The following is a 51743-nucleotide window of genomic DNA, read 5'->3' as shown; positions in this document are numbered from 1 at the left end:
TACTTTTTTTTGGCTATTATAACATACCTTTAACTTACTTTGTCAAAATTAGGTGGTTAGGTAATTAAATTTTGTTGTGAAATAAAAATTTAAAGAGTAAAATATACTAATGCCCCTATTTTACCTAAATTACAGAAACATTTTTTTTATTTTGAAAATGTATATAAACCTATCATGAAATTAAAATGTATGTTATACAAACATCTTTTATATATTTAAGATTTTATTTCTACACATTTAACCGTTAGTTTATTATTAAGTTTAACTTTTACATCTTTACTTTAATCAAAATATCCCTCTTTAATATAAAAGTCATTTAAACACTAATGTAATCAAATTTATTAATTTCATAATATTATAAAATTTTATAATTTTAATTTTTAGTTATATTACTAAGTTTGAGAGATTATATAAATTATTTAAATTTAAATTTAAAATTTTTAAATAAAAAATTTGTTTGAAACATTTGTAACTTATTTAGCCAATTATATATTTATTTAAATAATTAATCAAATTTCCATTCAAAATTTTCATGTTCACATTAATTAAATTATGTAATTTTCTATCCAATATGATAAAAATATTAAGCAAATAATTATTTGCTAAAATAAAAAATAAAATTAACGAAAAGACAAAGGTTTAAATTCTTCAAAAAAAATTTAGGTAAAATCTAGGAATTTAGTATTATAAAGACAAATTAGTAAATAGAAGTATTTTAATATAAATTTTAATTTAAAGAAGTATTTTTTAGAATTTTTTTTATGGCGTTAACCCTTATTTTGGCCTGAACTAATCATTATTATTATTTTTTGTGTATTCCTCTGGTCCTATTTATAGAGCAGAAACAGAAGATTTTTTTATTATATTTATAAGGTATTGAGAAATTTTTTTTTATATAAATATACAATTTTACCCTTTATTTATTATTGTGTTGATTTTATTTATTTAAATATAATATATATTGAATAGGGATAAATTGAAAACTTGTTGAATTTTAAGTTAAAAATTAATAAATTTAAATTTTTTTTAAATTTATATAAAATATTAAAAGTGATTTATAAATAGATGTGAAAGAGTATAAATTAACATTAATGTTGGTATCTGGTTCTTGACCGTGGACTATCCTAATAATCAGTAGTAAAAATATTGAAGGCATGAGGGACGAAGTGGGAACCATAAGCGACATCAGGGGTCAGGGGTCAGGGGTTGGGGTATCGGTGAGGACAAAAAGGGGTGCAGGGGTAAAGTGGGAAAGATGAAGGAAAGAGCGCACAGATATTAAATCTGCAACAACCCCGCCAAGTCAGTGTAGCAGCTGTAGTATACCCCATGGCATTGCCATTGTAAGTGGCAATGACTCTCCCTCTCTCTTCTCATCCTCTGCCACGTGTATTTTTCCCCCCAATCTCCCCATTTTTGCTCTGGTCCAAAAATTTTACTACCCTTTCCTTTCCTTTTTCATGTTATCAGAAACGGGATTTTTTTTTGTCAAACAAGTTTTACCTTATTAATTTTTTAGTGTTGATGGTATTTTTAGTTTCTAAAACTTGATTTTATTTTAATTTTGGTTCCTAAACTTGAAACTAGTAATATTAATTCTTAAATTTAACCTCATTGGATTTTGATCTCTAAAATCTAAAGTCTAGAGAGATTAAAATCTTCAGATAAACCAAAAGGGATTAAATTTTAATGGATCAAAATCAAAATGACATCAAATTTTAAAGAATAAATAAAAATAGTACTAACTCAAATTTTTAATATAAATATATTATTTTATCTTTTATTTATTGCATTTTTTGGAAAATATATATATTAAATAAAGGTAAATTAAAAATTTGTTAAATTTTAATAAAGAGTTAACGAGGTTTAAAATTTTTTAAAAGAAAATTGAAAAATGATTTATAAATAGTATGAAGAGAAATATAGAGTATATATGATTAGAAGTAAAACGTATCCTGATAGTTAATACTATTTTAAGAAAATATGATGGTTATTCATTGATCATGGGGGTTGGATGTTACGTGAGGAAGCGTGACCATTCCATGGAATGCATCACCACAGCAAAAACTTAATGGCTGCATTTACGATCGTGGGTCAGGTTCATCAAATTTTACGAAGTACCATTGATCATAAGAGATGCAAGCAGAATCTAGCTTCTCTAATTAAAATCAACCTCTTCCCTAATAAACAGGGGCTGATTAATTAAGGTCCGTCTGCCATCACATTTAAAATCACACGTTTTATATAAGTCAAGATAAAACATTTTTCACGATTGAAAAAAATTGCTTATAAGTCATTCGAAATAGGTAATAAGTATACAAAAATTGCCTTTCACTCAGGTTGATGGGTTGATGATCATTGGCGGCCCTCCAAATCACGGTATAATAACGAGGAATGAATAAATATGAGCGATGAGATACTGAGATACGAAGGGATATGCCAAAGACAAAGAGTCGGCCCACTCACTGGACTCTCTGCGTCCCCAGTTAAATACTATCCATTCATCCATTTGGTTACATAAAAGTGAGAAAGAAGTTAAATGCAGTATCACCGGAGGAGAGGAACATGAAGATAGGCTTGCAGAGGCATGAGCATCACTATGTTGGAGGCCTCTCAGGTTGGTAGTATACTTCACTCTGTGATCTGATCATATTCCCGCGTATGTATTGTTGTGGGAAACAAATGGAAGTTTGGATTATTATTATTGTTGTTGTTGTTAGTAGTAGGGGGGATGGTTGGAGATGACAGTAATGGAGAAGGACTGAGATGCCTGCTGCGCCCCCTCCAAGAAGCCAAGTCGCCACACGTGCTTCGGAACAATACCACCATTGCCACGATTCGCATGTTTTGCATGCAAGTTCCCTCTCGCCATCCATCTCTTTGCTTTCTTCTTCTTCATGTTCACACTTGCCCAAAATCTTGCATACGTTCGTTCCCCCTTTACGTGCGTCTCTATCATTCACGTTCCGTTTTGTTTGGATTTTTCATTCCTCGGCTAATATCACCGAAATGTTTCAATTCTCAAACCCAACTCTGGACCCTTATATGATAATAATGCTACAAAAATATCTGATAATGATTTGAAAGATGCAAGTAGAGTTGTTACACTTATAACTCAAATGAAATCACGTATGTGCAACTTCATAGTAGTGGTTAGTATAAACTAGTTTCAATACTCATCATTTTAATGAACACCTTAAACTCATTAAATCTGAATCATCCATATCTTATTTGGATGGTCCAGATTTGATTTCTTTTTTATTTTTATTTATTTAAAATAATTATTTTAATATTTACAGAATCTAAAATAAAGATAATTTCTTAACCATCATTCTTTCAAAAAATAATTTTTTTATTTAAAAAGAATTAATTAAAAATTTTAAATATAAATTATTCAAATTAAATATAAACGGTTATAGATTTAGAGTACTCATCAAATAATAAGTACTGAAACTGAGTGGGAATACGGTAACCTTGTCAGTTCCATATCTCCGTAGTTTCTCGTGCTTGAAAAGTCGGGGGGAAAATTACACTGACACTGACGTCGAAAGTAGTAAAATGATCATTTGTAATAGGCATTTGCATATCATGATATCATCTCGATCCCTTAATAAAGCCCAGGTATTCTGGGCTTTCATTGGGCTCCATCACCAGCCCATGTAGGACCTGAACATCATATTCTTGATTCTTAGTATAAACTGAAGACTCGCTCAGATCGTATCACCAAAAAAAAAAACTTAAAAGAAAGAAAGAACGGTACAATTCCAAGGGAAAGAGGGGCAAAAGGTCAAGCGAAGAGCTCAAATCAGACTTGGACGCTGGAGTTTTTGAAAGTGATACTCGGAGTGTTGTAACAGGCTGCGACTGGGAATGGACGGTGAGCAGCTGACGGAGCAGGAGACTGCTTTGTATGACCGGCAGATTAGGGTATGGGGTGCTGATGCTCAAAGGAGGTACCTTTGCTCTTCTCCTCAGTTTTCTGAATCTCTTTCTTTGGTTTATGCTTGATTCCCCTCTCTGTTGTACAGAATGGACCCTGACCTTGTAAATTTGACTTCCCGTTTGTGATTCTGTTGTTTTAGACTCAGCAAAGCTCATGTCCTGGTTCATGGAATGAAAGGAACTATAGCAGAGGTAATTAAACCTGCAACTTTCGTTATATTATAAGCTTTTCAAACTGGAAATGCAGAGTCTCTTAATGAAGCTCTTTTCTGGGGGCTAATTGGTTGGAGCGCCCAATTTTTATTACTTCTTTTTCTCGTGGCTTAGTTCTGCAAGAATATCGTTTTAGCTGGAGTTGGTAGTTTAACCTTAGTTGATGATCGAGTAGCGAACGAGGAGGCATTGTCCTCCAATTTTCTCATTCCCCCTGATGAGAATGCATATAGAGGGAAAACCCTTGCTGAGCTTTGTTGTGATTCACTTAAAGATTTCAATCCCATGGTTCGTGTTTCTGCGGAGAAAGGTTTGCACTCTCACTTTCCTCCTCCATATTTTTTCTTCCGTTTATTTTTTTCCATGAGTATCCGGTTGTCATTTTCTGTTATTTCCTGGGCTACAGGTGATTTGTCAAGTTTTGGTATTGATTTCTTCAACAAGTTTGATGTTGTAGTAATCAGTTGTTGCTCACTTGCTGCTAAGGTAAGGTGCTAACCATTCTTTCTCAATATATTTATGCCTTCATTTTCACATAACCACTTACCGTGTGATAAATCACTACCTGCTTCTCTGTTGTTATCTGTTTATCTATCAGATTCGTTTTTTATCTATTGCATTATGTTTTCACCGCAGAAACTTGCTAATGACAAGTGCCGGAAGCTATCAAAGAAAGTATCTTTTTATACTGTTGACTGTAGAGATTCTTGTGGGGAAATATTTGTTGACCTGCAGGATTATCGATATTCAAAGGTTTCTCTCAGATCTAGCTTTGTATGTTTCTCAGTTCTGAACTTTTATTTCTTGATTTTAATGTTTTTGTGCCTCATTTTTCTTGTCAAGAAAAAATTGGAGGAAACTGTTGAATGCGAACTACAATACCCGTCTTTTGAGGTATGTCTTGGTTGATCATAATTTCTTAATTATCCATGCTATTCTTGACCTTGTCTTGGACTTGAGCCTACCAAGCACTATCCTGATGATGAACTGCAAAGTTGTCCTCCATTATGCTTCAAGTGACCTTACATATTTTTTTCCCAAGCAAATATGGCTAAAACAACAGAGCAATTCAATTCAAAATTTTCAAAATCTGGGAGTTCTAAAACACATTATGGGCCTACGCGTTATGTGTATATAATTCGCTTTGCTTCTGATGATGTGTTATAGCCATTTATGCTTCACAAGCTTGTCTGATTTTTATATCTTCTGCTCTAGGATGCGGTATCAGTGCCATGGAAAGCACTTCCAAGGAAGACATCCAAGCTGTACTTTGCAATGAGAGGTGTGACAAATTGCCCAGTTTTACACTAGAGATTTGTTCTAAAAAATTGTGACGGAAAAGAGATAGATGAAGAGAACGTATAGCTTACATGCCCTTAGTTTATTTCTCCAGGCATTTATTTTCAAGAACACTTTTGCACAAGGCTCTACCATTTATTGTTACCTCTGATGTGGGAGCTTACTCCTTAGCCCTCAAAAGTTGGTTGTGTATTTTCCATTTTCAACTGAGACATGTATTCTCCAATTATTGAAGCTAGAAATCTAATTTTCTCTGGCAGTTATAGAGAAGTTTGAAGAGGCTGGAGAACGAAGGCCAGGAGAGGTTTCAATTGCGGATCTTCCCGGTGTCCTCAAGCTGAAAAAGGAGCTATGCACTGCACAGGTAGGCTTCCTGGAATTTGTTACGCTGATGTTGTTATGCGTCTAGTGTTCATCTAAAATTGCTGATTTTGTTAACAGTCTGTCAATGAATCTCTCGTGCCGGACAGTCTTCTAGAAAGATTGGTAGCAAATACAACAGAATTTCCTCCTGTTTGTGCCATAATTGGAGGAATTCTTGGACAGGTATTCCTTATAACATTTTAGTATGATGCATTTACCCGTGTTATTGTCTCCTGGGACAGTAATCTGATTAAGCTGTGTTATGACTTCATAGGAAGTGATCAAAGCAATATCAGGAAAAGGAGACCCTCTGAAGAACTTTTTCTTCTTCGATGCTGTGGATGGGAAGGGAATAATAGAGGACATTTCAGAATCAAATGCTGGAATGTGAATGGTATCAAAGGAAGAATTCATCCGAGGCCATTTGAAACGAACAACCATGTGGGAAATGTGCCAGATTATACATACAATTTTTTCATCAGATCTATAGGCAAAACTGACCCCTCAAGCTGATATTATTTTGCTAATCAGCTCGTACTGTGTACCCTTATCGTTAGCTCTTTATTCACCTGGCCTTTTCATTTAAGCTCAGGGCTTCTTGTTTCCGCATCATCGGTGAGCACTGAACTTCTGTGATATTCTTCTCGCGTCACCTAGATTTTGAGTGTAATGATTAATGAGAACATACATATGGTAGACTTCCTTGACTATTTTCTTTTTAGCAATTTGGATTTGAGTATCTTACGAAGGCTCTCCAGCCAAAATCGTAGATGTACTGAACCAATCCGAGAAAGTTTGTTTTTTTTTCCTTAGTTATGTGTTAAAATATTAGGGCCGACCGTGTTTGAACATGCTTTGACTATTTTAATAAAAAGAACTATTCACTATACGATGTGTTGTGAAAAATAATAATGTGGTCAGTGGGTGGATACATCGAAATCGTCTGTTAAAGTGAATTTAAAGAAATGAGGGAAGAAACACAATCCCTTTGACCCGATTGGATGGTGATCACAAAATATAAAGCAAAGGCGATGCAGACAGTCATAATGATTACTATATTCATAAAATCTAGTTGATTAATTTGAGGATGTATTAAATTAGTTAATTATAATATCTTACATGGTTTTTCTAAAATGTTTATATACAATTGTATATCATTAGATTATATATCAATTTATAAGTAAGGCAAACTAGCTTGGAGAAAAACGAAAAATATAAATATTTTAAAGTAATTTAGTAACTTTTTTAATTTTTTCAAATTAGTAAATTAGGTTTTACATTAAAAATTAAAAATTAGAAGTAGTATATCAGCAAGTAAAATATTCTTATGATCCAAACTAACAAAGAAACCAGCATTTTTTGAAAATATTTAAATATGATAGCTTGTTATCCCACTAGATCCTCGCTATAATTCAAAACTAAAACAGGAATCTCTGTTCATTGGCTCATCCTTCCAAAACCCCACACCATGATGAGATGAATGGAAAAAAGGAGAAAGGAAGGAAGGAAGGCGTCCCCGCAATGGAAAGCTTCCAAGGAAAAGAAAGACATGGAAAACAATACCCACTTTACAATAATTCCCAACAACGCTGCGACTCCTTTAAGCAATCCATCTCCACAACTTGTTCACCGACAGATTCCACAAATTCAAACACCACCATTTCCCTACAGAAAGCTATTCAGTTAATGAACACATCTCCAGCAGACCTCATGTCCATGCTTCAACAGCCGCCATGGAAGCTCAGGACCAGAGACATGGCGGTGCAAGAGATCCTCCGAGAGCGAAGGGAAGCCATTGAGACCGGAAAGCTGAAGGGCCGGCGACTTTTTGAGCCAATACAGAGAGGAACAACAATTCTCACTGACGTGTTAAATGGCGATGATATGGGTCAAGAGAGTGAAGTGAGGTCCTTGCCTTTTGATTATTCCGAGGATGAAACTGATTCACCACCACCATCATCATCCTCTTTGCCTCGTCTGTCATGTGATTATCTGGAGAAAGACCAAGAGGTGGAGGAAGAAGACGCAAAGCATGTTTGCAATGCAGAGGAAAGAGTTTCTGATGGTAGGTCTGATAATGGAGGAAGGTACATTATTTTGCTGGGTGCGATTGCTATTGCTTTGCTTTTATTTGCAATTTATAAGAGTTGGGTTAGAAGATTTGAAGAGCATGAAAAGATTTTAGTGCCAACATGACTTGTCTTCATGCACTAATTTTGTTTGCAACTTCTCCTTGCGATGGTGATTTGTATTTGGCAGTTTATGATTTGGATCATCAAAAAGTTTTGGAATTTACTGAGTGTTGTGAGGCACATGTTAATTCAATCCAAATGTTAATCAATAATGCCCTAAACTTACTGAGACAGTAAAATTCATTCTTTCACTTTCGTATTAAAACCTGGTTGTGAGCCCTTCAATTCCTTAATCCAAGCGCAAATCACATTTTAAGTATTACTTCGTTTGTTTCTATTTATTTGTTCTGATTTGGATTTTCACTTTTTTGCCCTAAATATACATCCTATTTTAGATTTCGGAGTATAATTATTACTTGTTTCCTTGTTCACCAAAGAAAAATATACCACTTGTTTCCTATAATACTCTTGTTAGATGGAGTGCATTGATTAAATGAAAGAGGTCAAAATATAAATTTGTGAGACATTACATAAAAGGAAAAACTGAAAATAATTACATAATACTACCTCCTATTCTTAATATAAGAGTAACTTGACTAATTTGAGTAGATTAAGAAAATTAGTTATGTTAGTTATTTGTAAAAATAAATACTACCTTTAGTTCTAATTATAAAAGTCAAACAAGTTCTTTTTTTTTGGTTGCCCATCCAATTCACCGGAGTTTTGCTCTGACTATATCTGAATTCGACCCGCGTCGCGCACCTGGCTATGAGAGGTGAGTCTCCCAATGAGGATTTCTGCATACGCTGAGGCTCGAACTCGAGACCTCACTTAAGCGATACCAAGCCGTTTATCACTTGGACCAACTCTCGTTGGTAACAAGTTCTTGTTTTAAAAATAAGAGATAATACATAAATAAATAAAAGAAGTAAAACCCAACCAAGAGACGGTCTTCATCAGTCATAATCATTTTCAGCGCCAGGCCCAATAATCCAAGTTCGAAATTCAGGCCTAAAGTATTTGCAATTGATAGCCCAAAAAACCATTACACCCACATTTGGCGAGTCCAGTAAATAATGGAATGTTTACGGCCTGAATTTTTACTTTTAAACAAATTTGAGTCGGCCCCAAGTAAGCTCACACATGATGTGCGTTGAGGCAATGAAAGGTGAGAAAAATTAAGAAAATAAGAAGACAAAATTTTGAGGGAGGGAGAATTATTGAAAAAAAAAAATAGGGAGGAGAGAGCAGTAGAATAACGTGAGGATTAACTAGGACAGCTTGTCTAAACTGTTGAAATAATATTTGATGCGAATAATAATAAGGCCACAACAAGGGACAACCAAGCAGCAACATGTCACACATATGTGTGCACGTAGATATGTATGTGTATGTTGGATTTTGTATGTATGACGAGTAAAGTTGTGAATTTGTCTATGCAGACATGGGCCAACCAACAGCAAGAGCTGAGCTTGTATCTCTATGCCCCCTTATCATGCATACACTGCATATGTTTTACGTGGAGGCATGTTCCATCTCCAATACAAACCACTTTTCTGTTTGTGTTGTGTATGTGTTGTGCAGTTTGCATTACATTTTACAGTGCATAGACATCATACACTATTACTGCTGCCTCTTATCATTTTCACTACAGCTGGCAATCATTGTTTCTCTCCCATGTCTATACGTTCCTCCTATTCGGCTTATAAAAAGTACTACTTCCGGTCATAATTATAAGATCCTGTTTATAATCTATAAACGAGATCTTATAATTAAGACCAGAAGTAGTCAAAAACAGTAACACCGTCTATGAAATCTCTGGGCAATACCCATTCAAAGAAGTTCTAGCTCTAGCCATCCAATCCGCAACTAAACTAGTCTCTCTGGGAATCCATCTGAATGATTGTTCCTGATAATATTTCTTGAAGCCTGAAGACTTTCAAGTATTGTGGCACATCTCCAATCAGGAGAGAGTCACTTTGAATGTTCAAATAGTCCACAGGCACTTTATTCCGTCAGATTCAAACTGCACTTCATCCACATCATTCTCAAAAGCAAAATTAATAGCCTCTTGTAAAGTAGCTCCCTCCGCCATCAGGACCCAATCAGCTTTGATTAGTTTCGTCCTTTCCTTCAGTAGTTTTCAAGCACAGTGCAATGATCATCATATTTGGTCCGGTTTCCATCAGTCTTTCTTAAATGATGGGCATCATAAAGATAAAGTTCTGTTATGAAAATACATTAATAATTTGCATACTTCTATTTTTATCGTATGTAATTAGTGTTTTCTGATAAAATTCTTAACTGTTTTGACATATCCGTCGATTTTATATTAATATTTTTAAAAAATTAATATTATTATTTGCCTAGCTTTCTATTTCATGTCTAGTTAACATTTTTTTCCCAACAAACTACTAAAATAAGAACTACTTTTAATAACATTCCAAACATAATGATGAAAACTTGTTCGCTTTGCCATCGTGGTTACCACGTTTCCATCAAAACCAACTCTCATCTGACCAAAATTTTATTGCTTTTACTATCAAGCTTAATTTTTTTTTATTTCACCGGAATAATCGTTTAAAGAAAATATTTAGCTATAATAAATTGGTAATTGTTACGTCTCATTTTCTTTTGGAATATTCAACACGTTACTTTTGGAGTTAATTATAATTGATATACTTTTCCATTCAAACACCTAAGTTGATCAAGAAGACGACACAGTATAATCGGAAACACTTGAATAAGTTAAAGTTGCATGTTCATCAATCACGACTTTCTAAAATATGCAAATAATGATCTATTACTTGATGTGACTGAGATTGTCCGTCTTAGTCTATAAAAAAATCAGTAAAGAAAAAAAACACTAAGAGGAGAGCAATTCAATTTGCATCACAAATTATATATAATTAAGCAAAACGATTCATGCAAGGCTCCCATTTAACTTAGGAAATCAAAAGTGACTCTCATGAACATTTTCTCCCCACACACACACACACACACACATATATATCTACAAAACTATATTCTGGATATATTATCAAACGCAGGTTAGTTAAAAAAATAAAAAAGAAGGAAAAGACACGTGGGCGGCAGGGATACTGTATAAGATAATAAGGAACAAGGGCACATGAAGAAGATAAGAGGAGTGGTAACATGTCAAAGACAGAATGAGATTGAAATGGAAGAGAGATTCCAATCCCCAGTGGAAAAAATTTGACCATTATTATTTTTTTTAAAAAAAAAACAGGAATATATGAGACACGTTGGATGTCTCCACCCGAAAATGATAACAATTCACACAGAAAAAAGCCTATAATAACGTTGTGTTCTTGTAATCTGTTCCATACATGTCTGAATTCACAAATCAACGTTTGTTTGATTTGCAAAAAATAACAATAATGGAGGGTGCTTGCTTGTCACAGAGATGAACAAATGATGACCAGAGTTTTTGTTGGGTGGAGGACACTGACCTATGATATAGGCCCTTACTGTTACCTAAAGAGAGAATTATTATGGGATGTATGACTCAAATGTAATAGGGTCGTGCCCCATATGAGTCAACTATGTTATTATATGTCCTCCAAATAACATGACTTAACATCCATTGGGATAGATTTATATAAAAGCTGAGGTTACTCCTTCTTTCTTGTCACTCGCAGCAAGCTCTAATAATGATAACCCTCCATTTTTATATATATCCCACATACACCATCCCTTTTTTATCCATAAAGGCTATTCCACAGTGTACTGATAATGTTTTACTCCTCCTGTCCTTAAATGCAGTACATAATTAGAAAGTTGATGTTGGTCTTATATGTAAGACTTATTTTACATATTTATTAATTTTTTTAATTAACCCTATTAATATTCTTCAACAATAATCAAGTAAGAGATGGAGGGAGGGAATTAAGGATGATGTTTAGAGTGTTTTAGAGAGAAAAAATATCATATTAACTAATTTAATTAACATCATTAATATACTCAAATTACTTAGTTAGGTTTTTGTCAATGACCATAAGAGTCTGTATTAAGAACAAAACTTATGTATTATTAAAAAAAAAAAGCACACATGGCAAAACGTGATCAGAGAACTTGCATAATAATTATTAAAAAACTTGATATAAGTATTATCTTGTTAAGTAGTTATAGTTAACTAGGTAAGTGAGGCTCTTGCAAAATTTTGTGAAATTAGCGGTATTGTTAGCGGTCTGTGAGCAATTAATATCATGATAATTAATTCACAGCTCCTTATAGTTTCAACTAATTTTGAATCAGGTCCTTATAGTTTTTTTCTTTTTATCAGGTCCTTATACTTTCACCTGTTTTTAATTAGGTCCTTATATTTATTTTTCTTTTTATCAAATCCTTATAAGTTCACCTTATTTTTAATTAAGTCCCTAAATTTTTTATTCTTTATTTTATAAATTCTAATAGTACTATTATATAAACATAAAATAGTATATATTATTTAATATTAGTTTATAAACAATAATATTCTAAAGATATTGAATTATTATAATGATTTTAATTTTTTCAGCAAAAAAATTAATTGTTCTAAAAAATTTCCTAAATTAATTAATTCTATTACTTTTTTATTACATAATTATTAATTTAATTTAATTATTAATATTTTATATTTCAGTATTAATCTATTTAATTAAGCTTATATTTAATTAATAAATAAAAATTATAACTACATGAACCTGATTAAAAATTTAGTGAAATTATAAGGACTTAATTAAAAGAAAAATAAATACAAGGACCAAATTAAAAAAAGATAAAAGTATAAGGACCTAATAAAGAGAAAAAAAACTATAGAGACCTGATTCAAAATTCGTTGAAACTATAAGGACTTGCTGATTAATTAACCCATTTATGTATGATGCTTTTTTCTTATGTGATGCATATGACTCAGATATGATCGTGCCCCATGAGTCAACCAAGCTATTGTATGTCCTCCAAATATAATCTATTATCTCTACCTCTTAACATAAAAACTACTTAACTAATTTAGATAAATTAAGAAATCTAAATAAATTAGGTAATTATAACATGTGTGACCTTATCTCCCTATGAAATAATTCTGTCTAACATTAGATTACCTATCAGTTTATGACTTCTTTTTTTGTTATGAGCCTATCAGTTTATGATTTATGTAAATTAGTTTAGAAAAACAATGATAAATATGTGAGACAAAACAAACTGATATATTATATTTTTTAAACTAAATTTAACCCTTTATTTTTTTTTTATCAATCATTCAGCTAATTTTTACATTAAGAGCAAGGGGTGTTAGGATTTATTGAGATTCATAAAAGCTGAGGTTACCCCTCCTTTCTTGTCACTCCCAGTAAACACTAATAATAATCGTCCATTGTTATATATCCTACACGATGCTTTTTTGTCCATAAAGGCATTCCACAGTGTATTGATAATGTTTTGTATTAATCAGTTAGTTAACTGTGTAAGTGATGAGAGGCTCATGCAAATTAAAGTTTGGTTAAATGAGTGGTATTATTGTTAGCGTTTTGTGGGTAATATCATCGTAATATATTAATGTTGATTGATATGATATTTTATGAATGAAAAATACTAAGACTTTTTCATTGAAAATTTGACATGATCTGAATTTAAATTACTTTCTTGGGATTGAGAAGACTAGTTAAATGTAAATTGTAAGCAAGTCTGATTTTAAAGGCGATCCCTGTTTCAGTTATGTAAACATTCGAGGCTTTTAAAAAGGAATCCTAGAGAGGTATTGTCGGCTCCTTGGCTTTTTTTTCAGTGACAAAAATTTTTATGTGAAATTCAATCTTTATTATATTTTAAAATTTTCACTTTCCATTCAGTCCAATTTAATTTTCCTACAAGAAATGATTTTCGACCTTCAATTTCAACAGAACTCGCAACGTTAAAAAAAAAAAACCACAACAACAACCAATTGGTTTTCTTCCCCTACTACTGTCGAAACCACACCCAATTTAGAATAAAAATCTAAAAATTGAGTAAGCTTTTGGCATATGCCATTTTATGAATAAATTAAATAATCCTATATTTAAACAAAAATTGTTGAAACACATTCATTAACATGTCTGGCTATAAAGATTTTAGTTCAATTCGATAGATGACGCAGAGAAAAGCTTAATATAAATAGATGCAAGACAATAATTGGTATAGGCTATAGCAAACTGGACGTGTTAAGTTTGGAAATGCAACCCTCAAAATAGAGTAACCAATTTTGAATAAAATAGTACCATATGATAAAATGTTCAAAATACAAATTTGATATAAGAATTTGCATATATATAACTTTCAACTTTTCCGGGGGAAAAAATTGAACCACTGACCAGATAATTATTAAAAATGTCCAAGGGGATGAATTAATAAAGAGATGTTTTTGGCCAGCAAAAAAGAGAAAAGTTTGTTGAAGTATATCTAAGCGATGATGATGAAGGGTGAAGGGTTAATTCATTGGAGTTAGGTATATATCACCAAATATAAATATGCCAATTTCCATTTTATATTAATATTTGATAAATGTAGCCATCATTACTATATATGATGAAAATTTATAAATAAAAAAAAAAAACACCCAACTAATAACAAACGCACTGTCTTACCCGTTTTTATTCCCTTTTTATCTTTCTCTTCATAAAAGCTTTTGTTCTCTCTGACATCCCATTCCCATGTATGCGTAGTTTATATATATAATCTTGAAATGAACACACTGCATATAAGTTTAAGCTGATTACAATTCCTTTCTTGAAATTTGTATAATATTAAAGGCAGGAATTTCATACACGATTTTAAATATTTTCCAACATGATCATTGTACTACTTATATCCTCATCAATACTGTAGTTTCTGTTGGCCAAAAAAAGAGAGAGAATAATATAGTCTCTTAAAATCTCATAAAGATATTAGTACAAAAGATTATAAGAAATAATTGATTTTGCTTTCAATTTTTTGGAAGATGATTTGTTTATATAGCTCGACGCTGTATCTGATCTTCGAGTTAAATCAAGTGTCTCAGCCACAATTATGCCCCAACGATCCCCTTCAGATATATAGCCTTCCTATTTGAAATTTCATATGTCTACATTTGGATCAAATATAGTTTTAAAAGCAAGAGGATAAATAAAATGGTATAGTTAATTAATTTGTCTTGTTTTGTATCATAATGAACAATAACCTTCTCTAGTGGATAAGATCAAAATTAAAGGTCACAAATATGTCATCAAGATGTTAATTTTTCATTGAACATGCACATGCATATCTATTAAGGAGGTGTTTGGTTTAACCCAAAAGAATTTTTAAGAAATATTTTCACTTAAATCAAGACAAAATTTTTCTAACATATTTACTTTGTATGCTATAAAATTATTTTTAAAATCATGATATAGTTTCTATTAAAAGACCTCCTAATTGTCATTTCACTACCACCTAAATGTGTTAGCCAGATTCCACAAATCATGTGTGAAACAAATTTAAGATTACAGCAAACATGAATTAAGGTAGCATGGGAGGAAGACTATAATTCATTTAATGCTACCTCTGATCCTAATTATAAGAACTAGTTGACTAATTTGAGGAGATTAAAGAAGTAAGTTGAGTTAGTTATTTGTCCTAAATAAGTGTTGTCTTTCCTAAAATATCCTTGCTAATCAAGTGTGTTGACTAAAACTCTTATTATTAGAAAGGCTATTTTGGAAAAAATATATAAATATGAGAGACAAAGTGGATTGGGATCTTATATTTAGGATCAAAATAAAAATCAAACAGGGTCTTATATTAAAGACCGGAGGTAGTATGAATTTTTTTTAAAATGTAAAATAAATTAAATTATGGAGATTCCATGATTAATTAACGTAAATTTTCCACGGACAAGATGGAAAGAAATAGTTATGTGAATTGTCGTGTTAGAGAAAGAGGAGAAAGAAAAAATATGGAGCGTCCGATTGTGGGGGAACGAAGGGGTGGGTCAGGTCGTATGGAAGTGATGTGATGGAAGAAAGGAGGGGGGTCACGGATATGATATGATGTGATCAAGGATAACAAACGAGATAAGGCCGCAGTGGGGCCTGCCTCTGGGAGTGGGGCCTACTGATCCTGCGGCCCTTGTTAGTTGGGCCCACCCGGAGTACTGCTTTTTCCAATTTTCAGCTTACACGGTTATAAAATCAAAATGAACGAGTCTCGCCGCATTTACAATACCACCCAAACATGGCATGTGCACACCTGTATTCCAATTTTATGCTGCTTTGTACCCACCCAATCAACCTAATCCCTTCACTTTCCTTCCCCTTGTGCAGTTCCCTTTCCTCGGAATATGGCTTTCTTTCTCCTCTGCTTCTTATTTTGACTCTTTTGCCCTTGCTCCTTGCACTGCAAACCCCCATAAACAATTACAAGGGTGCATGGTTCGCTGCATGTGATGAAAAAGATCCGCTTGTCACTCCCAATAAAAAACAATGTTTTGCATTCTACAATTTGGGTGCAAGGGACAACACAAAATGTAAAATTGAATATAAATATATTGTTTCAAAATAAATACAGAAATACTTATAATAAAGAATTGAAAAAAAAATAAGGCTAGTGAGGCAGTGAATGCATTATCATCGTGCAGGTTGAACTCTGTTATCTTACTGGCTGCTTTCCGCTTGCGCATATGCTCAAAATAATGAAACATCGCTGTGATTTTTTTTTTTTTTCCACGTTAGGATGCTGATTTTTCTAAGGTTGGCATTTATGAAGTTCGTAAGGTTCAACAATGATACATTCAACTTTTTGATAAAGATATGCATAAAGTGTGTGTGTATCTTATCACATATACACACATACATTACATCTCATACTTAATATAAAAACTAGTCACTAATTATATTTAGTCTTAAATATGATATTTTAATTCATTTTATCTCTCAAATTTATAATTCATTTTTTAAAGTCCCTCTGTTAATTATACATATTAAGATTAAGGGCCTGTTTAGATAACATAGAAAACCATGGTTTGGGTCCCAGACTTGCCAAACACCCAGGAAAAAACAGAAACCATGATTTTGGATCAAAACCATGGTTTTAGAAGAAGTGAATTCATTATGCTTCTGGCTCAAATGGAAGAGTATGATTGTGCCTGTAGAGTAGATTTTAACGATAATATGATTTTAACATTCCTCAATTATTTTTTTATAAACATATTTAATTTTATATTTTATAAATATATATACATATTAATTATATTATTTTATATATTATTAATTATGTTGGTAAAAATATACATTATTAACAATTTTATTTTTTCAAATTAAAATATATTATAAAATCTATCTTTTATGTAATTATCATATTAACTTATGTTTTTTTTTAGTAAAATTTGTACATATAAAAAGTTCTTCTAATAACAACTATCCAAACACTCTCATTTATCAGAATCACTTTTTCACAAAATCTATTCTTCACAAAATTTATTTTTTCCAAAATCTATTCTCCAGAAACTATTCTCCAAAACATGGTTTGGTTTCATTCAAACACCCCCTAAGAGAGTTTTCATCTAACAGTAAGCATGATTAAAAGGATATTTTTAAAAATATAACTTATATTTGTTACAAATGAATAATTTAATAAAACTCCTTAATATGTTCAAATTAGTTAAGTAGCTTTGTTAAATTTCATGAATTAAAGATGTCAACTCAGGCAAAAAAATATGGAGGCCATTTTTAACATCTTGATACTCTCTCGAATCCTTTTTATAAGTCAACTAGAGGGAAAATTTTGGCATATAAGGGATCATATGAGGTACTACTTATTGCATATGGATTTATACAAGGATATAATTAAAAAATCATTATCTCCTTAGTTCTAACTAATAATAATTTACTGAAAATACCATTTCATTACGTAGTACGTAGTTGGTAATCATAACATTTATTGACAGATAATTAAGCTCCAGAAAATTTCATATTACCCTTTCCTCCTTCCAACCACTTACACGACAATGCTTCATAGATTGAGATTTTCATCATGTTTACAATTAATCAATATCTCGTTACTTTTCTTTTGTTCTTCTTTTAGATTTTTCCTCATCCCTTCCCGTTTAATGCCATCTGGGCTAGTTAGTAGATATTTAACTTGTTTACGTGCGGCCAATCATATATAAACCATACAATATTAAAATAATTAACCAAATATAACACACTTTTTTGCTCTTGTGGGGCACGATGTATGGTTTATTTAGTGTATAAGGGAATTTACTGCCTTAATTATAAATATATTGCTGATGAAAATTGTATGACTTTTCATTTTTCTTAAAAAAATAGACTTGATATTTGCATGAGAATTTACCAGAAAACATGTATAGTATATGCGTGTTGCTTTAGCTACAATGTAACTTGTGAGAATGGGTCATTTATCTTTTAGAAATTTACAAATCATCTTTCAAGAATTTATAATTCATTTTCTAGTAGTTAATGACTTATTTCTAGAAAACAACAACTCATATTTCAGGAATTTACATTTTAACTTCCAACACTTTACAACTTATTTTTAGGGATTTACCACAAGTCTTTTGAAATCTTTATTATTTTTTTGCCAAACTTTTGAAATTTTTTTATTGATGTTGCAACTTTCTATATTTCAATAATATTAATTTATTTGTAATGCAACTTTCTATATTTCAATAATATTAATTTATTTGTAATTAGTCTTTCAGGAGTTTGTACCAGAGGAATAATATCTTTGGCTTCAAATATCCAGTATTAACTTTTTTTTTTGCCAACAACATGAAGTTTTTTTTTTGTCTGAAAAAACAACATGATGTACTAGTACACACTCTGTATAAATTAATAAAACTGATTAAAGGTACTAGTTAAATTCATTGAATGTGCAGCACAATAGGGCATAGGACATAGGTTTTCTCATGTTAACGCTTAATTAATTGTGGGAATTCTTCCTTGAAAAACTCAAATTTCTCTCTCATATTGTGATTTGTATTTCAAGGAAAAAAGCATTTAATGACCAAAAGACCAAGTGGTTTGCATTATTTTGGACCACTACTAAAGCAAGTGATCTTTTAGGAATTTACACATTATTAGCCAGGAATTTATAATTCATTTTTCAAGAGTTTACAACTCATCTTCTCAGAATTTAATTACAACATATCTCTGAGTAACTCACATTCACACCTCATCATCCTCAAGGAATTTCCAATTTATATTCCAAAAATGACCATTAACCTTCCATCTCATAACTTGGGAAAGTAAGATGTAAGAAAACTCATATTTTAATTACAAAATCTTTGGAGCCTAATGATAGATACAAGCTTCTCCCTCTGTTTTTTGTTTTTTGTTTTTTTTACTCACCCTCAACCAACAAAGGGTATCATTGAAGAAAAATAAAATTCTTGTATATTCATTATTACCTCTAATTAATCTTAACTAACTTCTTAATTTATGTGATTTAATTACGTGCAACTTACTGAAAGGAGGAGGAGTGTGCGTCTAGCGGTTAGAGTGGTAAATGGTAATGACAAAATACAGGGAACAAAAATATGGATTTCCATAACATTATTCTATTGGAAATTGAAATTAATATTAAGCAAATAGTAATACCAAAAAAAAAACGACATAAAAAATCCACTAAACAAATCTCGTTTTCACATACCTTCTTGTTGGAACCACCGCAAACACTTCAATATGAAGCTGCTCAAAACTGCTTCAATTTTTTTTTTTGACTTGAAAAATTGTTTTAATATTTAGTTCAGCTGGTCTTCGTACTTTCGTTCTTTTTGGACATTGATTCGCACTTTCATTAAAACCATCACAACAAAAAAGGAAAACAAGCCAATGAATTTGACCACAAAATATGCATGCATCTATCATCGTAACTGTTTACTGGATTGTTAATGTGAGTTTGAATGCATTAATTTTGGGGTGAGGCTAGTTCATTATTATTTGCACCATACTCAGATCAATTAAGTTTTTCTATATTCATATATTTTGTTTTTAAATTATTATCATTTAATTATAAATTCACATAACAAATAGTCACGATCAAAAAATTTGACATAATAAATATAAAAAACTTAACTTAAATAATTTTCTTATTAATTTTGCTCTGGAATTCGAGGTTAACCGAAATTTATTGGCCTTTTATTGGTATCATCTCCTCCTTTGATCTTTAATAATCATCCTCGCAGAAAAAGCAAGAGAACTTTTTTGACAAGAATTTTAAAAAAGTTTTGTATATACAATATATCACCATAATAGAGAATAAAAAGCGGGAATTAAAAAAGTGAGATTGAGAACCTGTTAAAAAGAAAAAAGTTTGACCATGTTTGATAATTATTTATACACTCTTTTGTTTTGTTTTTTTTTTTTTTCTATTTTCAGAAAAATATTAAAAAAAATGTTGGGATTATATGTGTGTGGGTAAGAGGAATATGAGTAGAGGGGGATTGTGAAATGAATGAGCACTGAGTAGGAGCTGATAGTGGGAGTGGGCCCCACAGTAAAACAGATAGTAGTTTACTGGAATCACCCCCTGAAATGTCGAAAACAACCCTGGGAATTGTGAAGACCCAATGTAACCTGCGGGCACCATGTGTCCCAACCACATCCCTCCTGCGCTGCACGTGCCGCCTTATAAGACCCCCGCTTCTCTCTCACGAGACCGTCACCGGCCTCGACGCCACTTACATTGGATTCATGGCTCCTACCCACGCAGCTACTTCTCTTCAGATCTGATGCTTCTTCCTCAGATCAATCCCCCCACATTAAGCTAAAATCCCAAATTTTTGCGGACATCTCAGCCTAACCTATACCAAGCTCTCTGTTTCCGTAAACTCAATCAAGTCCACTCATGGGGGAGGTGAATAAATCATAAATCCTTCTCTTCTCCCATTACCTTTCTTTGCTCCCTTCTCTTCACCCTTTGGATTTTGGTTCTTATTTTTTCTGTGTGCAGGAGAAGAAGAAGGCAGAGGAACAAAAGACGGAGGAGAAAAAACCAGAGGCGAAGGAGGAGGCCAAAAAGCCCGAAAACCAGGGTGAAGATAAAAAGGAAGAGGAATCCAAAGACAAGACTCCGCCACCGCCCCCGCCGCCGCCGGAGATTGTGCTTAAAGTTTTCATGCATTGCGAAGGTTGTGCACGCAAGGTTCGTCGGTGCCTGAAAGGATTCCCAGGTGAGCTGAATCACTCCGTCGCTGCAACTCTTATTCGGCTGATTGAAGGAGATCCTTATCTGGTATTCTGGCATGGATATATGTATTTTTGGCTTCAGGGGTTGAAGAAGTGATCACAGATTGTAAGACTCACAAGGTCGTCGTCAAAGGAGAGAAGGCGGATCCACTGAAAGTTCTAGAGAGAGTACAGAGGAAGAGCCATAGGCAGGTCGAGCTCATTTCTCCGATCCCGAAACCACCTGCCGAGGAGGAGAAAAAACCAGAGGAGAAAGAAAAGCCCGCTCCTGAGGAGAAGAAAGAAGAGGTTGGACTAGATTCTTCTTCTTCTTTTGTCAGAACAATAATTGCGAAGTAAATTTCTCAACGTTTATTCTGATTTCATGTTTTTTTATTTGACAGCCCCAGATTATCACAGTGATTCTGAAAGTTCACATGCATTGCGAGGCTTGCGCTCAGGAAATCAAGAGGCGCATACTGAAAATGAAGGGTGCGTTACACGTTTTCTGCAACTCCCTCCAAATACAGACACTTGAGCTTCATGCAATTCAAGCCTTCTTCGCCGTTTCTTTTCTCACATTAAAATATAATACTCATGACCTTTTGTTTTCTTTTATGCTATTTAATACGGCATTCAATATGAAATCCGATTCATTCTCAACTTTAATGGTGCATTATATTATAATAAAGTCAACTAAATAATTCTCAGGAGTGGAATCAGCTGAACCGGATCTGAAGAAGTCAGAGGTGAGCGTGAAGGGGGTGTTTGATCCGGCGAAGTTAGTGGAGTTCGTGCGGAAGCGAACAGGGAAGCAAGCTGTCATAGTGAAGCAAGAAGCGGCGGGGAAGAAAGAGAAAACACAGGAAGGTAAGGCGGAAGAGGAGAAGAAAGCAGGGGAAGGAGGAGAGAAAGAGAAGAAGGAGGAAGAAGGGAAAGGAGAAGAGAAGAAGGAGAAGGAGGAGAAGAAAGAAGGGGAGGGGGAAGCGGCGGCGAACGCAGAGGAAGAAGCGGTGACGGAAGAGACGAAGGTGGTGGAGATGAAGAAGAGCGAATACCAATACTACCCTCCGAGGTACGTCATGGAGATGTACGCTTACCCGCCTCAGATCTTCAGCGACGAAAACCCAAATGCTTGCTCTATCATGTAAAAAACATGAGGGAAATTTGAGGAATGTCAGGGGTATAATGGGAATCAGGTTGAAAGTCTGAAACATGGAAACTGATCTCTCTGTCCCTCTCATCCTTCCTTCTCCATATTTGCATCTGGTATAATCTACAGACAAACTGTAGAGTTTTGTTTTGAATTTTACATATAAATAACTGTAGTCCCATATCTGGATTTTATTAATATACTTTTTGTATATTAAATATAGCTTTTCAATTGAAGCTGTATTTTACTGCGTTAAAGTGGTGGTGGGGGGCATCTTTAATCATTAATCAAATTAAAAAAAAAGAAAAAAAAAGAGGAGGGATGAGAGATAAGTAGTGAGAATTAAGAGAAGGAGTGAGGAGTGAGATAAGAAAGGGAGGCAATAATTAGAGAATGAGAGGGGTGAGGTGCGGGGGCATAGGATGGGCATTAGAGATGGCGATGAGAGTGAGAGTGAAGATCCAAGATGAGAAAGTGAAAATGGGGAAATGATTCAGCTTTCTCTTTTTCCAGTGTACTTTTGGGAATTATGAACGGTGAAAGCTGGGAGCAATCATATCTGAATATATGATATCAGATATGAGATCCAATACATTACATTGTGATTCCATCTCAATTGTGAATTGTGAATCTTTTTAGGTAGGACACACAGAAATATACAGAGGGCGAGCTTTTAAGCAGGCATAAAAATTGCTCCCATGTGACTTCATGTGAAGGTTACAGGTTTAATTAATTATTGAATGCAGAATAAAACTGCATGCATTTGTTCCTTCTTAGAGCCATCTAAGAGAAAACGGGTTTAATCCCTAAGAACAGCTTCTCCATCTGTGGCGATAAAGCATTGTGCATTCCCTTACGCTTTATATACTTGACAGATGCACATTATGGGGATGCTAATGAATATAAATTATGAAAAAATTGATTAAAAAAAATACTTGTTAAATTTTAAAAAGATACTCTCTAGTCCTTAATATAAAACCCACTCTTCTGGTCTTTAATATAATATCTAATTCTTGAGTTGGTTTTGGTCCTAAACATAAGACCCGTTTTTTATATTTATAAATTTTCTCTAAATTACCCCTATGGATACTCCCTCAATTATAATCAAGTAAAAGAAGGAGATTGAGTATTAAGAAAGATGATTATGGTGTTTTAGGAAAAATGTGTCACTTTTCTTATAATTAATTAACTTACCTAACTTTTTTAATCTAATCAAATTAGTTAAATGGGTCTTATATTAAGGATCGGAGGAGTATTTACCTATTTTGATTAAATTAAAGAAGTTAGGTAAGTTAGTTAATTATAAAAAATATGACATGTTTTTCCTAAAGCACCATAATCATTTTTCTTGATATTTTCTTTCTCTCACTTCCTTAATTATGGTTGAGAGAGTATCTATAGGGATAATTTAAGAAAAATTGATAAATATGATAAATGAGTCTTATATTTAGAATCAGAATTGACTTAACAATTAGGTCTTCTATTAAGCAACATAAGTACTATTTTTGATAATTTTAACTATTATTGTAAAAGTTTTGATAAGTCAAAATATGTCAAAATCACTCATTTATCATTTTAAAACTCAACGTGTATTTTTCTGTCATTTTTTTATAATTAAACCGTGTATTTACTCTAAATTTACATGATCCTGCCAAGTGAAATATTTTATATTATATATAATTTTTATTTAAGGAGGGAGGGAAATTAATATGGCTTATTTGGATTGGCTGCATCTTCTGCTGCCTCTTGCTGTCTGTCTCACTTTCTGTATTGTAAAAATTTTATTAATGGCAGTGTTTTCAGGCAAGATTCTTCTTAATTTACTCAAAACACATGCCTTTCACCTAAATTTCTTGAAAATAACACTTCTGCCTTTTCGTTTTTTTCCCCCTGTTGCCAGTACAAGCACTTTCCCTCCAGCTCTTGATTAATGAAGGGATCCACGTAATTACCGAAATCAAATTTGAATCAGAATTTTACTGAGAGCTTTTTTGGGTGTGTTTGGGTGACACCCCAAACCATGGTTTGGGGAATAATCTACCCAAACACCCCTTCCAAAATCTATTCTTCACAGAATCTATTTTTCCCAAAATCTATTCTCCATAATCACTTTTTCAAACCACGGTTTGGTTTCATCTAAACACACCCTTTGTTGGAAAGTTTATTAACGCATAATCGCACATTTGACTGTATATTTGTTACCGTGTACTATAAGACAGGTCAATGAATCAATCCCTGCCCTCAATCAGCACTCATCCTCAAATAATATTACCACTCACTTTTTTTCCTTTTAAAAAAAAAAAAACTTTGTCGCATATCTAGAGAAAGCAAATTACGGTCCACTTTGAAATATGTACTCTTCCAATCCTTAATGTAAGACCCATTTAACTAATTTGATTAGATTAAAAAAGTTTGGTAAGTTAGTTAATTATAAAAAATGTGACACATTTTTTCTAAAATACTATAATCATTTTTTAATACCACATCTCCCTCTTTTACTTGATTATGGTTGAGGAAGCATTCATAAGAGTAATTTAGAGAAAATTAATAAATATGAGAAATGAATCTTATATTTAGGACTAAAAAAAATTTAACAGTTAGGTCCTATATTAAGGACTAGAGGAGTATTAGATAAATCATCCGATGCAACTTTTGGAAAAGTTTAGAAGATAAAAAAGGAAAAAAGAGAGGGGAAAATAAAGGCATGTTTAATTCTACTACATATTTTTTATGTTCTTAAAACAATTCTGCGGAGCAATTTTCAAGAATAAGTTTTGAAAACAAAAAATTAAAAAAGAATCTGTTTGAATTATGGTTTTGAAAAAACATATCCAAAATAATGAGGTAAATGATTAGAAAATGGTTTGCTTTATTAATGGAACTGTCATTAATAAAAACGTGGCATTCACTACATGTCGTCTAATTTTGAAGAATAAAATATAACCAAAAATATTCTGATTTTTTTTTTGAAAAAAATTGATTTCTTTCTATATTTCAGAACACATAACAAAAACAAAAGTAAAAGTTAATTTCCTTTCCATAAAAATGTTGTGCCGGGGGGTCTGTTTTATGATTCATCAGTCTTTCCCTTCTTTTGAAGTTTTGTTAAATTATTTGACATGATCTAGGACCTGTTTGGATTAGCGATTTATAAGTGTTTATAAACACTAAGTCAAGACAAAATTTTCTTCATATATTTATCTGATTAAAATGCTGTTTATAAACCATTTTAATCAAACTCTTACCCTAACTTTTCAATTAACAGAATGTGCATTAAAAGCACTGTCCTTTTGGCTTAAACGGGGCCACGCACACGCAATAGTGTAGCTGAGCCGATCGTTATTTTTTTACCCAACACGACAAACTCACTCTAATACTACGTAATATCAGGTGAGGGGATTTAACAGAGAATTTGTTTTGTGGCGCATAAATTCCAATCGATGTGAGCAAACTAAAGGATAAAGTTAAAAATTGGAGGCCCGGTTTTTTTATGAATGCCACGTTGCTTTTCAAAAGTTATTTAAAATAATAATAAAATGAAAATAAAAAAGGGCTCATAAACCTGACAAAGTTGGTGTCATTAAAAGGAGAGGCAGTGCATGGTGGGTTCATTCTCGTCGATAAAAAAAGTACCACTAACCTCATACCTAAGCCTAACAGCACTGTTGTCATTGTCCCAATCGCTCCAGTGTTAGTTTTTTAACGCGTGCCGGGTATTTTTAAATAATACTCTTTTTATTTTATTTATAAGTTATTTTTAACATATTTTACACATATCAGAAAAATTTTAAATTTTATTAGTTTTAATTTAAAATTTATTAAAATTTTAATTTTGTTCCTATTTAATATACATTATATCTCATATAATTAAAGTTAACACAATGATAAATAAAAAATAAAATTGTATACTGATATAAAAAATTTCTCTCAATACCCTATAAATATGAAAAAAAAAATCTTCTTTTTTTGCCCTGTAAATATGACCAGAAAAGTATTCGCGACAAAAATTTATTGAGAAATTCCCAAAAAAATTAAAAATTGCTAAATTCTAAATTAGAAATTTCTAAAAAAAATGTTATTATTTACTAATCAAGTGTAATCAAAATCTATTAAAGTCTTAAAGTGTAGGAAATAATCCTGTTCAGGATTTACTAATTTCTAAGTTCCTTTTGTAGGATTTTTCTAAACTTAATGTAGATAATATTTATTTCACATATATATGTTGGTGTCTTTCCTGTAATATTTGTTCATATCAATTTTATATATGTCAATCTAACATAATTTCGTGCATATATATGTATGCATGCACTGTCTAACTTAAATACAATATATATAAAGCCCGTTTGGAACAGTTTATAAGTGGTTTATAAGCTGTTTTTGAATAGTAATTTATGGAATACGAGACAAATATGTGAGAGAAGTTTTGTCTCGATTTACGTGAAATATGCTTGTAAGATATTTCCACCGCTCTGCCAAACGAGACCATAATCTATTACGAATAACCAAAATTAATTATCTTTTAAGCTAAAGATTAATTATTCAACTAAATTAATGAAAGATTCTATGAGTAATTCAGAATTACCAACAAACCACCATCCACACACACACACAAATATAATACTACAAAGACAAAACAAAAGATACAATTGAAAATTTTTAATAGTATTTTCAAACACTGACCATCAAATTAAGCAGAGAATGAAGATTACTTTAAGAAATTAAAAGCCCTGACACTAATTTTTTATTCTCTCTGTTTTTTTTTTTTTTTAAAATGGAATAGGGTAAGTATATATCGGGGTGAAAAGGTGAATGTGAGATTGTGAGGGGAGGAATTTGCGACCTCGGGAAGAGTGCCCACCAGGGGGTGAAGACATAAGTTAATGATGATGGCAACAAACATTAGATAATGAGAAAGGTGTGTTCCATGGCTCTAACTCACACCATTTTCCTCCAAAAGCAGTTGTTGTTGTGACCCTTTTGTGCCTTCAAGATTCCTTCCATGTCACATGCTAATTTCATCATTCCCCCATCCACCTCACTCCCCTCCTTCTTTCCTATTTAATTACTCTGATTATTCTAATCTTGTTGGGAATATTCAAGCTTTTTAGCTTCATCTGGCTTAAACAGTATCTCCCATTAGTAGCGTTCTGTTCATGCATGTGTGTGTGTGTGTCAACAGTCAGATCCATTTTAAAATAAATAAATAAATTCTGGGAATGCATGTACTTTCCTCTTTTAGTTTGGATCTTTCTGGGCAAGAAGAAAGGATCAAATTCAAAATTCACACATACCCTTTTGTTGCCTTCGAATTATATATATATATGTATGTATATGTATATATAGAGAGAGACACATACCAAGCTCGTTTAATTTGCTGAGACAGAGCTTTGAACATGCTTTTTGTCACTTTTCTAATGTGTCCGGGGCATGTTTCATTTTATGAATAATATAATCCTCAATAACATTATTAATGTAGCCAGCTTAGAATGGGGCAATTGGTCTTGGATTATTGAAGCTCCTTTCTGAGTCTCTCAAACATGTCACCACAAACTCGTCCATACATAAATAATAAAAAATTAAACAAAAACCCTTTTTCTTTTCATTGTTAACCTATCATTCCAACGCTCTTCATTCCCACGGGCTGATCTCTCATAACAAGGACGGAATGGAATTGGAATTGTAGCGGTCTTGTCATCTCATATGGAATTTTAACGCGGCGCAAAATAGATCAATCGATTCATTAACTGAACAGTATTGTTTTTAATAGAAGAATAATTATACGAGGCAAGAGGAAAAACAAGAGTAACGTTGCGAATCAAAATGGTGTTGGAGAAGGATATAAGTTGGTGGAGTAAATTAATGAAGGAGAGTGGGAATTGAAAATAGGAATGAATGCAAAATAAATGTGGAGGGAAAGAGGACAATGATACGTTGGTATGCTTATTAATGTGGCATAACAAATTAAGCCATGCATACTGCCTCACTAAATGAGATATGTCCGTCGTTTTCCTCACTGCCCCTTTCTTTAGTTTTATTTTTTATTTTTTTATTTTTGGTTGCCTACCCAGTTTACCGGAGCTTTACTCCGACTACATCTGGATCCGACCCGCGTCGCGCACTTGGCTGTGATGGGTGAGTCTCCCAACGGGGATTTCTGCATACGTTAAGGCTCGAACTCAAGACCTCGTTTAAGCGGTACTAAGTCGCTTACTACTTGGACTAACCTCTGTTGGTTTCTTTAGTTTTATTTGTTTCCGTCTCAACCTGAGCCAGTATCATGGCTTTTCAAGCTACGGCCTCTGTGTTTATGCTTTCTGTTCGAGTTCTCTGTTTCTGTTTGGGTCCTTGCAGTGTTCCAGTTTGGGCTTTATGTTGCAGCTTTCTGGGCCTTTAGTCCGGTGCTCGTCCCTCTGTCGCCGTTCACGGCTGTATGTTGTCGTAGCTCTCAAGAGGGGACTGGTCCTGTGATAAACTAATTTTGGAAATTTTACCAAGAGGGATACTTATATTTAGTGTCACAGTAAAAAAAAAAATTATGTATAGTCCAGAACACATTATAAATTTTTTTTGTATATTTATTTATGTAAAAATAGAATAATACTACATCTGGCCATTAATACAAGAAAGGGATAACTAACGACTTTTAATGGAAATTTATGAAGATGTACAATCATCATAGGAATTATTTTAGTGCAAAATGGATAAATAAGGAAAACAAATTATATTGAATTATTATATTTAAGATTAAATTTAATTCAAAACTAACTCTTATATTAAAAATAGGTGGTAATATAAAATTATACTCCTTCAGTTCTTAATATAGGATATAATTATTGAGTTCATTTTGATCCTAAATATAAAACCTATTTTTTATATTTATCAATTTTCTCTGAAAAGAAAGAGAGAATATTAAGAAAGATGACTATGGTGCTTTAGAAAAAATATGTCATATTTCTTATAATTAATTAACTTACCTAACTTTTTAATTTAATCAAATTAGTTAAATAGATCTTATATTAAAGTTGAAAAATTAATATAATCACCGTTTACACCTGAGGTTACGTTGTACCCAAAAAAAAAGAAAAAGAATGCAACATCCCAAACGCTGCCGTTTGGAGCTTGGTAACGGATTCGATGGGTGCAACTGACTGCGGTCTCATTCCTCCCCGCCTCCGCCACACTGCACACGTCTCAGTTCCTTAGCCGAGCGTAGCTTCCCTTCAACCCCAGCATCCGAGTTCCAGCACCTTTTCCACTACTCGGGGTCGGCGTCGCTGGAAAGAGACCGATTTTAAGGTGTCGTAGTTCTTCTTCGCAGGTTAGGGCGTTAAAAATTCTCAAGTTCCAATACCTTTCTTGCTTTAGCTTTTCAAAGAATTCCTGCCTAGGGTATATAAAAAAATGTTTTCTGGACTTGGCCATATATTGACTAACTTGTTTCCTGGCTTGGCCGCCTGCCTGAAAATTCTAGAAGCAACTTTTGCATACTACTTCTCTCGGTTCAATGCCCTAAAACTCAATTGACCAGTACTATCAGTTTTCCCCTCCGTTTTAACCATCTCCATCAATGGAGGCCCCGCTAGAATCCGAAGAATGTATTGGCGAATCTTTGATTCTTGAATTCTGTCTAAGAATATGGTGCATTGGAAAGAAGAAGCTTATAGGTTTGTCAATAAAGTTTTCACTGGCCATATAATTTCTCTTTTGAGGCAAGAATCGAGTGTTAATGTGTTATCCTAATATGATTGAATTTTTATGGTGCTTCTGATTCTTTTAGCTCCACGACTGAAGAACCAAAGTTAACCAGATGAGGGCCTGAACACTCTTCTTTGAACCGTAAACAAAATGAAGAACCGTCCTTTTGAATTATTGGGTTGGGTATATCCAGTTATCTATAAGTGGGAATTTTAAGCAACGTTGTATAAATATATACACGTGAGAAATGGTTGTGCTTTTAGTGCTTTGAGGTATTAAATGGACAAGTTGGCCAATTGAATGATATATTTCCACGGGCACCTGCTTCTCCCTCTGATTATTAAGTTCTATTTATCATATATGTTTATATACATATATATATATTTATATATATGGATACCATGCTACTTCACAATTTTTAATCTATGTCGGATTTTTTTCATAAAGGTTGCTCTACATCGTTTTTCTTGGCATTTTGGCATATAATTTTCCATTTCTCCTTGTTAATATTTCCTTTGGAAAGCTCTATTTGTTATTCATTTAAGCTCTATATTTTCTATCAATTTTTTTTAATAACACCTGGTCTTTAAATCTTCCCTTGTATTTTTTTTAGTTTCTAACCTTATTTTACTTAATCTCTTGATAATTAGCTGCATTTGGTTGAAGAACAAATTTGCTGCTAAGATGGTTGAGGTCCTCTTTGATGATATATTTAGGGTGGAGCAATTGAATCCTCCAGAAGGCAAAAAAGCATTTGATAGAGGTATGTCTTTTATGGGTGTCCATTATTTGTCTGAATTTTATTTACTTTTCTACATAATATTTATTTTTCTGTGTGTTTGCTTTATGGTTATTATGCTCATTTAATCAGTATTCCTTTTCATTCTTACATTTTTGTCTTGAATTAAATGGAAAGCCCCTTTCTTGTTTGTTCTATTAAGAGATGAGAAATGAAAGTACCTCAGGCAGTTTTTGGTCATCATTCTGCTAGCCTTCCTTGCCCATCTGTTTTAGACATAGGCAGAAGAACTGCACCCAAGTTCACTACCTATTGCCCTTCTTACTATTAACTACCTGTAGAGAACCCTTACCTGGAGCATTCCTTGGTCTTGAGGTAGATTTTACTGCAAACTTGGCTATTTTAATTGCTGTTCTGCTATCATGAAGAGTAATGGCCAAGGAAGCATGATTGACTCGGAAATACTGGCTATGCATTGTAATGATACATTAATAATGGTGGAAATTGATTGATAATCATAGAACTGAGTGACTTCGAGTGCATTCTCTAATGGTGGGTGCACTCTCTTCTGTTTTCTAGTTTGCTACACCTTCAGTTTTACCTCTTCTGTTTTCTAGTTTGCTACACCTTCAGTTTTACTGTCTTAATCTAAACCTATGAGCCAACTTCTGGAGTTGCACTTACTTGCCTTAAGTACAGAAGGTTTATAGTTTATACCATGGTTTAGGGTTGAGGCCAGCAACTCCATCAAATCTGTTGTTGCGTGCGTTTCATAAATTAGCAATGGCGCCACCACCTACACTGTCTAGGCCTTTGTATTGTAAGCCGGCAACACCTTCAGTCTGAATGCCAGCACATATAACAAGTAAATGTTAACTACTCATGAGTCTGATATTCCTGAGCCTCTGGACAAAAGCAGTCACCATTTGTCAAATGGAGTGTTTCCTGCTCTAAATACCCACCATTCTTAACAAGATACTTATCTAGTGTCTTTGTTAAGATGAGCAGGATCACTGGCTTTCATTTCATTGATTGAACCAAACATGGTAACATTACTTTCACTTGCCGTGAACTTGCCTGCAGCAGTAAACAACTGACCCACTATGTGTACAGTGTCTTGCTGAATGAGTATAGGTTATTACCTCAAGTTTGACTTAGATTTGGTTTTAGAACTTGGGAAGTAAGGGTTTCAAGGTGCTTTATTGTTGTCTCACTCTGTCATGTTCATGTCCGATATTAACCTATTTTTGTAAGAAAGGAAAAGATTATATCATCCAGGTAGGTGCCGCAGAAGCTCTATTTTTCCTGTCTGTTAACTTAATTGACAGAATTGATGATTTAGGTTAGATGTGACATAGTTTATGAAATAGAGGACAAATTAGGAAGAAAATAACTTAAAGAGGCCAAATCAAAGTGTCAAACAGATGATGCATGGCACAAAGATACTAATTGAACCACAATGAAAGTATTATACCAAGCTCTATTAACATTGTTAAGAGAGCTTGTCTAAGAAGTTGGGCGTAAACAATATTCTGTTGATGCACTTTCTGAGACTCATCTTACTTGAAACACAAACTTGGTACTTTCTATATTATTATTAAACTTCCATGTGTTTTACCTTTTGCAGTTACACGCATTGAAGCAAAAAGTGAAAGGTTTGACATGTTTATGCACCTAGACATCAATTCCGAAATATATCCTTTACAAGTAGGACAAAAGTTTGCCCTTTTACTGGTTCCAACACTTAACCCAGAAGGAAAATCGGACACTGGCTATTATGTTCCGGTATTTTATCTCTTATTTTAAAAGTCACTCTGTTTTACCTCTGTAAACTAGTTTACATGTGGTTATTGGCATTTTCTGCAGACTTTAACTGAAGGTTCTTGTTTCTGTTGGTGTTAGTTATTTTGTATTTTCCTCATTTGTTTTTAATTATATGGTAAGAGCATGGTTTGTGCATGATCATAAAACTATATTCTGTGTGTATTATTGGTAAGGATCATTTCTATATTTCTGACATGACCACTCACTCCCCGTTCCTTTTTTTTTTTTTTTTTAAGCAGCTGATTTTTGCTGAGAAAAAGGCAGTTGCTTTGTTTGTGGTCTTAAGTTTGTGGTAGAGCTGGGATGTAATCCATGTATCGATCTTGATGAACATCAAGCATTAGTGCTATTTCTTAATTTACTTTACTCGGAGCTCATGGAGAAAGAGAATTTCAGGCTGTTAGATTAAGACCTTCTGAGAGTTATAATATTTGTGGCTTTCTTCGTCTGAGTTGAATTCACTGATTTATGTTCTACAGGTCCACTTGTAAAAGTAATTGCCTCAAATGTATGTAGCTTGAAGCCACTTATTATCCTCTTGTTTTAGGTCAACACTCACTTCCGCTGATGTAAGAAAAGTGCAGTGGGAGTGTTTGTGAAAATTAACATCTAACCTTTATCTTTTCAAGATGGCCTGCGATCTGTTTCATTGAGCAAGTTCAGATCTTTAGTATGCAGCCCACTAATGATCTTGATAATTTAATAGCAAGACATGGTCAATATCCCTCAAACCATGGCTCAAATTTACTAGGCTGCTACTAAACTGATGGCATCTGATATGTGAGGATTCAAAAGAATATTGGTTTATATAATACATTTCTCATGGGATCAAGAATTACCCTATTGAATGAATGATGAGAGTGAGTGATAATGTAACTTTACCTGTCTAATATTTGGTTCTTTATTTTTCTCTCCTTTGTAAGTTGTAGATATTTTTTTTCTGTTGCTTGGCAAATCGCTAACGCTGAATTTGCCTGACAGTTTTCTACCACTTTTCAGGGCAATCGAGAATCACTGGCTGACAAGTTTGAATATGTAATGTATGGGAAGCTTTATAGAATTTCTGAAGGTTCAGGACGGGACAAAGCGTATGTAGTCTTAGATTCTGAATATTGATTTATTATCTATTCTGGGTGTCAGATTTTGAAAAATGGAATTGCTGTGAGACCTCTTGTGCTGATTTAGGAATTTAGAGTCTTCATACCAGGCAATCACGCATTTCAGTTTTTTCAATCAAATTGCAGATATGATTTCTATTTTTATAACCATATATTTAATAAATCCAGAAGAAGTCAAATGGTTTAGGAATGGTGCCAATCTGGCCTCCATCAGGCCCAGTCCATTTGTCTTTTCTTATTTACCCTTTTTATTTTAATATGGTGTTATGGAATTTTAAAATAATATACGCAGCCCAGGAGGTAAAAAGTTTTAGGATTTAATGCTGTTCTTAGCTGTGGTTCCCACAAGATTTTATAGGTATAAATATATAGATATAGATATAGATTATGTCTTCTTACTTTTCATAGTAGTGATTAATTATCCTTTTGTTTACATTTCCAATATTCACAGTTTTCATTTTTTTTCCTTTTCAAGTAAGTCATATTTTATTATCTATGCACGGAAGGGAAAAAAATACGCATCCTGGTATTATTGTGTACTGAAAATGCATCAGGATGGTTCATTTTCGCATGGCATTTGTTGTATGAACAGTTAAATGTTCAATGATGAATGTGATCATTTAATTATTTAAAGGTGATGATAGTGTACCTCAGGCAATATAAATTAACTTGGTTTTTTAACTGGGTTGCAGGGAGATAAATATATCTTTTGGTGGGCTTCTAATGATGCTGGTGGGGGACCCTTCTCATTGCAACAAGTTTGAGCTGGATCAGAGACTGTATCTTCTAATTAGGAAAGTGTGAAAATGTTGTAATGTGCTAAGGGGATGATGCGAACCTTTCATTTCAAGTAACCAGACTATGACTTCTTACCTAAGTGGAGAAACTTGTGGAATCTTGATGGCTTTGACATATTTATTATCATGTAATAAAGTGGGACCCCAATATCTGGAGGAATGTATGCTTGTGAATGATCCAGGCTAATTTAGTTGGCTGGACACTGATGTGGTAAGATCACGTGACTGAATTGATAGATTTTTTTTTTTCCCGATGAGAAGAATTGATAGATGAATGGATATGATGATTGATATGAGGAAATGGAATTTTTTTTGGTTCAAATTCATGTCTGCTGTGATATGGAATGGAGATAACTTAAACCTTTCAATCAAGATTTGGTGCTCCAAAAATATTCATTCGCGAGTATTGTAACGGTATGATATACCTCTTGAAGTCTGACTAAATAATATTAAATATTAAATAAGTATATCCCTTGTAAGCTTATATGATGCACATACTGTAATGGCAAACGGTATTATCTATATATCTCAAAAATTTTCAGCATGTGACAGAAAACAGAATAAGAGTGTCCCATCCTGATTTTTTTAATTATATATTGTCATTTATTATTTTGATTACGTCATGAACAAGTTCTTCTATATGGATTATATAATTTTTTTTTAGATGTTTTGAGCTCATTTATTTGTAAATCAAGATTATAAAAAATTATTTTTCTCTGCTAAGTTTTAGTTATTACTAAAATTTATTTTTATCTATTTTCTTTGTGCGGCTTTATCTTTATTTTTTATATTTCATGCACAGTTGGTTTTCAAATTCGAAGTTTTTAAAAAATAGATGGGATATTTTGTTCTGTCTTGATTATATCTTGCTCTAATTAACGGCGCTGGGATAGAGTTGTCATGATAAATAATATAATTAGTTATTAATGGACATCCATGACACTCACAGTCACAGTTGACCTTAATTTAATATAATACAGCTAGTTATTTTTGTTGCTGTTAAAATCATTATGTATTGGAGGTAATAACAAATTATCACGTAAAAGAAATACAACACAAAGATAAAACAATAAAATTTATGAAATATTTTTAAAAAATTCCAAAAAAAATAGGGTTAATTAATCCGCAAGTCCTTATAGTTTCAACGAATTTTGAATCAGGTCCCATAGTTTTTTTCTTTTTATCAAGTCCTTATACTTTTACTTTTTTTTAATTAGGTCCTTGTATTTATTTTTCTTTTAATTAAGTCCTTATAATTTCACTAAATTTTTAATCAGGTCCATGTAGTTTTAATTTTTATTTATTAATTAAATATAAGCTTAATCAAATAGATTAATACTGAAATATAAAATATTAATAATTAAATTAAATTAATAATTATGTAATAAAAAAGTAAGAGAATTAATTAATTCAGGAAATTTTTTTAGAACAATTAATTTTTTTGCTGAAAAAAATTAAAATCATTATAATAATTCAATATCTTTAGAATATTATTGTTTATAAACTAATATTAAATAATATATACTATTTTATGTTTATATAATAGTACTATTAGAATTTATAAAATAAAGAATAAAAATTCAGGATCTTAATTAAAAATAAGGTGAACTTATAAGGACTTGATAAAAAGAAAAATAAATACAAGGATCTAATTAAAAACAGGTGAAAGTATAAGGACATGATAAAAAGAAAAAAAACTATAAGAACCTGATTCAAAATTAGTTGAAACTATAAGGAGCTGTGGATTAATTATCCCAAAAAAATATTTCTGGAATTTCATCTAGAAAAATAGATGGGATGTCTTTTATCTGTCTTGATTATATCTTGTTCTAATTTACGGGACTGGGACAAAGTTGTCATGATAAATAATATAAGTTAAAAATTAGTTAATAGACATCCATAACACCAACCCTATGTTTGGTATGAGGAAAGGGGGATGAGAGAAAATTTTAATGAACTCAATTTAAAAAGTTAGAGAAGTTGGGTTTTAAAATTTTAATAAAGAGAGGAGGTAAGGTAAAAGAATAATAAAATTCAATCAAAAGCTTTTAACTCCAATTTTCAATTTTTTAAATAGAGTTCACTAAAATTTTTTCTCCCCTCCTATTCCCTTCATTTTTTTCGTACCAAACAAATCCTATAGTTGACTTCAATTTAATATAATAAAACTAGTTATTTTTGTTGTTAAAATTATTATGTGTTGAAGTTAAAAACAAATTATAACGTATTCAAAAAGAATACAACACAGATAAAACAATAAAATATACGAAATATTTTTGAAAAATCTCAAAAAATATTCTTAAAATTTTAAAATCTCAAATCAGTAATTACTATAAAAATATATTGTAATTCTTTTCAAATGTGATCAAATGTTATTAAAGTGAAGCAAATAAAATTAATTTGAAATTTCAAGATTCAACGGGCTGGCAAATGGGATAGAAGTGTACAATCTCGTATAGTAAGGAGGAGCGGATCCTTTTTTGTTCGCCAAAGAACAAGCATTTCACGCTTGGTCGACCTCGCTGTCAGACGCTGTCCATAGTTGGTAAGTCTGCTCGATTGTTCTCGGAAAATATTGGAGGAAGTCAAGCCCCAGGGCTTTGTCCAGCTCCAAAATCCGGTGAGATTCTATGGCGGAGCTGTGGGCGATCTACACAGGCCTGGAGGTCTGTAAATCACTAAGCATAGCGAACTTTAATATATACTCGGATTCCCTGGAGGCAATAAGTATGGTGGCACGAGACAGCGGCAGAAACCACCCCTTCCAAAATGAGATAGAAAGAGCGAGGAGTCTACTCTATGAAAGCCGAAATGTGCGAGTAAGTTACAGCAGCCGAGAAAACATGTAATGTGCGGATAGCATGGCAAGAGCAGGACACCAGGTGGGCCCAGAAATAGTCTTAGGGGGTGTTTGGCAACCTCCAAACCATGGTTTCAGAAGTATTTTTTTATAAAACGAGGTAAATTCTTCTACATATTTACTTCATAAACTATAAAAATATTTCTAAAACTATAGTTTGGTTTCTATCCAAAGTGTTAGTTAGTGACAGAGGTTGACCCAGTATGTAGGAGGAGATATGTGGAAGATTTACGGGGTCTACAAGGGGCGAGTGATTTCTTAAACTGAAACCCCTGTAAAAGGTTTTTGTTTCCCAAGCTTTTAACTTGCCGTTGTAATTAAAAAAAAATAAATCCGGTGAGATTGTTCAATGCGGCTTTGAATTTTGTTTCCCTCGTCATTTGTTCCCTGTGTTAGCCGAAAACAGACTGGGCCTGATCCATTTAAGTTGAGAACCTTTAGAGTCTTTAAAGAAAAGTTGGATTTAAAAAAGGTCTGCAAGGCTAGAAAACAAATGGGCCAGCCGGTTTAACCAACATTTTCTTTCCTTAATTTATATTTACAATTTACTATTATGTTTGGTCATTTACATAATAAAAATTCCTCTTTGAGAACACATGACCAAATTAGAATTTTGAAGTTTACTAAAAAGATTAAATTGTCCTTTGTTATTTTTTTTTTAAAAAACAACTATCAAGCACCCTCATCGGCCAGCTAGTCACCAAAGCTCTGATGCCACTGGCGGTAGCCGGAGTTCAAGTCCAGAGGAAAAACTTTTTTTTTTCAGGATTTTTTTAAGTACAGTAATAAGTTCTTTAAAGTTATTAATAAGTTCCGTATGGTACTTAGCAACAAGGTTCTTAGAAAGTTTAAAAAGTAGTATTCTTAGCAATTAACAAGTCATGCAATTAAATAAACAGTTCTCATAAGGCCATTAATCATGTGATCTGGGAGCTTTTTACACTTTAGTCATGGCATCATAAATAGAAATTTTTTCAAGTCTTGTAACGCGGTTAACAAGTTCGGCATAATAATTAACAACAGATTTTTTAAAAAATTTAAAAAGTGGCATTTTTATAATTTTAATAATAACAACTCTCATAATGCCATTAACAAAATTTTCTTATGAAGGCTGATGTTTTTAATATTGGCTCCCTATAGTCTTATGAATACAGGCTAGCCCTATAAGACTGCGAGTTTAAACGGGTCAGTCTTGTAAGGCTGAAATTTTAGATATTTTCTACTTTGCTAAGCCCAACTCTTAAGCCAAGGGGTTGAGGGCCAATTCACAGATTTTTGGTCCCATTTAAGAAAAAATATATGTTTTTATATTCCTCATACGTTTTATTAAAAAAAATAAAAATAAAACAATGAAATTACTAATAAAAAGGCATATATATGAATAAAATTAAGTTACAAATACAAAATATCATCATGTCTAAATGTCCATCAACATCAAAGAACATCTACAACATCCATCGACAAGATAATAACATCCAAAGGTTCTATAAATAATGCAAATATACAATAGATAAATACATCAATTTTTTAAAACTTCATCATCACTATAATTAATTGCTCTTTTTTATAAGTATGCTCTTCTTTAGTGGCTAAAATATCAAGTTTTTCTTCTTCATAGAAATTTCACTTTTCAATTTTGTAATTTAGCTATTATTTTATTTTAGTTTGAGATGCATTATGGTTGAAACTTATAAATCTCTAATTCAAATTATAAAATCACAAGTTATATAAGTATAAAAATACTTTCTTATCAAATATATATAGTTTAAAAATATCAACACATATAATATAAATCAAATTATTATTAAGGTCAAAATTAACCCATTTTTAAAAATTTAATTGAATAAATTATTATTCAAAACCAACAAATCAAACCATTTTGTTTAATTTCAAAACAATAATAATACTAAATATTTCAAATATCACTATCAATGTAAAAAAATTAATAATATTATATAAAAAATTTTAAAAAAAACAAAATAAAATTATAATAGAGCCTAAGTAGTCTGGCTCTCGAACCTATAGGATTGGCCTGTTTACTTTCTCAGCTTTACAAGGCCAATCATTTTAAGCCCATTTTTCATTCCAAGGAAAAAATTCTAAGCATGACCTTTACAATTTTTGGGCTTAAGCAAGTTGGTCTAATGATTTCGGTTTGTTTTTCTGACTCTAGCTCCTTATGAAGATTATACAACAAAATTTTTTTATTTATTAAGCAATCACAATGACTATAAGAGATGTTAACATTTGTTATGAGAGTTGTTAATATAATAACATGACTTGTTAAATGCGTTATTAAAATTGTAAAAATATTATTTTTTAAATTTATTAAAAAACCTGTTGTTAAATGTTATATATAATTTGTTAATATCCTTAAAAAACTTGTTAATTGTATTACTAGATTTGAACAAATTTTATAAAAAAACGTCACCGGCTGTTAGAACTCCGGTGAGCAGCTGGTCGGTGACTGTGAGGATGCTTGATGTTTTTTTTTTTTTTTTAATCTTTTTTTTCTTCCCCAAAAACCAAAAGCCTCACCTTTTCCGCACGCTTTTTCCCTCACTCTCTCAGCTCGTACCTTACGCCCGGTCGCCCACAGCCTCTCCATCTCGCCTTACGCTCTCGCGTTTCGCATCTGCTTCCCCTGCGTCTGCGACAGTCGACTTGAGCAGCAGCTCCTTCCCCATCTCGGCATCTCCTTGTCAGCGTCCAGCGTCCAGCGACCAGCGAGCCGTGTGTCCGCCGTGCGTGAGCCCGTCCAGCAGCGACCACCTCTCCCCTCGCTGTGCCTGTGCGTTGATTGTTAGTATTTTAGACTTTTTGATAGATTTATATATGTATTTGCTGATGTAAGTGTTGGAATGACCAGTACCTATTGTTTGTTTGCTTCTCTTGCTTTAACTATCAATTGCATGATTTTTCTGATGTAAATCGTTTCTGGTGTTGATTGCTGTTCATTCATTGGGCTTCTTGTTTATTCACTTCTCTCGTGGGCTTGTCTTGTAGTTCAAAACTGAGATGTTGAGTAAATTTGATACACACAATACTATACGTGCTAGCCATTTTCATCGTGGCTTTATTTTTGGCTGATTCTATGCATTGAATGGTGCTTGTCATGACGGTTCGCGGTAGAAATTTGATCCTTTTGAATTTTGATGATACTAGCTTGATCAAGTGAAAGAAATTTGATGCCTTTTGATTTTTTTAGCAGTCAAGAAGAGCCTGTTAACAAGTCATGGTACTTTTAGATGTTATTGTCTTGTTCATGGATGTTTTAGATATTTTTGGGTGTTGATGGATATTTAGATGTGATGATGTTTTGTGTTTGTGACTTAATTTTATTTATATTTATGCTTTTTATTATTAGTAATTTCATTGCTTTATTTTTATTTTTTTAAAATAAAACATGTGGAACAAAACTTGCATTTTTTTTAATAAGCTGAAAGCCTGCAGGCTGGCTAAGGGTTAGGCCTAGCAAAATGAAACATTTCTGGAATTCCGACCTTGCAGTGTCGGTCCGTTTAGGCCCGCAGCCTGTGACCGGCTGATCTGTATTCCCAGTACTCTGCTTGGCCTTAATGGGACTATGTTCACTTTGCTTTTGGGGAGAAGGATGGAGAGTGACGTCTCTCACTCATACCTTTTACTTCGCCAACTTAACAAGGGAAAGTGGCTAATTGAATCCACAAGCCTTGCATTTCATGACGATATCTTTCTTACGGTATTTAGCAAGACAGTGATCCATATGCTTAGGCGGGGATTGGATTTTAGTACCCTAAAGCTGGGGGGATATTCATCATGAGTTGTGAACTTGCTTTGTTCATGTTGATTTATGATTTTGAATTAAGTTTACGTGGTGAAATTGCAGCTGTGTTGTTTTTCACATTCTTTATTTATTTTATGCTGAGCATTGATCATGGTACTTTTCTTGTTTGTTTATTTTTTCAAATTATATTTATCTGTGTAGCCAGGTGAAGAGAAGCTGATGGGATCCTGCCCGCAGTCCATTCGTTGGTTGAAGTAATTGTACCATTCCACTTATAACTTTGTTTTCGGGAAGGTTGGCATCTTCATTGTGAAATTGAAAGATGCTAATTCTCCAAGCTTCAGCCCTGCCTAGATGCTTATCACCTTTTTGTGCTACAGAAAGAGATCCTAGTTTTTATCTTTCTTCATCATTTAATATTCAAGATTTATCTTTTGACTCTACCAATGTTACTTCTCGTTTGAGATTGTTCTTGCATTCCCCTGTACATTTTCATCGTGCCATGCAATCTGTACCTCCATCTGCTGCTTCAAAAATTCCTGTTCCAGAACCAGAACCTGAAGCTAGCTCCAGTTCCTCTCCAAGAGCTCAACGTAAGACCGGAAGCCGCAAACCAAAAAATGAGGTACCTGATGTTGATGATAAAAGTTCTGCCAAGTTCTCCTTAACAATTCCAAGGAAGCCAAGGCGTGGGCGTAAAAGCGAAGCCATGGCAGTTGAAGATTTCATTCGTGATTCACTTGGTAGGACGTTTGCTTCAATTCAGCAACAAAGCTCTGATGTTTTGGAGAATAAGGAAAACATAATGAAGGAAAGAGTTTCTGACGAATCTAATTCTGAGAGCAGTGATGATGATGATGGGGAGGAGGAGGATGATGAGGTGGAGGAGGAGGATGATGCTAGCAATGGCAGAGAGAAGAAGATGGTGATTGAGGAAGAAAGTAAGAATTGGCCCCTGGATGCTGATGTTGGTTGGGGAATAAGAGCTTCTGATTATTTTGAACAGCATCCAATTAAGAATGTTATTGGGGAAGATGGTGTTGAAATTGACTGGGAAGGGGAGATTGATGATAACTGGGTGCAAGAGATCAACTGTTTGGAATGGGAGAGTTATGCTTTCCATCCCAGTCCACTAGTTGTACTTGTCTTTGAAAGATATAACAGGTTATATCCTCTATCTCTTCTGATACATGCTTTTATGATTTTTTTCAGCTTTTTTTTTCCGGGTGTGGGTTTGGTAGAGGGGAAACGCCAGAGGAAGGATAAAGCTTGAGATGCATATCTAAACTTCTCTAAGCACTTTTAAAAGAAACGATATGGGAAAGAAATATGTCAATTGGTTAACATCGTCTATAATTTTGTATGATATGGACAATATTGAGATCCTGAAATGATATTTTAGGGTCCAACTTTAGATAAATTGGCTTTCTGCCATGGCATGCCATAGGTGATATTTTTCGCGGTGTTCATGCTTTTGATTGGGGAAGGTTACTCTTTGTGAAAGCTTTTCTTTCCTGTTTCTCTAACGACGTTAATATGATGAGGAGAATAGTGATATATGTTGGGGTCCTTGATAGCTAATGGCAACTCTTGGTGTTTGTTCTAAACTTTTAATTATTCCACAGGGCGATGGATAACTGGAAAACTTTGAAAGAGCTGGAGAAAGCAATCAAGGTATACTGGGGTGCCAAAGATCGGTTGCCTCCGCGGGTATGGTCAAATTTCATTCATCTAGCACGAATTTATATACTACCTATTTGGTTGTCATCTATTGCATTCTGTTTTGTGCTATTTAACCATAATGCGTTGAACTGCGTGGTAATAGGCGGTTAAGATAGACATTAATATAGAGAGAGACTTGGCATATGCCCTTAAAGCCAGAGAATGCCCACAAATATTATTTTTACGTGGGAACAGGATCGTATATAGGGAGAAAGGTGAGAATACTTTGGATCTTGCTCTTCACTGTTGTTTAGTTGATACCACAAGACATACACGTCTCTTTGTTTTGGGCTTATTGCTCACCCAAGATGCCTTATTATTGTCACCTTCGCAGAACACAGGACGGCAGATGAGTTAGTTCAGATGATTGCATTTTTCTATTACAATGCAAAGAAGCCTTCCTGGATAGACGACACAGCATTATTTCTTAGATAATGATGAGATTTCAAGATATTCGCCCAAAATTACTTCCATAGATTGATTAGTCTTAGATTAGATATTTCATGTTTGCCATGTTCTTTTTCTCCTGGGCCATGATGTTATCTTGTCCAACTGGTCACAAGCGAAGTGAAGCCGTTTTAATTCTCATTAACTGACTTTGGCGAATATTACCCACATGCTATGATGTACACATGTGGTAAGAAGATGTTATTTGTGGAACGAAATAATGTGGGTAATTAGTTATGCCAATCAAATTCATAACTTAACGAAAATAGAAAGGGTTTTGATAGCCCAAAAAAAAAAAAAAGAGAGTTAGGATGTACTCTTAAGAATGTAATTCTTTTTTATCCTTTGCAAAGAATTTGCGGTAATGTTGTTGATTTGGAAGAGAAGCTAAGATGGTAGGATGATTTATATAGAGCAAATTTAAAAAGAGGGGCAATCCAATAATAGAAGGACATAAATGTTAGAACAGATAAAGTATCCAAAGGCTCTATTATTGGATGCCGACGAGGAATTGGTGGTGGCTCAGAATTTCGTATGAAAAGCATCATTACCCCTCACACTGAATCCATTTATGAATTGAATCATAACTCAGGGTCCTGGTTCCAATCAAAGCTTAGGTAATTCGGCCTACTCCTACAATAATCAACATTCAACACAACAATTTCCGATCACTTGCCTACTTTATGGAAACTTCCCTTGTGCCTCTTCCTTGCCTCTTCCTCCACAATCATTCACTCGCAACTTCTTCTCTCCTCTTGTTGGGATTTGCCAATCAGAAACCAAAGCAGAATCATTCAGTGGACGTAAGGTTAATTTACTGCGTCGGCAATTTATAAAAGATTCCTCCTCTAATCTTATATATAAGTCATTTTTAATATGTTTCACACACACAAATTAAGAAAAATTTTAAACTTTATTAATTTTTATTTAAAATTCAACAAGTTTTTAACTTTATTCTTATTCAATGTATATTATATCTTATGTAAATAAAGTTAACACAATAATAACGAAAGGTAAAATTGTATATCTATAAAAAAAAAAATTTCTTTTAATACCCTATCAATAGGACCAAAAAATGTTTTTTTTTCTCTGCTCTATAAATAGGATAAGAAGAGTATAACTTATCAAAATAATTAAAAAGCAAGACTTGTGCCACACGTCGTCTGTGTCCTCCCCTTCGATTCAATGCCTAATTAAAATAGTGAACATGCGGATGCGGTCACTCACCAAGTGCAACAGATAGGGAGTAAGTGTGAAGTCCTTGTCTTTGGAATTTGGATCATCCGCAACCATAGAAACCATCCATCAGTCTCATTTCACTACGTGTCACCGACCCTCATCCTGACGTGAAACGCCTACACGTGGCCACAGAACCTCCTCAGTATAAAAGGAATCTACTAATATCCCAGATGTCAAGGCAGAATCCGGTCTTTCCTCTTCCCCGCGATCCAAGCAATCCCCTCAATCTCTAACCTCTTCTCTTTGCTGCCCCCAATAATCCAATCAGATTTCTCTGTCTCTGCCTAAGAACATGGGCAAATTGTGGACCTTGGTCACCCACCTTCATTCGCTCGCCGGGTACGTACTATTCCGGCAGGTCTTGTTTAACTTGTTCTTTTCTAGATCCAATATATATATGCGTAGCAAGTGACGAATATATGGATGGTGTTATTGCTTTTGCAGGCCGGTGGTGACTTTGTTGTACCCCTTGTGAGTAGACCTATACTTTGTTTTTTTCGTGTTGCTGTGTTATTTTGGGTTTTGATAAGGTGGCCATGGCGGAGGAATGATGCGTGTAATTCCATGATGATGACAGGTATGCGTCCGTGGTGGCCATAGAGTCGCCGTCGAAGCTGGACGATCAGCAGTGGCTATCTTACTGGATCTTATACTCCTTCCTCACCCTCACAGAAATGCTTCTGCAATCAATTCTAGAGTGGTGAGTCACCAACACAAGCCTTATATATATATATATATATATATATATATATATATGCATACAGATAACAAATTATGTACATCGCTCTTTAGTATTTTGGGTGATTTTGATTTTGATGAGTACGACGGTGAACATGAAGGATTCCGATATGGTACGATGTGAAGTTGGTGGCGGTGGCGTGGCTGGTGCTGCCGCAGTTCAACGGCGCGGCCTTCCTGTACGAGAGATTCGTGAGGCAGCAAATCAGGAGATACGTGACGCAGAGCCATCATCAGCACCAGCAGGCTTCTTCTTCTTCTTCGTCCATAGCGACACAGAAGAAACAGAAGTCGCCTACTAACGTAAAAGGGAAGAAAAAGTTCGTGGATTTCATCCTCCCCAAGAAAGTCAGTTCGATATCTTCCATGATCATTTCAATTTCCATCTCCACTGTGCAGGATCTATATCCATTTTTAATTAATGATATTGTAATTGTTTGTATAATATTCACTGATAATAAATGTGGTGTTTGCGCGTGGGATGCAGGGTGATCATGACGTGTATTGAAGGATTAATGAAGACGAAGGCGGAAATTGCGAGTCTCGTCGTCTTGCTTTCACTTTCCCACCACATACCTGTTTTTGGATGTTTCTTCCTAAAGTGCTGTTGCTGTATCATATTCTGTACTAATACATAAAATGAAATTACCCATGTGTTACATCCAAACCCAATATACAAGCCCGGCTCACTTGTTTATGTATGGACCTGACGGCATTTACTTAGCCCACTATCCCCTGTGACCTACATGTGAATTAATGATTTTTCTCTTTTCAAATAAATAATAATTTGTTAAGAGGGCAAAAGGCACGAGGGTGGAGTTATGATGGGATGGTCCTGTGATTTTATATTCTTTTTCGGACTTATATATCTGTATATTATTTTTTTTTTTTACCAGAACTGTATATTATTAATTTACAGGAAGCTGATGTGACTGACTTAATTCTATGAATGGTATGCGTGAGGATTTACTACGACATATGCCTTGCACTGGGCATATTGTTTTTTCTGATTTGTAATTTGGTCTTTGTATATTAGCTGGTATCAATCCAGTTCCAAAACATTCAAAATTCAAAGTGAACATTATACATATGGTTTTAAAACGTCACGTAAATTTGATCACGTAATATCCTAAATCTTATTTAAGGATTTATGTAAAAAATACAAATAATATTAATAATAAAAAATAATTAAAAATAAATAATATTATATTATTATATAAAAAAAGAGGTAACTTTCCATCGAAAGTTTGGTGAAAAATTTGGAAAGAATTTATTAAAGGGAAGCTCCTCCTAATAAATGTGTGGGGTATTAAAAAATACCCTCCACAATTCGATTTCCCATGAGGCACAAGAGAGAAAGAATGCGGGAGAGAGAATAAGGAACAGATCGACTATCATTGTGAGGGAGATGACAAGTTTTGAAGATAATTTAGGTACATAAAATTACTTTTTTTTATCAAATTTTCTCTATGATTTTTTTCTATATATTTTAAGCTTCCTAATGGCAGTATTATTATAATGATTAGAAAAAATTTTGAGACTTGTGTATGGGGTAAGTATTGAGTTTTGATAATAGTTGACCATAGAAATTTATAGATAAATTGATAGTTAATTTTAATTAGTGTAGATTTGTCTATTTATTGATTTTTAATATTTAAATTAATTTATTTAGTTAAAAATCTGTATATACGATATTTATCACATTTTTACTGATTAAAATTAAGTTAAATAATTTATTTGGATTTTTTGACATATTATTGAGATTTTAATCGGTTTAAAATGTTGAAAATGCTGAAGATATATTATTAGAGATTTTTTTTTGAAGTTTGGAACTTAACTTATAAATTAAGAATTTATAATATAAAATAAAAATAAATTAAATTAGAAATTTAACTAAAATATATAATTTAATTAATTAATTAACTAACTTATATTAATAAGTGGTCATATTAATTGCATAAATTAATTATGAGTTGAGCACGGGATTGACCTTATGGTAATCTTTTTTATTACTTTGGCGAGATATAATCACTTTCCACTTATTATATGTACTAATATGCTGTTTGTGAGTATTTTGATATTTTCAAATAATGATGTGCTATCTGAAACTTAAGGAAATATGTTATACCTTTTTGAACTATGAAAATTGTCTTGTGGGACTTTTAGAATTATGATTGTGTCGTTTGGGAAAATATATGATTTATATTTTATTGATTATATTAAGAAAAAATTGAGATATTTCTTGTTATATTGTGAATGATTGGTTATTATTTGGATTTTGAATTGAGTCCTGTTATATCACGTGGTAAGGCTACCATTGGTGCATATTGATTAGCTTCTTTCATCCCCACAGTGAGGGATATGCCCTTGTGGCTTCTTATTCATCCCCCAAAGTGAGGGATAAACTTATGTGGCTTGTATGTTAGCCCCCATAGTGAGGCTTTGTATAATTAAAATTATCTTAGTATATGTGTTTTATATTCCTATTGATATATCTATATTTCTTGAGAACTAATAACTGTCCCACTTGACACTCTACGAGCACATGTTAGTATGCATAATAAGTTGGAAAGCTGGCTAAGTGGCTATTGAGGCTTGTGTCTCACCTCGTGGTTTCTACTATCTTTAGGTGATAGTTCAGGTGGTGGTCCATCAGGAAAGGCTTTGAAGGCTTAATATGCTATTATGCTTGTATACCTTTCATTCTTTTGTTTTATGTGTTGATTTATTACATATTGCCACATAAGGCTCATCTACTCTGATATTGTAAATTAATACTTTAATTGCTACTATTTTGATGGGAGGATCGTTAGAAGGCAATGGGCCTCTAAGACTTTGCATGTGACTATCTTTTGAAAGTTTTAACTTTTCGATTAATAAACTCCATAACTTATTTTAAAATGATTTATCAGTTTATATGTTTGAAAGCCTATGTTTTGTTTGGGTTAATAGTTGAATAGTATTTCGGATTTTAGATATCTAAGGCTCAAGTTAATGATTGATATTGTTCTTGATATAAGTTTATTCCTTTTAATCATAACAGTGATTTTATAATTTTAAGATTTTTTTTTATATTATGGTTAATCTTTCAAATAAATTATTTAATTTAATCTGAATAGATTTTTGGAAGAATGATTGTCACAGATCATGGGGCTAGTGTTGAATTGAAAAGTAATTTGTAAAAGAATACTGCATTTTGAACTAAGTTTTATTGGTAATGTATGAAGTACCAGAAGTATATATTTGATGTTTGGCCCCATAAAAATCTAATTACTATCTCTGTTACTTAATATAAGATTCAGTTGACTAATTTAAGAAAATCAAGAAAGTTACTAAACTATTTAATTATAATACATGTTACATGATCTCTATAAAATATTTATATAAATTATTAGATTATAAAACAATTTGTAAGTAAGGCAAATCAGTTTAAATAAAAACAGAAAATATATATTTTAAAATAATTTAGTAACTTTCTAAATTTTTTGAAATTAGTCAATTGACCTCTTGTTAACAAATTAACAATTGAGATATATGGACCGAATCATAAAATTATAAGTGCGAAAAGTTTTTTTTTTGTAATCTTATAATTTTCCCGCTAGTGGGCAGCGGGCCCAGTACGCTTACGTTGATGCAAGAATGATCTGCATCCTAAGTCCTAACAATAAGCAAAGAACAATGCTAGAGAGTAGAGAGTAGAGAGGATGCAGCGAGGGACAATATCCAGGATTAAAAATTATATAAAAATAAAATATTATTCTGATCCAAATAAGTATGATGATGCATAAAGAAGTAGTAACTTTGCTAGTTAATATAAGAAATAGTTAAGGGCTTAGATTTGATTTTAAATATAAAATCTCAATTCAATTTATTTTCTAAATTTATAATTTTTTCTTTAAAATATTCATATTGCTTGTAAGGAATTTCTAATAATGAGTAGATTCAATACACAATTGCTTATTCCCACACTAGGAATGTATCATTTCTATTTTCTACTCCATATTTGCTTTTTCCGTAATGATAAGCCTTCTTCCACAAGATTAATAAAGCAAACGCTAAAGATCTTGAAACAAAATCCCACCCACTTTTGCCATAGTGAAAAGACAGAGCTTTACAAATCCTCGTAAAAGCGTGCTTTCTTAGATGAGATCCGTCCAAATTATTTTCATTTGTCGACAAAGTTTCTGTACTAAAAGAATTGCATATGATAAAAAGGATAACATCCATTGTCACCCAAATGATCCCCAAGTTGATCACTTTGATGTGGATTCTCAATCACAGAAGAAGCCATTGGATTTAGCAGCCACCCTTAAAGATCATGATAATGTCTTCTACGAAGCTAATAAAAAACAAACGCATTTAGCTGAAATTAATTATACATCATGTTTCACACCGGACAAAAATGAAGAGATGAAAAGCCACTCTGAACTGAATCAGAGATAAGGGGGTGAATAGTTTTTGATATCAAAAAGGAATATTGCCTACAAAAAGCCACGTCACCGTGTCCCATTGCTTTATCTAAAGTCGTTAATCCCTCACAAGCAACTATAAACTAACATGCGACTGATTTTACCAATCAACCCCTGCCTTAATCTATATAGTTACTTTAAGCTTCGTTTTTGCCGGCGTACAGTCAGATAACTCTTCATCTCAAGGATCTTATTCAAACGAAGAAGATTCTCGACCATCTGTATTTCTATTTCTTGACAGTTTTAACTTGCAGTGTCTTCTATTGCATCACTTCCTGCCTCCCTTCACTTGTGAAGTTCGTCTTCTTCGCCTTAATTCCCGGTTTTGCCTCTGTCTTACTGAGCTCAAAGATTTTGTTTATCATAGGCAACCTCATCATTTTGGCCATAGTTGTAGACTCCAGAATCTTCTCTCCGCATTCTTCTTCTTCTTCAACCACTCCTGTGTACTTGTATGAGGAACACGTCAATAGCAGCAAAACTCAGTGGCCTCAAATTCGAACTGTCCAGTTCCGGAGATCAAAGAAACAAGAGAAAAATGTTGCAGAGAAGGTGACGAAGATGAAAAGGGAAGAAGAAAGTGGAGAACAAAATGTGGTCTCTGCTTCTGACGAACTCAGCAAAAGGGCTGACGAATTCATCGCAAGAGTCCTCCGGCAGAGGAGGCTTGAACTCAGCCATCTAAAACGTGACGGCTTCTCAGTGGGGTATAATTGAGAATTTTAAAAGTGTAGCGATATGGTGGTTAATACAGTTACTGATGGAAAGGTACCGAGCCCTGTAAATTGCCTAATGGTGTAATTAATTAATAAGCTATGATCAAAGTCTTCCTCAATTCAGCACTTGTCGTTCTGAAGAACTAGTGTAACACTAGTGATTTGACTTTTAATTTAGTTTGAGTATATGATCTTAAAAATAATCTTTTTATTGCATGATAATTTTAACAAATACATATAATTATTAAGAATATTTTAAAGAAAACAATACATATTTATTATAATAACTAATTTAATAAAAAATTTTAATTTATGTAAATTAGTTAGTTAGTTTTTCTATTAAGCTCGGGGGGAATATATAATTAATTTCTGATTTATGGGTGTGAGCAACTTTGTCGTCGAGCAGATTCCATTTACAAAAGCAGCGAAACAAAGTTACTTTAGCCAACTTTTGGATTTTGAGCACAAACATCTTTTGATTCCCCCCGCCGGGGGGGGGGGGGTGTTTCTAGATTTTCGAGGAGTCTAGCGAGCTTTCGAATCATCTCCCTTATCCTAATGAATGGAACCACAAACGACTCTGGGAACAGTGTCGTTTACGGGTCTGATAATCTCCGTGAGTGAGGGGGCCCGATGCAGGGAGGAAGGAACTCGTTACAGTACAAATCGAAACGTCACCGGACAATAGGCACCGACGCGTTCGCTATCTCTGAGCTACGTGTCGTTTACATGGCATGCATTGGTGCCACCTTGCCTCGCATTCGTCCCTCCTTTGGTCACCTATAAACCCCAGATTTCTTTCATTCTTTCGTATCATTAATCAGATCATTTTCGTTCCTGTTTCTTCTGTTGCTAATTCATGGATCTCATTCACGGTTTCCTCAACCTCGTTGCTCCTCCGTTCACCTTCTTTTCTCTTGCCCTCTTCTTACCCGCCTATTGGACTCTCAAGTTCTTTCTTTGCACCTTGAACTCCATCTTCGCTGAGAATCTCGCCGGCAAAGTTGTCCTCATAACTGGTGCTTCCTCCGGCATCGGCGAGGTAATTTATCCCATGCCCATTTTTTTTTCCCTGTTTGCTAGAATAATCGTGCTGTGTCCATTGCCATCAGCTCCTGTTCAATTTGCAGCATTTGGCATACGAGTATGGCAAAAAAGGTGCTCGTTTAGCACTCTCTGCTCGGAGGGAGAATGCACTTAGGGAAGTTGCGGATAGAGCTCGAGATTTTGGATCTCCGGATGTTATTATAATACACGCAGATGTTTCCAAGGTCGAGGATTGTGCCAGAATGATCGACGAAACTGTAAATCATTTTGGAAAATGTAACTCTGT

General features: G+C 33.3%; 6 protein-coding genes across 7 annotated transcripts; all 6 read left to right on the top strand.

The window, feature by feature from the left end:
- The first annotated feature begins 3775 nt into the window (after positions 1-3775).
- On the top strand, positions 3776-6508 carry LOC114723460 (SUMO-activating enzyme subunit 1A-like). Its single transcript, XM_028909639.1, has 10 exons — positions 3776-3953; positions 4083-4134; positions 4270-4465; positions 4562-4641; positions 4792-4908; positions 4999-5049; positions 5371-5437; positions 5715-5818; positions 5896-6000; positions 6092-6508. Exons 1-10 carry the CDS (start codon positions 3871-3873, stop codon positions 6206-6208), a joined length of 972 nt encoding a protein of 323 aa, XP_028765472.1. The 5' UTR covers positions 3776-3870; the 3' UTR covers positions 6209-6508.
- A 14137-nt stretch (positions 6509-20645) lies between these two features.
- On the top strand, positions 20646-22530 carry LOC114723459 (heavy metal-associated isoprenylated plant protein 7-like). Its single transcript, XM_028909638.1, has 5 exons — positions 20646-20816; positions 20913-21132; positions 21231-21436; positions 21532-21619; positions 21839-22530. Exons 1-5 carry the CDS (start codon positions 20808-20810, stop codon positions 22276-22278), a joined length of 963 nt encoding a protein of 320 aa, XP_028765471.1. The 5' UTR covers positions 20646-20807; the 3' UTR covers positions 22279-22530.
- Positions 22531-29438: 6908 nt separating this feature from the next.
- Positions 29439-34668, top strand: LOC114723456 (DNA-directed RNA polymerases II and V subunit 8A). Its single transcript, XM_028909634.1, has 5 exons — positions 29439-29598; positions 30626-30738; positions 32342-32499; positions 33538-33626; positions 34349-34668. Exons 2-5 carry the CDS (start codon positions 30660-30662, stop codon positions 34458-34460), a joined length of 438 nt encoding a protein of 145 aa, XP_028765467.1. The 5' UTR covers positions 29439-29598; positions 30626-30659; the 3' UTR covers positions 34461-34668.
- A 5335-nt stretch (positions 34669-40003) lies between these two features.
- On the top strand, positions 40004-43491 carry LOC114723457 (thioredoxin-like fold domain-containing protein MRL7, chloroplastic). Of its 2 annotated transcripts, none has more exons than XM_028909636.1 (5): positions 40004-40104; positions 41285-42243; positions 42705-42789; positions 42905-43016; positions 43136-43491. In XM_028909636.1, exons 2-5 carry the CDS (start codon positions 41402-41404, stop codon positions 43234-43236), a joined length of 1140 nt encoding a protein of 379 aa, XP_028765469.1. In that variant the 5' UTR covers positions 40004-40104; positions 41285-41401; the 3' UTR covers positions 43237-43491. The 2 variants fall into 2 exon arrangements, with proteins under 2 accessions (XP_028765469.1, XP_028765468.1); XM_028909635.1 differs by having other exon boundaries at positions 40004-40115.
- A 1177-nt stretch (positions 43492-44668) lies between these two features.
- LOC114723462 (HVA22-like protein e) lies at positions 44669-45827 on the top strand. Its single transcript, XM_028909640.1, has 5 exons — positions 44669-44826; positions 44932-44958; positions 45065-45187; positions 45327-45573; positions 45713-45827. The coding sequence occupies exons 1-5, from the start codon at positions 44780-44782 to the stop codon at positions 45731-45733; spliced, it is 465 nt and encodes a 154-aa protein (XP_028765473.1). The 5' UTR covers positions 44669-44779; the 3' UTR covers positions 45734-45827.
- A 5225-nt stretch (positions 45828-51052) lies between these two features.
- LOC114723458 (11-beta-hydroxysteroid dehydrogenase 1B-like) lies at positions 51053-51733 on the top strand (the record flags this gene model as incomplete). The annotated part of the gene is made up of 2 exons (XM_028909637.1): positions 51053-51452; positions 51541-51733. Coding segments are annotated over exons 1-2 (376 nt in total), but the record flags the coding sequence as incomplete, so codon positions are not given.
- Between the last annotated feature and the right edge of the window lie 10 nt (positions 51734-51743).

The sequence above is a fragment of the Neltuma alba genome, unplaced genomic scaffold (assembly GCF_004799145.2).
Source record: "Neltuma alba isolate B1F8T4 unplaced genomic scaffold, ASM479914v2 tig00012141_pilon, whole genome shotgun sequence".
Lineage (NCBI taxonomy): Eukaryota > Viridiplantae > Streptophyta > Magnoliopsida > Fabales > Fabaceae > Neltuma > Neltuma alba.
This window is presented reverse-complemented; position numbering and strand designations above follow the sequence as displayed.

Excerpts from the sequence above, each read along its gene's own strand:
- LOC114723460 (XM_028909639.1), top strand. The coding sequence starts at position 3,871 with ATGGACGGTGAGCAGCTGACGGAGCAGGAGACTGCTTTGTATGACCGG. Across the intron at positions 4,642-4,791 it reads GTTGCTCACTTGCTGCTAAG|AAACTTGCTAATGACAAGTG; the intron begins GTAAGGTGCTAA and ends TTTTCACCGCAG. Across the intron at positions 5,438-5,714 it reads GCTGTACTTTGCAATGAGAG|TTATAGAGAAGTTTGAAGAG; the intron begins GTGTGACAAATT and ends TTTCTCTGGCAG.
- LOC114723459 (XM_028909638.1), top strand. Across the intron at positions 21,437-21,531 it reads CTGAGGAGAAGAAAGAAGAG|CCCCAGATTATCACAGTGAT; the intron begins GTTGGACTAGAT and ends TTTATTTGACAG. Across the intron at positions 21,620-21,838 it reads GCGCATACTGAAAATGAAGG|GAGTGGAATCAGCTGAACCG; the intron begins GTGCGTTACACG and ends AATAATTCTCAG.
- LOC114723456 (XM_028909634.1), top strand. The coding sequence starts at position 30,660 with ATGGTTGAGGTCCTCTTTGATGATATATTTAGGGTGGAGCAATTGAAT. Across the intron at positions 30,739-32,341 it reads CAAAAAAGCATTTGATAGAG|TTACACGCATTGAAGCAAAA; the intron begins GTATGTCTTTTA and ends TACCTTTTGCAG. Across the intron at positions 33,627-34,348 it reads GGTTCAGGACGGGACAAAGC|GGAGATAAATATATCTTTTG; the intron begins GTATGTAGTCTT and ends ACTGGGTTGCAG.
- LOC114723457 (XM_028909636.1), top strand. The coding sequence starts at position 41,402 with ATGCTAATTCTCCAAGCTTCAGCCCTGCCTAGATGCTTATCACCTTTT. Across the intron at positions 42,244-42,704 it reads GTCTTTGAAAGATATAACAG|GGCGATGGATAACTGGAAAA; the intron begins GTTATATCCTCT and ends ATTATTCCACAG. Across the intron at positions 42,790-42,904 it reads AAGATCGGTTGCCTCCGCGG|GCGGTTAAGATAGACATTAA; the intron begins GTATGGTCAAAT and ends GCGTGGTAATAG.
- LOC114723462 (XM_028909640.1), top strand. The coding sequence starts at position 44,780 with ATGGGCAAATTGTGGACCTTGGTCACCCACCTTCATTCGCTCGCCGG. Across the intron at positions 44,827-44,931 it reads CACCTTCATTCGCTCGCCGG|GCCGGTGGTGACTTTGTTGT; the intron begins GTACGTACTATT and ends TTGCTTTTGCAG. Across the intron at positions 44,959-45,064 it reads GTGACTTTGTTGTACCCCTT|GTATGCGTCCGTGGTGGCCA; the intron begins GTGAGTAGACCT and ends TGATGATGACAG.